Below are 72,089 nucleotides of genomic sequence, written 5' to 3' on the forward strand. Positions count from 1 at the left end.
TCACCAGTACTAGTTTATACGTAAATATTGATGTTTTGTTGATTTATATGAATGTAATAATTCTCCAGGATATAGCTATTAGTATCTTCAAAGTTTGTATGAAAAATTCAATCTCGCTTGAGTTAGAATGGATACCGAGATCCCAAAATGAAAGGGCAGACTTCTTATCTAGAATAGTGATTATTATGATTGGGGTATCTCGTTTGAAATTTTGGACATAGTTATTCAGAGGTTTGGCATATAAGATGTAGACTGGTTTGCATCAGAACACAATGCTAAATTGACAGTATTTTTCTCTAGGTCTTGGAATCCGTCTTCAACAGGGACGGATGCCTTTTTTAGAGTCATACGCAAACTAAAAAATTGATCGAGTAAAGGGAGTTTTGGTAGTTCTTTATTGGAAGTCAGCTATGTTTTGGCCATTATTGTGTCCAAATGGGATATTCATATCAAATATTGTTGATTGATTTTAAGGGAGAATATTCTGTAGATGAAAACTAATATGGATTTTATAACCTGCCTTTGCATAAATGTACAAAAGCGGCTTCGCTGAGCTAAGGCGGCTTCGCCTTGAGAGACATTCATAGGCGGCTTCGCCAGAAATGAATGAATTGTAGTACACGTTGGCTTCACCAGTACAGTTATTATATGTTGAAACATATTGTTATAGCATCAGTCATAAGCCATGATTGTTAACTGAACTAATTTATGTGAATAAGTTATAAATGATGGTTTTGCAGAAACATTTTCGTGTAAACGTCTATTTTTGCAGATGCATAAGGATGGCATTTTACCAAATGGTTTACCAGAAGGCTTGGTGGGCAAGGTGGATCTTCTCCCGGAACTGCTAAAGAAGTGGATGGCAAAAAGTATTATTCTCGAACGAAAGTTATTCATTCAGTTGGAAAAGTAGGAATCAATTTACGGTTTAGGGAGAAGGGATATTTTGCCTGCTAAAGTTTTTACTATTACAATATATTCTTTTTCATTAGGTTGAAGTGCCTCAAGTGTTTTGCGACTTTCGCTCTTGCAACTGTATTGGTTTAAGTACAGTATTCATGAATGATATGTATTTGGTATAAATCTATATAGTAAGCCCATAAGAGACAGTTCGATAATTAACATAGCTAGAACTCATTCCAGCTGGTGTCAATTTCAACTGTTGAAAAAGGATTCAATTGATTTGAAATGAAGGATGATTTTATCCGAAATGTATACTGACTATACATGATATGCTGTTTATTGATATATTATACGGATATATGAGATGAAATCATTCGGACAAATTGCTCCTGACATTGACGATATTAAAAGCAGTGAACATTGATTAAGACCTGCTGGAGAAACAAGTGTGTTCAACAATGGAGTTAAGGACAGAATGTCAAAAACATGGTGTTAATTAAGTGAATCTATTAAACAAAGACACGTGTAAAGGTTTATTTATTGTTTGAAATCGGTATTTAGTTTGTAAACGGAAGATTAAATTTCCATGTCAATTATGAGTATATTTGGAAAAGATCATGATATTAAGAATATTTGGTTATTTATATCCTCATACCCGTTCTTTGAACTTCATCGGTTTCCCAAGTGCTTTACTCACTATGACTTCCAAAATAATACCATTGAAAAGTATTGATTTTGTTGTTTTCTATAGGAGGTTATAGAATGGTATTCAGGGAAATATAATTTCCTACGTTTGAGTAAAACGAATTAGAAGGAAATTAATTTCCCTTGTTTATAATGTAATAACCGCCAGGTGGCGATTGATAAGCACGAGGAATTCGTGCGAATATGAATGTAAAGGCATTCAGCTTTGGGGAACCGATCCGTTCACATCGATTCAATTGATTGTTAAATTTTACAAGAAAATGTTTATTGTGAAAGGTTTTCAGTTACCATGCAATTTCATCATATGAATGATAAATATGTTTTTCATTTTTCTTCAAAGAACATAATCATGTAATGTACATTTGTATGAATTGATAAAATACGTATATATGAATCATAAAATTATATGTTTTTCTATACATCTTTGTTAAGGAGCTTATGGGTGATGAGGCCCGACATCTGGTGGTACGAGACAAATCCTGTAAATCTGGATGACAAACGGGCAGAGGTTTCTGAGTTTTCCCCAGAAAGAGGGGTTTTATCTCAGTTTTTCCTCGGCCAGTCGACCAGGTCTGTAAGCTCCATTTTTGTCAAGCATGTTGTTAATAAGACATACTTTGCTCATGTTGCAAGTTCATGCTGTATGTGTTAATCGGTTTCCCAAGTGCTTCACTCACTGTGACTTCCAAAATAATACCATTGAAAAGTATTGATTTTGTTGTTTTCTATAGGAGGCTATAGAATGGTATTAAGGGAATATAAATTCCCTGTAGTTGATGTTGTTAGCACCATTCCATCATTGAATATAACGATGTATGCAGAAAGTATGAAAATATTTAATTATTTAAAGTACGAGTCTTTAAACTGAATTATACATCTATAACAGTTAAAATAAACAAGAGGGCCCTGAAGGCGCTGTATCGCTCATCTAATCCAATACAGATCATCAAGAATAACAATCTGATCAAGTTCCATGAACATATGGTCATAAATGTGGCCTCTAGAGTGTTAACATGCTTTTCCTATTGCTTGACCTGGTGACCTAGTTTTTGACTGCACATGACCAAGTTCGAACTTTGCCTAGAGCTAATCAATATAAACATTCTGACCAACTTTCAGGAAGATAAGTCGTAAATGAGACCTCAGGCCTCAATATCTCGAGACTTCTTAAGTCCCTTGTAACCGGATTAAGCTAAACTCACTATTTTTGGTTTTCAATAATTTGGATAATATTTACTTCTTTAAGAGTTTTTATACTTAAGATAGGAATTATCTATATGTTAGTTAAATTAAACCATTTTTCATTTATCAAAATTCCATTCAAGTATGTATTTTGAGTAATTGAAATATTAAAAGCTACTTAAGCCTGTTAAGCTTAAGACGTTTCCAGAAATTGGGGCCTAGAGAATTAACAAGCTTTTCCTTCAATTTGACCAGGTGACCGAGTTTTTGACCACACTTGACCCAGATTCGTAGAGATTATCAATATTAACATTTTGACCAAGTTTCCTGAAGATACAGTCATAAATGTGACTTCTATAGTGTTTACAAGCTTTTCCTTTAATTTGACCGGGTGACCTAGTTTTTAACCCCAGCTGACCCAATATCGAACTCGTCCAATATTTTATTAAGAGTAACATTCTGACCAAGTTTCATTAAGATATTGCCCAAACTGTGACCTCTAGAGTATTAACAGTCAAATTGTTGACGACGGACGACAACGGACGACTATGACGGATGACGGACACAGGGCGATCACAAAAGCTCACCTTGAGCACTTTATGCTCAGGTGAGCTAAAAACAAGCACACAGATTATTCAACAAAACATTAGTTCTTGTTATTGATACATATATATTTATGCTGTAAACTTGTAATATATGCACAATAAAGCAATTTAATTGTTCACAACATTATCAGAACAAAAATGTAATATAATTATGCTTACATTAGCTCATACATAAGCCCATTCAGTATAAAACTACAAAAAGTATATACTTTGCCAATACACTTAATTGTTCAGAACATATTAGGCTTTGTTTTAATTTTAACAATGTCACTGTATTTTAGACATAGTAAATTGCCCCCCCCCCCCCCCAGCAAGAGATTAGCAGCCTACTGACAAGATGACTGTAATAAACTATGATGTATTGATCTATTGATAGGGGAATACTCTCCAAGAAAATTGACACATTTCTCTGCATTTGATACATATGCAATTCTTGTCTCTTATTTCAATTGTTCATGATGATTACAGTACTGAAGTCATTGATCCAAGATACATAATGCACTCTGGTATAGGGTACCGAAGTGATCGTCCCATATGCCAACTCTGGTATCCTGGATGAAATGTTATATGCAGCATTCCATTGTGAATAAACACCTAAGTGTGACCTTGACGTCGTCTTGGTATGCCGAACACATGTGGCAAGTTATTTTAAAATCTGTCCATAATATTCTGAGTTATTGAGTCGGACGGACGGACGGACGGTGCGATTTTAATATGCCAACCTTCGGGGGCATAAAAAGTTCACACTAGAGTCAGGTTGTTTCACGGTTTATTGTAGAGAGTTCAGTAATCATGGTAATCATGAGAATCACCACTAAATAAATTTATATATATGTATATTCCGCATTCTGAAAATAGATTAATACAATCATAAGAATAAGATAATACTTAATCTTATACAACTTATATATATATACATTTATCCGGTATAATTTATACTTGTATATCAACAGCATATATAAACTTTACAGTTTATAACAATGAAACGTGACCTAAATCCAGTGGCATAAAAACAAGTATAAAAACAGTATAATGACATCTAACAATGGCTTACCGTTTGTGGAATGAAAGGACATTTATACGCTCTCAACGGTCTCTCTCCCGTGATGGGTTAGGACAAGTCCATGACTGAGGTTAGCTGTAATAAGGATCATTTTAAAAGTTTAAAAGATGTAGAAAAAGTGATTGTAAATTGATTAGTTAATAATCAGTTAGATAAGAATTTGCCGCCATCTTGAATTCGAGAAACTCGTGCAGAAAAAGTAAATGTGTACTAAATGCATGTTTCATAATACAAAACACATATTAACTCATTGCAAATACAGAAAGGGTAATTGCAGATACAGTATCAGAAATAATACGCACCAAAACATATGTCCAAATCCTGCACAAAAAAACCAAAGTTGACTTCCAAGAGAAGTCCAACCTCCCTCATCAAACTCTGAATAAGAACTGCAATCATATGACAGATCACATGATTGAAATGGCGGGAAAAACTATAATCCTATGCCAACATGGTCAGGGTCAGAAGACAGGTAATTAAAAATACAATGGTCACACTGAATGAACTAAAAGAACATGAAAAGGTTACACACAACCAATTCTTAATTCATACAAAGAATTGTACCCTGTTACATAATCACACACAGTATATTTAAGCGTGGCAGATTTTTTTGTGCTGGGGCTTGTGCTGTTTTGTTTGTCAATCTCGTGTTGTATCATTGTTGCGTTCTTAAAAGTATGGTGTATCTACACCAGGTGGTCAAGATTAACTTGTTAGTTGGCGTGGAGGGTTTTTGAGTCGGTGTGTTTATACCAACACGTAAAAGTGGAATTATTGACGCGGCGTAAGTATTGAATATGTTTCAAATTTGTACCATGATCAAAATAGACCAGCCACATTAGTATTGCAAAATAAAACTATGAACTATCTTTGATAAAAAAAACTTTATGAACAAGCAATTGTATAAAATGATTAAAGAAAAAAGAAACATCCAGATATAAATAAACGTATGTCTTAAACCGTTATTTTGAACCATTTGCCTACGAACCGAAGGACCCGATTCATAAAATTTAAGACGAAAAGGTTTCGGTGGAAGTTTTGCTTATTTAAGATAATCGGATTTTTAATAAATGAGTTAACTAGTAAAACCAATGACAATAAACATGACGCGGCCTGTCAGTCAAACTGGCCAGACGATACCCGACAGACCAATCAGCGTCCATATTAGGCGGGGCTTATCAATTGCTCGTTGCTATCCGCCATGACCTCCGACAATCTGCACTGACCATCAGTAGTGTTATTACTCTGTTTTCTATATATTAAACACAAAACATGTGTTTTTTGAGAGATAGTAAAGACAAAGGAAATTTATAATACTGACATTTTCCCTAAGTGCTGCGCAAATTATACAAATTATGCACTTTTTTGGAATTTGTTTGATAACAAAATGACCTTTCGGTAGACAATTTCAACCCTCCAAATTCTCCAAGTGACCGTACATATGATAATATAGGTAATATGCTTCGGATTTAAAACTTTACGCACAAGAAGGAGAAAAATTTCAAAATCAGAAAAATCGTGAGATGTCGTCAATATTATACACTAAATACACACATGTTTGAACTGTACGGAACCCAACCGACCTATCGATCACACGATAACCAGTTAGGCAATCATATCGCAAACAAAACGTGTTGCTGGCATAAAATAAGACGGATAGTTTTTTAACAATGGTGATAGTGTGTGCTTGTTTGGTTGTTATGTGTGTGTCTTAGTTAGTGCATCTGCACCAGGTGTTAAAGGTAAACGTGATGGTTGGGATGTACATTTGTGCGTGTAAACCTGAATGCCCATAATACAAAACATACATCACTCTCATACAAACATAGCAATCGTCTTCTCGTGACTATCTTAACTTATCTTTTGCAGAACTATACACGTTTAGTTATTGCGCATAATTGCGTGCATGAATTGACGTTATGTTAACAATGTGTCGAATCTTTAACATGACAGTCTGCTTTAAAATACTTCCCGGGGAAATTGCAGTTGTAATATTGTCTGATTAAAAATATCGTATTGTATCATATTCCTTGCATTAAAAAACAATGGTTTCATCTTCAGATACATCTTAATATTTATCAAATATAAATCACAAAGCGTTTCCTAGATGTCTATCATTCTCTATACCAAATTCGGCACTAGAACATCTGACTTGTGCAAACCTATTGCGTTAATATTACGGAAAATTTGCAAGTGATAGTATTCAACGAGGTGAGGTTTAAAAGAATATGATGCAAATGTCTAAAAAAATCGTTAATATATTTCTGTACCAATCGTGTTTAAAACTATCTAAAACATACAATTAATTTTACACTTTTCATTGAATAGCTTGACATCTTCTGACTAGCCAAAAACGAGGCCAGACCCAAATTTTTACAAAGTTTCCCTTTCGCCAGAAGCCAAAATTCGCCTCTCTATATCAATTAACGTTTTAAGATTTGATAAAATTTCATGGGATATCTATTATTTGGTAAAAATATTTATTTGTACCAATACTTTATAAATCTAAATGTATAGTCTAGGAAAATAGATAAACGACCACATTCCCTAAGAGCAACGTTGATATTGGCAGATTTATTCACGCCTAAAAAACTATTACAGTATTAAATTTGATCTCTTTCTTCTAAAGTAAAATATTTGACCTCCCCTTTTTATCCACAATACAATACTCAATTCACCATATAATCAAATAGCTAATAATATTCAAATATAAGTTCAAAACTTGGATACAATAAACTGATGGGATAAATCGGACCATGACAACTTGGGCATCAAAAGCAAGAAGAAACGTCAATGGGCGTGTCACCAAATGACCATTTTTAACGGAGAGGTCCACCGTTACGGAATACTATTATTGAAGTTTTGAGTTGGTGTATCTACAGCAGGTGGTATAAGTAAACTTTTTGGTTAGTGCGCTGGTGTGTGAGTTGGTGTATCTACAGCAGGTGGTATATGTAAACTTTTTGGTTAGTGCGCTGGTGTGTGAGTTGGTGTATCTACAGCAGGTGGTATAAGTAAACTTTTTGGTTAGTGCGCTGGTGTGTGAGTTGGTGTATCTACAGCAGGTGGTATAAGTAAACTTTTTGGTTAGTGCGCTGGTGTGTGAGTTGGTATATCTACAGCAGGTGGTATAAGTAAATTTTTTGGTTAGTGCGCTGGTGTGTGAGTTGGTGTATCTACAGCAGGTGGTATATGTAAACTTTTTGGTTAGTGCGCTGGTGTGTGAGTTGGTGTATCTACAGCAGGTGGTATAAGTAAACTTTTTGGTTAGTGCGCTGGTGTGTGAGTTGGTGTATCTACAGCAGGTGGTATAAGTAAACTTTCTGGTTAGTGCGCTGGTGTGTGAGTTGGTGTATCTACAGCAGGTGGTATAAGTAAACTTTCTGGTTAGTGCGCTGGTGTGTGAGTTGGTGTATCTACAGCAGGTGGTAAACGTAAACTTTTTGGTTAGTGCGCTGGTGTGTGAGTTGGTGTATCTACAGCAGGTGGTATAAGTAAACTTTTTGGTTAGTGCGCTGGTGTGTGAGTTGGTGGATCTACAGCATATAGCAAAAATGAACTTATTGGTTTGGGTCTTGGTGTTTAAGTCTTGTATCTACCCCATATGATAAAGGTAAACTCGGACAAGCATGGGCGACTAGAAGGTTTTCACAGCCATTTTATCTAAATGACAAGTTTTGAGAGGTTATGGTTATTTGTTATATGTGTTTGTTAAAGTAGCCATGTCCGTATTTAAGAATTTGACTTATTGTGATGGTGTTATGAAACAAAAAAACGGTAGTGCTGTGTTTATTGATAACTAGGTAAGATATGAAATAGACATGAATTCAAAAAGAAAAGAAAAAGAAACAAATAATGAAGATTCAATAAAAAGTCGTGTTTGAGGCCACCATAATGCAAAAGTCCGAATAGAATTTTGGAGAATATTCTCAAGAACATGAAAAATAATTTCTTGTCGCCCAAAACGAAAAATCTTAGCATTAATGTTTATATCTGAAATGGTCAGATAATTGGTATTTAGAGTTTTTGGATTGTCGACTTTAATACATGTAAAGCGTTTGTGTGGCCGCATACGCTTCATAGGTCTTACGCACTCTAGGACTACAACCACGGAAGATTCACTAATGCGTCTGCCAGGAGGCTACGGCCTCGTATTCCTTCCGCTGTACCGGGCTAACCTAGGCAAAGAAGTTGGTGTTTCATAACTGCGTAGCAGGAGACTCCGGTTTCAATGGTCCTACGCGGTTTGGAGCTTCAATTTCTAAAGATGTAATTATTTGTATTGTCCATGTTTTGCAGAAGATAAACAGTCTTGTACTTTGGCTAACGAATTTTCGAGTTAATGTCTGAAAATTAATTGGTATACGAATAGATGAGCATATGCCCAGTTAGGGACTGTTTTTTTCATTTTCAATACTCGGAACAGTTTTGAAACTACGACTCTTCAAAATATGCCACTGACGTCAATTTTGAGACGTCTGTCATATTTTTGCGTTCCAGCTACAATAACCGATATTTTCATCAATTCTTCGTTTACCGCTATGAAATTTCAACCTCAAGTGCATCTTGTGAAAACGTTCACGCACATATATTTTTCTTTCTCTTGTTTTACGTTTTGTATTTTAAATTCGTCTATAACGTCATTTTTCGCGGGAAAAACGGCGTCGTGTTTCGCTGAAAAAAGTGCACCTTTCTTTAATTCTTGAAAAAACTGCTCTATTGTATTCAATGTTTTATAACAAACCGCCTGATATCAAGAAAAGGGTACCTTACCGATTTCGTTTTTGCGCAGTATCAAATAATCTAACCCCTATACCTGTTTCTTTTTCAATATGTATTGTATTAAAACGTTTAGCATGACGTTAATCGAACTATAGTTTTTGTTAATTAAATGAAAAGATTAGGAATCTAAGAGTGTCTGATCAGTTTTATGTTAGGGATATTTGTTATTGTTGTTGTACAAAATATCTAATTCCACACAAGACGGGCGCTAAATTACCAGCTTTATAAATCAACGGATGACTTAAATATGGCGGCTATTTTAATGAGAGGCTTTCTAAATTATTAAGCAATCTCATTTGCCGAATTATAATATTTTGATAATACACATGTATAATCGTTCAAGTCATGGGACTATGCTGATTAGTGCTTTGTTTTGTTTTTTTATATATTCATCTACAGTAATAACACAACAATAAACAGTTCTACTACTTTATTAGTTACCAATTTCTTTTATAAGAATCAGTAGAGATCTGAGAGATCTGCAGTTATAAGGCTCTAAACTAAGCAAAAGCATAGTAAATCCAGTGTGTGACACTCATTTCATAAACAAAATATAACTTACAAACCAAAAAATGATAATCGACAGAAATCTGCACTGTAATAAGCGCAAACAGATCAAGGCAGTAGAGGGGATGCAACCCCCCCCCCCTTAAAATCATCCAAGTTTATTTCTGTATGTCATTATCGGAGAAAAATGTAATAATATGCAGATCTTTAAAATACGCGACTATAGAGTTCAGTGTTTTGAATCTAAGGGCGTTTTTGTTGGTTATAAACTGGTTTCGACTTTATATCGGTTTCACGAACTGTGCATTTGTTGTTACAGTTTCAAATAAAACCAAAACCAGTTTATCGTTTTTTTAACGAAAACCGAAACCGGTTTTCGAAACTATCGAAACCCCTACCGAAGGCGGTTTCATCGGTTCGTTCCATCCGAAAACTAGTTTACTTTGAAACCAACATGGCGGAAACCACCTTTGTTGAAACTCAATCCTTTTGATCACAATGCCTTACAATGAGCAAATGAGCTAAATGATAAAGGTCATATTTATAATTAAAAGTAATGACTACATGCACTAGCTCCACCATGTTGTTTAAACTGTACACAAAACCATTCATTTGTTACTTCAAGCCAAACTGCTGAAACCATTGACACCAAAACTGAAACTGGTTTGGTATCAACAAAACGCCCTAGGTTTGATGTAGCCAATCGGTTATCGTTGAATAAAAACATATACAATTAATAAATTCCACTAATAGGGGTAACCATATTATTGACTAAGTTTGGTAGTGAATATAACTCTTGAACAACTTTCAACGAGGGCCATTTGTTACGCAACGATTGGGGGAGGGGTGGGGGCGGTCAGTTCTTGACGTTAAAAAATGATCGGTCATTCTTTGAACAGAAAGAAAATGACTCATGCGGTCAATATATAACGGGGTCAAAATTAAATGTTACATCGGCGTTAATTATCTCATCTTATTAAGGGTTGTTATAGTTCACACAAATGCACTCACATGCACGCACGTATACGCCCACATACTCGTACATGCACGCACGCCCATACACACGCACACGCACGCACACACACACATGCACACACGCACGCACGCACGCACGCACGCACGCACGCACGCACGCGGCGCGCGCAAACGCACGCCCATACACACGCACACACACAGACGCACGCACACGCTCTCACACTCATGCACGTTCTAACACGCAGGCATGTATAGACACACGCACGCACGTGCACATGCACGCACACGCTCTCACACTCATGCACGCTCTCACACGCAGGCAAATATGCACACACGCTCGCGCGCGCGCGCGCACACGCACACACACACACACACACACACACACACGCACACACACGCAGGTATGCGTGCACAGCCATTGTACGCACGGCAGAGACCTTGAGTGCGGGATAAGGTAGCTATGTTGGCTTCTGTATCATGGGCATTGAATGCATCGCCGAAAGTTGATTCATGAAGTTGTCTGTACGCACAAGAAGCTTTGATTGCGTGATAAGGTCAGGAAAACAGAATAACTCGATATGGATTTAAACAAACAATACGTTGATTAACAAACATTTTACTGCCATTTCATCATTTAAGCCATTTGGAACATATATTTTATCGTAGCGTGTGTGTGTGTGCGTGTGTGTGCGTGAGTGTGTGTGCGCGCGCGCGAACGCGTGCGCATACATGCATGCGTGTGCACGCGTGCTTGAGTGTGAGATGGTATGTGGGGTGCGTTTTTACTCTTGCTTGCGTGCGTGCCTTTATTGTACCTGCGTTTTGTGCGTGTGTTTGTATGTGAGCTATAACCACCCTTAACAACATGAGCTTATAGTTACTATTTAAAGATACACTCTTAATCCCCCAACTCAACTCAACTCAATATCTTTAATTTCCCCATGGCTGGAGAAAATCATAGTATATACAAACGTTGATAGACATAGAACATAAATATTATTATATATATATATACAATAATAGTACAGTTTAAAATTATAGCATATTGGTGTCAAAATATTAATACAAATATTGTAGGATATAGCTTCATAGCTAAGTATAAATAAAAGCTTATATTCTACATACAAATAAAATTAGTCCATTTGACTTCCATGATAGAAAGGTCGTATGTGATCCGCCGCTTGGATGCAGAAAACTTGTCGAAAACAATGGTTCTTATGAAGAATACCGAATTGATTTGAAAGAAATGAGCATAAAAAATGGTATTTTTACGTTATGAGATTAGAGTAGACCACAGTAAATATTTTAGCATTCACCAATCATTTAATATTTTTGCGCTTTCTGTTATTAAACACGCGGTTAAAATCTTGTAATGAGTAATTAATATCTTCCATAAATGCATATTTGAGTAAGAAGTTAAAGTTTTATAAGACAAAATTGATCTTGTTATACATGTTTATGTATTGATTTTGAATAAGCGTGTTACTTTAACTATAGTTCATTTATAATCAGTGCTTTAATGATTTAATAATGTATACTATTCGAAATTCAACAGAAGGAAACAATGTTGAATTATAAATTTAACTAAAATTGACAATAACTGTACTATATTATTTATCAGTGGTTTATTCAAATTAAGGTCTTATTAACGTAAATAATAGTTCGATTAACGTCATGCTAAACGTTTTAATACAATACGTATTGAAAAAGAAAAGGTATATGGGTTAGATTATTTGATACTGCGCAAAAACGAAATCGGTAAGGTACCCTTTTCTTGATATCAGGCGATTTGTTATAAAACATTGAATACAATAGAGCAGTTTTTTCAAAAATTAAAGAAAGGTGCACTTTTTTTCAGCGAAACACGACGCCGTTTTTCCCGCGAAAAATGACGTTATAGACGAATTTAAAATACAAAACGTAAAACAAGAGAAAGAAAAATATATGTGCGTGAACGTTTTCACAAGACGTTCGGTAAACGAAGAATTGATGAAAATATCGGTTATTGTAGCTGGAACGCAAAAATATGACAGACGTCTCAAAATTGACGTCAGTGGTATATTTTGAAGAGTCGTAGTTTCAAAACTGTTCCGAGTATTGAAAATGTAAAAACAGTCCCTAACTGGGCATATATGCTCTTATATTCGTATACTAATTTTCAGACATTAACTCGAAAATTCGTTCATAGTCACGTTCCACCTTAAGCGGTCACAGTATTCCACTCTTTCAAAATTCGCATTTGATAGTAATACAGAATGCATCACCAAATACGTGTGTGAATTTGGTCTGCTGTACAGGCTAACCTCTTTTTTTCGAGTATCGTGCGTTAGCATTTCTAAATAACAATATATATTGTTATAAACGGAACATTTCTTTCAGTATATAAAACAAATAACATCTAGTAAGCTTATGATTTATTGTATTTACATGTCTAAATATAACACTGCAATACATCTTAGAAAAGGTAAATATAAACAGGAACTCTAACCATAGGACATAAAATACAAACATGTATTTATAAATGTCATATTTAGTAAAATGTGGCTTCGGTTATGGTCAGTGCAAATAAAAGTGGTTAAGCATTTGACATAAAAACTGTTTACAACATTGTATACACATACATATAGGATATGTCACGAGTTGTCATATATTTAAAATTCAATAAATGATTTGAGGGATTGATGTCATTATCGGGGTATGAACGAAGTGGGGCTGGTTTAAGTGTGTGTAGTCCGAAACTGCAGTTGGGCTAGTTTAAGTGTGTGCTTTGATGGGTACTTTATCCAGCCCAACTGCTTTCATTTCCCTGATAATGACATCAATCACGCAATTCATTAGTGATATTTACAACAGTAGTTCATTATTTCATTCAAGAATTGTTTAAAAAACACTTCAAGGAAACCTTACAGTAATTTTTATTAACAATTCTGTACATAGAACGTCCCGATAACAAGATATCATTTTTTTTCAATTTACATGTATACAATTATGCAATGATTTGCTATCCGAACATATCCAAAGATGTTGCGTTCATTGGAAAATATTCGCAATTGCAGAAAGGCAGTTCATTTAAGGAATGAAAGTTGAGGTGAAAATATTACAAAATATCCTCCGCGAGTCCTTCGTTAGGACTTATTGAATAACAACAGCTATTGTAAAACTAAATAGAATACAAACATCTTTTACACTGTTAAAAAAGTAACATCAAAGAAAATGTTAAAATAAATAACACAATGTTTTGACATCGGGCTACTGGTTTCTGAGAGATTTTCAAAATTGTCCGTGAAGACATATACTTTAGTGAAAAGTAGCCCAAACCCCTGGCGGCCATTCATTTTACCAAACAACAAGGGATGAAGACATTCGATATATGGTAACCTAAGGAACATTTCTGTGCAATTATTTAAAAAACGGGCCAGCATATTCTGAGAAGACGATTTATTCATTTAGGTTGCAATGGCAACAAGAGTTCTGCATGGAAACACTTTTATTGAAGGAATCTGGAAGAGAATCACCAAAGGAACATTGCTGTGAAGTTTGGTTGAAATTGTCGCAGTGGTTTAGGAGGAGAAGTTGTTTGAAGGAAAATGATGACAGCGGACGACGACGGACGACGGACAATTACCTTATCATAATAGCTCACGCTGAGCTGTTTATGCTCAAGTAAGCTAAATATGTATCATTTTGTAATAGATATTCATTATCATTTTCAACATTTGTAACACCACTTAGTTAAAATCAATGTATCCAATGTTTGCCATGAAAGGCAGTGTCAAAGAAATAACATGTTACAGATCTGATACGGGAATAGGCAGTCTAGCAGCTGCTTGTAGAATTGTTTTTTGTCGTTTACAGTACAATTTGTACAAAAAAAACAATCAAACAAAAACAATGCAGATAATTAGTTGCTGACCGGAAAATTAATAGATCAGTCGGTATTGTGCAAAACTTAATAGGCATGTTTAAAATAATATAATTAAATTGTAAAACATAAACCAATTCCACATTATTTCTTTATTTCTTGAGGAGTCTGTATTGGATATCAGTTGATATGACTCGTCGCGAAACAAGACGCAATATCAGTCAGAGATGGTGTAACATTTTCTTTGTCTATAGATAATGCCTAAGCGTCCAGAATGTAAGTAATAACACACAATTAACCGGCAAATATTTTCATTTGCTTTGAAGAGCTAGGAAGCACAAGCACTTCTGCGAAAAGCAGTGTTTTCAAGAACTACAACATTTTATTCTATTTGTATAGTTTAAATTTTCAACACGCAGTTCAGCTGATCCAATGCTATATAAACTCACCATCTCCGACTTTGGTCTTTCATCAGACAAAGAACTACTCTAATAATATACACTACTAAGTGGACCTATTTTTAGTACATGTATTACTTCGAAAACGTTCGCAAACATCGGAAAAACAACAATAAATGAGTTTCTAAAATATGTCTGTATCATCTACATTAATTATTATATATCTTTTCTCCGACAACACACGTATGATATCCGTATCAGCGATAATTAAAGTAGAGATCGGCGTATCGGAAACGTTTTATCCTTGATCTACGTCATTTCCGGTCAGGGGGCAACCCTTTTGCGCAATTTGGCGATTAATTGAAAGGGTGTTTATACAAAATGAGCGCAAAGACGGAGCTTCTTATAGGCCACCGCCTACACTTTCTTTCCGAAAAGTAAAAAAAAAATGCCAAAATATAAATTAAGGTTCTGGGTCCATATTACAGAAGCATCTTACGAAATTTTTAACTTAAGTGTCAAGTTTGGAGTTGATATATTTCTTTGAAAAGCTAATCTTAAAAATGGAGTTTTCATCTTTGAAAACTTAAATGTCCATATTTACTTAAATGTCCATACATGTACTTCAATTACAAAATATGCACTAAGCATAACACTTTCTTCCAGTGAAATGAATCTGATAAGGAAATTGTTGAATTAAAGGAAAAGGTAAAATATAAACTTTAGATGCTTCTATAATTTGGCCCCGGAAGTAGTATTTAAGGAAATTGATGTAATTAAAGGTATGAAATATACGGCGCGAAAAACGCACCATAAACTTAAAACATATTCCAGGTGGCATACATCCAATCCACATCGAAATCGGCCTATACAGCATTTTAAGCTCAACTACGCCGCCTCCTGACTTCGCGGAAAATGATTTAGACGATCAACAAGAAGCAAAGAACTCCGAGAAATATCATAACGCCTTCAGGACGTCCAGGGAGTGATGAACTCGTTGCTGAAATAAACGTTACATCATTCTATAATCATGAAATAAAACAAAAATCCGTCTGACAAAAGAAAAAGAAAGCATTATGTGACCGCTACTTTTTGTCTCTAAAGCTGCACTCTCACAGGCTGGCAATATCTTTGAAAATTGTGAAGGGATTGGTATATAAACTCAGATATAGATATATGCAATGAAAGAACATACAGTGCACACGAGCTATAATCATGCATGCATATTTGTTAGTTACCTCCCTTTTTCCTGATCCTTTTCAAAAGTGTGTATTTCTCCGAGCCATATCTTGGGAAATACTAAATATATTAAAATGAAAATGAAATCAAAGGAAGTTACTTTAAATACCATAGCCCCGTCCTGCTATGTTTTTAGTTATCTCCCCTAAACTTCCCCTGTCTGATGGTTTTGAAAGTCGGAGTTTTTCCCCACCATAACTTGGATATTTGTGATTTTCAATTGCTACTTTTTATTCTGTTTCTATAAATTCACTTTGATTGAATTTGTCAAGCCCGCCCATATCCTTCTGTTATGTTTTTCGAACTTGTGTATAATAATGCTACAACCATTTGCATTCAACCAGCTTAGGGTCTTATGTTATGCTTCAAACGGCAAGAGAATTATTTCATTGCCCATTGACGTTTTAAAACACTCCGCCATTAAATTACAAAAACAGTTTTTTGCAACATGCAATAATGATGAAAATGTGCACTTTAAACAGTTATGGTTATTTTTTCTTGTGAAGTTTCTTTAATTTTTGAATCTCTTTATTTTCGTTATCGCATATTATCTAGAATTATATAATTCGTATTTGTATGTGCGCGATTCCACAAACGGGGGCTAAAGCGGGGCGTTTAATAAGAATTGGCGAAATTAGTTAAAGCAATCTGAGCATTTCAATTACAAAATTACTAATCAAGGTCGATGCATGGCTTTCATCGAAGTAAAAGGTGAAGGTTACACTCGCTTCTACCAAAACAGCTCACCGTAAAAATGCTTACAATATGAAAAGATACTGCTCCATAAAGTTTCAGACTTTTTCGATTTTGATTTCTGTTTTATTATCTATGATATTGTTTAACTATTTCCTAAGACTTATTGCTTTTAATCATTTATTTTTAAATATTTGTATGTAATCGTCAATGCATACATGTTAAACATATATCAACAGACATATGACAAAAGGGAATAAATGGATTGGGCTTCAAGTTACAACAACATTCGTTTGAGCCAAAAAAGAAATTTGCAAGCCCCTGAACGTCTTTTCGTAATCAATAAAACCCTAAGTGATGCGGTAGAATATAACTTTGATTAAGTGCATTTATACTTTTAAATTTAAAAACCTGTCACATTTTAGCAAAATGAAGTTATAACCGAAACGACGTCATTGAAAAGGAGTACGTTTTCGTTCCTTTTAACAGAGAAATAAATTCAATAAATTCACTGTTTAAACTAAGTTGATTAGAATTAATCCACGTTTTTCATTTAACAGCCGAAAAATAAATACGTATATGCACCTTTGTACGAAAATACCTCACACATTCACGTGTTCTGATTTTCATAAAGGAATCGACAACATTAGCAGCATATATCAATACAACAAGCGCTTCTCAAACTTGTGCCCGTTTGAAAAATCGCCCGCTTACTGTAAGAATAAGTATATCTCACCATCATCCGATATTCCATCGTTAAGGAAGTTGCCACATCTCGGAAATCCTACAGGTGTTGCTGGATGCGACCCTGGTCCGGAATTGATAACCATGGCCATTCCATTAGTGTTGTGGAGGTCGATGTGACAATGGAGGAACCACATACCAGGGTTGTTTGTTACTATGCGGACAACAACGTAACCGCCTAAAGAAAAGGTAAAATTAATGGCGTTTATTATGCAATAATGAATATTTTTAGCGTTCGTGAGGGCGCAGTCCGAAGTTCATATCATTATTATCATAAAATAAATACGCCTTCCCGGAGATCCGTTTGTTTCGAGAGGCTAAGCCTTGAAAGTTATTGGATGTTTAAGCTTTAAGACTGTCTGTTTCTGATTCTGCTTAACAAAAACTGCATTAATCTTCCACGGCAAACATTTAAGGTTTTTGTAATGTACCAATGCTACGTGCACAAGCTGTCGTTAAGAAATAGATGCAATATCCTCATAATGATTTAGCTAAAATAAGTCCAAAAAGGGTTTATTTTGACTAAAACAGTGTTTCAATTTCCTATTTTCACTTTGTAAACAATCTTTTAGCTTATACATTCAGTAAACATTTAGTTAAGGCCTCAAAAACATAAAAAATATATTAAAACCCGAGAGGAGCTTACATGGCGGGCATCCGGGTAGGTGTTATTATATAACGATAACAGTGATATCGTCCTACTTACCAGGTCGAAATATCCTTCGAAAATACAAAAATACCCCAAATATCCGCCATTTTGTACCGAAGTAAACATGTCCCTCACTAAATATTCCACAGAAATAATTTACTTCGAGTACCCCTTTATATTATCATGTTAAGTAGATTATCTGTAGACCATTACATTTTACACCGCTAATGATTTGGAATATTGGCAGTGCATGGTTGACCTACTGCGAATAGCATTCGCATGTCTAATAACAACACCCAAAATCTTCCTTAAGCTGCAGATGTTATACATTCGACAATTGATATCATGTGAATTCAGACCGATAAAAGTCTTTTCTGAATGAAATGCATGTGCCTGAAATTTACATTATGTGCTCAATCAATGGCAAACACACAATTAGAATTTATTTAATTGCTTTTCACTTTTCCACAAAGGAAATAAGTATTAAAGAAATCAGATGAATATTACTGATTAATTTGTTTCTCTTGAACCAAATATTAAAACTATTTTAACAAGGCAGCCACATTTTTAATTTAACACAATGAGTACCTGACAGACTTTTCCACTAACCGAAATTCACGACAAACTCAATCTGAATAAGCATAATCCATCAAATATGCTCTTATTGTATCGGTGAAAATATAGCAATTATCTTACCGGTCGGCACGACAATGGTATCCTTTTGGGGAGGATCGTTACTAAGGCCAGGAATGTTTCCACCTATCCAAGAAGAATCGGTCCATCGCATATCCGTGCAAAAATTGTTCAGATCTGTACACATGATGTCTGTAGTGTCGTTTATGAGACGCCCGTTCGTTTCATCGTATGCACCTGTAGAGAACACATTTTTTTATTGTTCGTTGCTAATGACCATTTTGCTGAATAGGTTGAAATATCGACTCAATTACTTTAAAGGAAGAAGGCATATTATGATGCACTCCAAGAAGTGTATGATGGACATTAATTTTACGATTTCCTATAAAGTATAGTGATTTGTCAGTTAAATATAAAATTGAAATTTGAGTTTGATATTTAAGCCCTCTTTCTTCCAAATCAAATTTAGGCTCGCACATATCTTTTCAGGCATATTACGAAAAGAAAACAAATGTTTGTTTCAGTGTAAGATCGTTGTATATTACACCTCTACGCCACTCGTGAAATATACTATGATCTTACACTTAAACAATAAATTATCCTCTATTAAACCTTGAGATATGAGAGTCAGTTAATCAATCACATGGCAAAACTAACGATAGCAGCTTTTTGTTAATCTGTAGATAAATCAAAAGGTGCTTACCGAACCCCATTTTCATTACAAAGAAAGTGTGGCCATGCAAATGAACAGGATGGGACCAACCCGATCCAGTGCCAAGGTTAGTAAAGATCAGCTGAATGACCTTGTCCTTTGGTAGGTCAACAATATATGTGCACCTAGAAAAATAAATATGTATGTGTCAATTGCTGATTTATTAACTTAAATACTATTAATTTTGTGAATACATGTTTTAATCAGTTGTCTTTAGGAAAAAAAACAAATCTAGTTGTATCAGTCAGTTAAGTTTAGTTGTTATTTAACCGAAAAAAAAATGGAATGCTTGAAAATTACATTTTTAATTATGAGATGGTCATTTGGAAATTTTAGACGGAGGTTATAAATTATTGCGAACATTATTTAAAGCTCACACTCTGTTATAATCTCTATAGTATATATGTAATACTATTTGTGAATGAAATTCCAAGTACTATGAAACTTACTTGCAAATGTCATTGGTACAGTCGTTTTCACCGCATTTTGTCTTCAGTGAACCAGGCTGTGTTAAAACTGGTGATACAGGGGACACAAATTCGCGACCATTTACTGACCCTGGTGTATAGCTCTTCCCGGGAAAACCAAAGTTGAAGAAGTATTCTTCGTCAATGTTCATAATAATAGAAGAATCTCTGTTTGGCTCTGTGTTGGTTACGTTGTTAAAGTTTAGACAGTTTTGAAAATTTGTACCCGGACTTCCGTATGGGCAATTAAAAACAGCGCATTTTGCACCAACACTGCACACCTCCGTCTGGTCGTTCTCGGGGTTATCGTTGCGTGCTCCTTCATAATCCTCAATTTCAATTGCTGCTTCAGCCGCATGGTAGCTATTGTGACTATCACGAGTTTCAATAGTTTCTGCAATCAACAGGTATTCTTTTTTAGAAGCACTGCTAAAACTAAACGTGAAATCGTACCGTTCACCCGGATGTACAATTATTGACTGAACTTCTATTGGCTTAAGGTTATAGCAGTCTGATGTCCTGAGTGAAAGAGTTTGTCCTTGTATGAACACTCTCATTGGATATAGTGTTTGAGCGCCAATAATTCTGTACCTAAACTTTTGTCCTTTTCGAACAATAAACCTTTCAAGGGGCGCTCCGTTGTGTGAATATTTTGTCGGCCAATACCTTCCTTTACCATTTACAAGACCAGAGTGAAATGCAAACCTGCTAAATTCAGCATTGTCTACTGAAAACGTTGGAGGGAGCACGTTTCCTACGCTGTCAAACTGTTCGGTTATCATTCGTTGATACGCTGTTTCCGAATCCATGTCATGATTCCAGTCTTGCAGAGTTATGATTATATCTCCAAAGAATTGATCAGCGCTTTGGGGTTTTCTTATGACAATAGGTCCATACAGGCCCATGCTTCTCTGGTCTCCTATATGAGCGTGATAATAACTTGTTCCAGGAGGGCTTGCTCTGATCTTGTACACAAAAGTTTGTCCGGGAAGAATGGGGCATTGGGAGACGAAAGCTACTCCGTCCATCGATGGCCGTCCGACTTGATGGAGACCGTGGAAATGAATCGTTACACTGTCCGTATGAAATCGGTTGACAACAGTTAACTCTATTTCTTGATTCTCATACGCATCAATCAGCGGGCCAGGAAACTTTCCGTTGATTCCAATAACTAGTCTTGAACCTTCTCCGTCTGCTGTAATTACTCGTTTAGCCTGACTGGAATTCAGGATGTAATTGTTGGCCTTTAAACGCAGTTGTCCTCCGTACGGTTCAACAAGGTATGTCTTACCATCCTCCTTATATATCATGGTCAAAAGATGTTCAATTTCAAACTTGCAGCGACAAGGGTTAGCATTGTAGTCACAAATACAATCAATGCCGCGAACTGGGGCTGGTAAGATAACGGGGCGTTCGTCAACTTGTGCTTTGCAAAAGGGTAATGCTGCTGTTATTATTAGCAGAATCCCTAACTGTGTTGGATTCATCCTTCTTTTCTCCAAATACCTTTAAAAGAATGTAAACATGCAGCTATGTTATTTTTGCGTCATGGCGATAACTGTACAATTTGTCTTTAGACCCGATTTTTATTTTTTCAAAACTTCAAATTGAGGTCTTAGCGCACGATGTAACTCGTTCTACTTCTATAGTTTGAGTTCCGACCGTCTTGCCCATTCACATTCTGACAAATCTGGTGGTGAGTGGACAAAGGATTGTTATCCGTTACGTTGTTTTTTAAAAGGGTATATAAAAACGTATAAAATATGTATTAGTTTAAAGATATATCAAGGGCCTTACTACATTATATGTTCAATAAATTAGATTAATGACGTTTGAAGTTATTATCTCTTTTCAAAACAAAAAAACACTATTTATACCGAAAAAAATGATAAGAGGGTGACATTTCTGTGAAAATATTTTGTAATAAGGCCAGTGGTTTCTGAAGCGAATATTTTCAAAGTTTTCCGTACAGACAAATCGTGAAAACTAGGCATGCGGCCGTGGTTTATTTTAATCACCATTGGATGAATGAATTTGACAGAGGGTCACTTAAGAAACATTTCTGTGAAATAATTTTTAATCGATCCAATAGTTCTGAAGAGAGAATTTAAAACGTTTTCCATAAAGACAATTGTGAAAAGTAGCCAGTCTTTGCGGCAATGGTTTTTATATGAATCTACATGTGGAGAAGAAAGTTGACAGAGCAAAGGACATTTCTGTGATTATTTTAAAATCGGTCACGCGATTCTGAGAAGGAAAATTTTCACAGTATTCCATATAGAGACATTTTATGTGCCCCGCCCCCTGGCGACCATATTTTTTACGAAACTTCATGGGGTAAAGCAATTTGATACCAGCGTACACAAATAACATTTCTGTGAAATCATTTTGAAATCGGGGCAGTGGTTTCGGAGAAGAGGTTATTCAAAGTTTTTATTTCGGTTGCCATAGCAACTAGAGTTCTATATGGAACCAGTTTTATTGAAGGAATCTGGATGAGGACCACCCAAGGAACATTCTTGTGAATTTTGGTTGAAATCGTCGCAGTGGTTTAGTGGGAGAATTTGTTATAAGGTAAATGCTTAAGAAGTACGGACGACGATGGACAATCACCCGTTCACAATAGACTAAAACACACTTCGTTTTGGGGTGAATTTTAAGCGTTTAACATATGTTCGACTGACATAAGTTGCATATTTGAATGTCAACAAAGAAAAGAAGAGGAATGTGTGATGATGATAACGCGACAGTACGATGATGATAACGCGACAGTACGAGTGCGATAACGCGACAGTACGATGATGATAACGCGATAGTAAGATGATACTAACGGATAGTACGATACTACGATAACGAACACGCGATATCTTGAGACTACGATGGTGAAAACCCGACAGTACAATGGTGAAAACACGATAGTATCTAGCGCATTTTATTTCATGCATACCGGTGAAAGAGTGAAAAATATTAGTGATCGATAACTTGATCATTTCACTCTGGCTCGAGTGAAATGATAACTCTTGCTCATTCCACTCTGTACAGACAACTCGGGACTATTTTTCCATCTTTTAGAAGATTTGCTTCCATTGACTTTGAAAAATACATATATGTCACAAGTACATGTTTGTTGTCGTCTGTAGTGCAGTAATATATACACATTGACCGAATCCTATTTAATTGTGAAAATCAAATTATACAATAGTTTTAATAAAACAAACATGTTTTGCGATTGATTATAACTATTAAAAAAGAACAAGCTTACCAATTTATATATGAACTATTTCATGGAACATACGGTTACAATTAATTCGATTGGTAGGTATCGGTTAAATATTTACTTGGCCACATGTGCTAGTAATAAGGTTGATAGATCATTTCTTCCTACAAACTCTTACCGCGTACATGTATGCACAAGCATTTTGAATTTGACCAATTTCCAGTTTACATTCATCAGTTCAACAATTCATTTTTCTTTTTAAAAACTTTCAAAGTCTGCGCTGCATCCCTCTCAAAAGCATCTTCGGGCACATCCTCGACATTTCCTCTGGGGTCTTCGTAAACACACGTGAACGTGACATTCAAGTTTAATAGATATGAAACTAATTCGCTGTCTCAACAACAAAACATCCTTCGGCTGCATTGAGCATAAATTCACCCCGAAAAATACCGTAAGATCAAGAGTCTGAGAGCGACGATGACTAGATATACATTACGAAAAACACTAAACACAGACTTCCGTTGCTTTTACGAATACACTCTTGTATAAGTCCATCATTGCTAATTTAAATCTGATGAAATTGTTTTTGAATGTACAAAAATGTCACATGCTCAAGTTTCATTGAATTGTATTTTTACGCGATACATTTTTTTTCCGAAATGCACTTATATTTGTTATCAAATGCATAATTTAAACTATTATTCACAATATGCCCGTAAATTCTCAGATGCTTATTTACTACCACAGCGTGTATATAAATCGTTTTCACAGAAAGTAAATTTCTGAAATAACGAACTCGTATGACCGGCGACCAGTCAATACAAAAACAGAGAGAATAACTTTTTTTAATTTCCTGTTTTAAACATTAGGCTTATTCGTTTTATATGACGTTTTGGAAGTTTTACACGCATCAAAATGGTTATTGACGACAATTTTTAAGTAAAGTTAAATAAGAGTTGATTTCATTAACAAATCTTTTTTTTCATAATTAAAATGTATTCGTATACACTTCCCCATTGACAATTGCGAACATGTATCCCTACAGACGCGGCCTCCAGACAATGAAGTAAATGCGATACCTCCAAAGAGTGAATTAAACCCATTGAATGGCATGTTGACTTTGTTATATCTAATATTGTATCTTAGACGCAGTGCTATAGATAGATTTTCTGAAAATCAAGATTGGTTTAACAAGGCAAATTAACGAATGCTCGTAAATCGGCACAATGTCCGTGCTGCCGTTGTTTAAATGGGTATTTTTACTTATATAATTATTCTTGCGTCTCGTTAGTCTCGTAGTCAAATATAATAAGTCATGAACAAGTAATACTTGGCAATAATTATTTATGTTTTCGAAAAACAAAAAAAACAAAGTTTAAATTATTTTCATACAAGTTTTATTTAAACTATGAAGTGGTTTTATCGATCAGCAATACAATCCTCATATTCACACAAGTCAATGTTTTAAAAAATAAGCTAACATACAACTTAAATATAAAGAATTAAGGCTATGGATCTGTTATTGACAATCATTGTCTGAGTAAAGGCATAGCGGGTATTAGCATTGGTCAAATGGTCGCGAGTGTCCAAGCAGAGTGCAATATTTAAAAATGAAGTAAAGAAATGACGTCTTAGCGCCGAGCCATCATGCAAAACATTAGTTTATACAGAAGTAGTAAAGCAATGATGACATTATAATTACTTAACAAAGAGACAATATCATAGAATTTGACTCATGTCTTTGTTATTGTGTTTGTATTGCCAAATATGAAGAAATATACATAAGAAGAAAATGCAGTTCGTTGCTGTATAGATACACCCGCGTTGTATAATGATATTGATGGAAACTTAAATATCGTACAGTTTAAAAAAGAAGACATTTTGTTAAATACTACAAACTTAACGTTTTACATCTACAAACTGTTAAAACCCAAAGGTTTAAGATGAAACTAAAAAAGAGCACATACCGGTTAGTCCAACGAGCTAAATTTCAAATATATTTTAACGTGTGTCTGCAAGTTGAAGACGAAAGGGAATGTGTGCAACTTTTGTGCAAGCAGCGTTGCACGCCCGATTGGTTTACCCGGAGAAATGCACCCGGGTTGCGCGTTGTTAAGTAAATAAAAGGGCAGTTTGTAAATAAACTCTAAAGGGCCAGAATACAGGTTCAACTTGATGATTTTTACTTTATTTTTTGCATTATCATGTTTTACTTATTTGAATTTAATGATAAAACCCCCATGTCTTTTATCAGACCATGAGTGAGAAAGACATGGACCGGACACGTACTATTAGCAGTAAAGCTTACATAGCAAAACATACATAGTTCCCCGAAGCATGCTGTGACCTTGCCATTGAAGACTGAGACATGGGTCTTGTATGCAACACGTCTTCATGCTATAGTGGTCACTCCTGCCATACAATTCTGAAATCCGACCATCAATTGATTGTTAAGATTCGGACACGAACTGACATCAATTACGTTTATAAAGCAAAGCATAGTAAGTTCAGAGCATTGCTGTTACCTTGACCTTGAACGTACGGACACGGGTCTTGTACGTGACATATCCTCATGATATGGTGGTCACTCTGGACAAGTTATTTAAATTCCAACATAATACATGTATAACAAAGGCAATGAACCGGACAAGAATTGTTGTCAGTTAGGCTTATATAGAAAAAAAAAATTGATACAGAACTACTGTGACCTTGACATTGAAGCTAGGGACACGGGTCTTGTGCGCGACACGTCATGGTATGTCGTTGATTTCTGCTTAATATTTTAAGATCCGACCATGAATAAGAAAGATATGGACCGGACAAAAATGGGACGGACGGACACACCGACCGACGGACGGACGACGTGTCTGATTCCTATATAGCCCAAACATTACTTTGTAAAGCAGGGGTAAAATAATTATACATTCACATTAGAACATAGTCTTTTGCATCAATCTACAATATGTTCCTTTAACCGTTCCATTTTGAATTTTCAAATCATTGAATGGAGTTGATTACAAACAATGACAGCCGATATGCAAAACCCTGAATTCCATTCTATAACCTCCTATAGAAATCAATAATTTCAAAACCATTTTGAACCATGTTTATTATAGAAGTCTCATAAACTTTTTTTGTAAGTTTTTTACAATCAATTAAATCGATGTTAACGCGTCGGTTCTCCAAAGCTGAATGCCTTTGCATTTATATGCGCAAGAAACATTCGTGCTTGTAAACGCCACCTGGCGGTTAATACATTATAACAAAGGGAAAATAATTTACATCTTATTGTTATTCTTATAATTTGGTATGGATTTTTTCATGTCTTTGAATACATCTCATTAACTTTATCATAATTTATTAGAAATTGATAGATTGTTATCTATATTATGCAAACCGTTCAAACCCAATCATGCACAAAAAGTAAGTCAATACCCATAAGATTGACGAATGTTTCGGTGTGTTTAAGAGTTGAGTAAGCTTACGAAGACGAGCCTTTTTGCACTCAAACAGATGTTCTTCAACTATGGAATCATTATTGAGATTGAAAAGGATTCATTTTACCGAAATATAAATGTACTAAATGCTTTGTACGCGAAATGTTATTGGGATTTTGTTCAAATTGAATTAACGTTGAAACCCTACTAATTCACCTCAAAAAGAGAGTGAGTTTAAGTTTAAAGGTTTTGATTTTCTTTCTCCTCGCCTCGAGGGCTAAGTGCAATACAGATTTATATAAAAAAAAGTTGCACCAAACACTCGATTTGTTATAGTTTTAATTTTTTTTTATCAGGTTTATAGTTTATTTTTACGGTTGTCACCATTATGCGAAATGATGCAGCTGCATATTAACTATCTTTCAAAGGTATTTTGGCACAAGTTAACGAATGCACCGTTATTTTACCAGCCCCATTTCGCCACATTGATTTTATTTGTGACTACAATGCTAACCTGATATATTTTTTTTCAAAACTATAACATATTTAGACAAAATTTGCTAATTCAAGACAAAAAATAAAAAAAGTTGGAAACACGGTAAATCTGTGAAAGTGCAGCTTTTAAAATTAAGAAGAAATAAAATGAGAGTGAAAATATTTTCTTTACAGATACATGGGCATGATTTAATGATATCGATGGAAACAGCAAATAAAGTGATGAATTAAAATTTTCTATAGAAGTCTAACTTATATAATTTAGTTTCAGTTTGTTCATCTGCAAACTGTTAAAACCCAAAACGACTTAGATAAAACAAGAAAATGGAACACCTACCGAGAAATCCAACGAGGTAAATTCCTCATATAATTATGTTAACAGGTGCTTGCAAGAGTTTGGATGCTAGTTTTAGACAAAACTTTGCAACAGAACAAAGGCGGCAACCTCCGTGCAAACAGTTCTGTACACCCGACTGGTTACGTCCTTGAAAATAGGCTTCCGGGTTACTGTTGTCGATATAATATACTAGCCCATTAAGTCGTAAATAGTGCGGTTTATGAATTAATAAACCTTAACTTTAACGCGAGTTTTAGGCATGCCATCGTTATAAGATAACATGCTGATACCTGATAAGAATATAAAATAATATATCATTAAATTGGAATCGCCTATAGTTTACATTTATGTACAATAAATATCCAAGGTTTTTTTACAGAAATCCGAAATGGAATGGCTTGTTTTTCAATCTACTTGTATACGACAATCAATTTTCCAAGTTTCTTATATATATATATATTCCACTCATAAGACCCTTTCATTTAATACCAACGTAATATAAGGTCACCAGGCATCCAAAACTCACAAAAATGTGGAACAAAGCTAATTGTAAAATGCGATCGCGTTTTTGACAAGTTGATTAACAATAGTGAGTTTGAAAATCAACTGAGGAACTAAAGTCCTCACAACTACCTTAATGCATTTCTTTTTGTATATATGCACGTGCATGGTGATCTCGAGGTAGTCTTAGTCTTAGGTCATAGGTCAAAAGTAATAAGCTACATGTGTTGGCGATTGTCATAACAATGAGTTATTGCATTTCCCTGAATTTAAAGATCAACCGCCCCCCCCCCCCACACACCCGTGATTTTGATTTCAAATATAACCGTCTAATCACTACGATATACGCACTTGGCCATACATTTGTCAACGAAATCTTAAGCAGATTAGTTAAAATATCGTTTTATAGTGCTTTTTGACAATATAGTACATATTTTTCATATGTTCTTCAGGTTTTAGGCCAATGAGATGTATTGTGAAACAATGTTTCATTTTTAAAACATGCATTTGCTTCAGTTATCACATGAAATAAAAATGCATTCATGTTACAAATAACCATTCTATTAGCATTTTCTATACCACAACCACGGCTATTTGTGTTTTGCTATTATCAATGAATACTAATGTAAAATTAGAAGATAAGGTGCAAAGCACATCAGTGTTACTATTGCAATGTGAGCAAAGGCTTAACATAAATACAATAGTGAATGGTTACAGCGATACTAACAAACGAGTGGTAACATAATTCTATATTTTGTTTTAAATCTTGGTCTATTCTTGCCATTTCACCGTTTAACTTTAAGAATAATCCGAATGCGGCATCAGCAGCTAGTGCAATTTGAAGGTCGGGCTTTAAAAGATGGGCCAACTGTTTTAATTCACCAAAGTTTCTCTTTGGAATAGAAGACATGTCCTTGCAACATTTAAAATTAAGCTATTTTATCGTTTTTAAAATCACAAACCATTCAGCTTCAAAACCTATTGATATGAAAGGTAGTCTGAGGAAGTATTACCATGCTTTTATTCACGGACATGTGTTATTAAAACGATAACGCACGTAAAAATGAGTCAGCGAATTGGTGTAATTTGCCTGATTCGGCTGATTCGCTGAAAAATGGCCGAGGTTTGTCGTAATGCATGCGCAGCTTGACTGCAATGTGCATTATTTCTCTTACTTATTTCCGTCATGTCCTATTTTAAATGTATGCACGTGTTTTTATGTGATAAAATACTTTGATGTTTCAACAATTATTTTAATGACTATACGTAACTTTTCCATGTTTGTTGTTTTGATGTTGATTCTGTTTTTTCATGCTTCAAGATGATGCAAATGTGTATCGGAAATTATTATAATATTGCTTCTTTGTGTCCATGTTTCATTGTACCTTGTTACTTACCTTGATGCCCAAATGGGCCTTGGTCTTGTATACAACTGAAATCACTAGCGAAACCAGAATTCTTTCTTGGGTGATTACTTCCCTCACCCCCACCCATGACAACCCTTTAAATGCGCAAGTCAATATTGTAGCCCCATAAGTTACGCTACATCTAACGTCAAATACAGGTTTTTCCCCTGGGAATTGAGATTTGGGTATCTTATATATACTGATGTTGTTCATTTCCATAGCACAAGTAAACATGTAGTTGGTGTAAATGTTTTTATTTCGTACCCATTCGAAAGTATACAATATTGTGTCGGGAAGATATGTGTTTGCAACCTTCCGTGTTTTTGTAACTCAACCTGGGGCCGGTTGCTCAAAACCTCTGTTAGGCTTAACGGACCGTTAAACAACTAACGGTCCGTTAAATTTCAACATGGCGTCAATTTTCTGTTGCTCAAAGAAATGTTAAGTTTTAACGATGGAGTTAACGGTGGAACTGACCGTTAAAGTTAATTGAGATAAGAACCTCGATTAAAGTTAACGGCAGCTTTACCATGGTAGGTGTATTTTTACCAAATGTAAGGAAACAACGTCAGTATAGACATACTCCTCATGTTCAGCATATTGATGTTGTGGAAATGCACGAGAGGTATCGTTTCACAAATGATGGCGTAGCATTTTTGGAGGATATCTTGAAGGATGACATAAAAAGAGACACTCACCGGAACAGAGCCCTCAGTGTGCGACAGATGGTTCTTATAACCCTTCGGTACCTCGCCACAGGGGCTTTTTTCAATGTTGTAGGAGACAGCATGGGTTACCACAAATCAACAGTTTCTCGTGTGGTAACCCACGTGACAGATATTATTTGCAAAATAATGAAACGATTCATTGTATGGCCTTCCGGCGAAGAGAAGAATAGAGTGAAGAGCGGATTTTTCACATCGGCAGGCTTCCCTCACGTAGTGGGGTGCGTTGACGGGACACACATCCGTATCCAGGCCCCTTCTGTTGATGAGCCAGCTTTTGTCAACCGAAAAGGCTATCATAGTATCAACATGCAGGCAGTTTGCGATCATGAAGGTAAAAAATGATTGAAATTTCACCATAAACATTCTAAAGATCCTTTTCTTGTAAACGCTTTATCAAATAATTTTTTTCAACTCGTCTCAGACCGAAAAGGTCATAAAATCTGAAATTCACCCCGATTATCGATCAATAATGGGCATATTCTGTTTGGTCAGAATGTGACAATTATCATAGAAAGTTTTACAAATGGTCCCCTAAATGTTTTTCATTTAACTTAATACGGTTTACCACTCTAACCTAACCATACGCAGGGATGGCTCCAGGATTTGATGATTGAGGGGTTTTAGTTGGGACATACAGCTCTTAGTGCTCCTTCTCTCCCCCGACATCGACACAAATAAACTTTACATTTGTGATTGTACATTAAAAAACATTAAGGAACCGTCCCTGATGATATGGGCTGGAGGCCTTCATGCAATAAATGTTTGAACTGAATTGATGATAAAAAATGCGAATGTTGTTTATAATCATGTCATAAAATTGTAAGACTGAACGTGCTGTTAAGCTAATTGGTAAATAACTAAATAATTATTTTCCCAGGATTGTTCACAAGTGTCAAAACCAGTTGGCCGGGCTCGTGCCATGATGCACACGTGTTCAGGACATCAGGGCTGTGCAACAGGCTACAACGAGACAATCAATGTCTGGAAGATGGGGTGCTTCTTGGAGATAGTGGGTAAGTAGCATATACAAAGCATGATGTCATCAGATGAAATTCGTAGCTGAACCGTGGTCTAGTTGTTAATTTTAAACACTTCACTTTCAATCAAGGGGTCGCATGTTTTTATTCCCTGTCGCATCAATAAACGTACTAATCGTCTCGCTGGAGAGACGTTAAATGGGGGTCAGTGCTATACACTGATGAACGTTAAAGAACCAGGGTAGCTCAAACCAGGGTTACATTCTGTCTGTGCACAGCATGCTCCAAAAATCGAAATGACTAATATTCTTAAGGGAGCAATCGCTGAATGAGCAAGGCCCGAGGGCGAGTATAAACAATCTTACACACACCCGTATGATTACAAGATTGTAACATCGGGACGTTGTTGTTTTTTTGTCAATTTTATTATTGATATTGTTTTTATTCCCCGCCACAGGTATCCTTTACGGCCATTCCTCATGACGCCGTTTATGAACGCTGACACTCCTGCCAAGGAGAGGTACCAGCTAGCCCATACTAGAACCCGGCTTTGCATAGAAAGGGCCTTTGGTAGGCTCAAGCGGCGCTTCCACGTGCTGCACAGTGAGGTACTTTCTTGCATATGTTTTTTGAATACTCGGACTAAGTTTATTCAGTCTATAGTTTAAGTGCATAAAGTGACTGCTTTCATTTTTAACTTTACTGTTCGCCTTTATGATATGTAATGATATTAAAAACTTTGCTATGATTACTATTTATTTATTTTTATTTCAGATCAGACTAAGTCCAGACAAGGCCTGTCGCATAGCTACAGCCTGTGCAATTCTACATAATGTAGCAGTAATGTTTAATATGCCAGAGGTAGATGATGTAGATGTCATACAAAACATTGATAATAATGTGCAGGATGATGTTGGTACTGGAACAGCGACACGGGATTTAATTGTTAACAGTTACTTTTAATCAACATCATCATCATCATCATCATCATCATCATCATCATGCTCACATCATCATGTTCAGATAATCATCATCATCATCATCATCATCATGTTCACATCATCAAGTTTACATCATCATCATCATCATCATCATCATCATCATCATCATCATGCTGTAATAAAGAATAGCTTTAACTGTTCGTTTTGTTCGTTTTCATTTTTACATATATCATTTATCTATTTACAATACAATACAATTAAATTTAATTTAATTCAAAAATTGGCTTTTTATGAAAGAGTCAACGTCCTCGTTGTCCATACGCCTCTCATATTTCTCTAGTACCCGTTGCTGTGTCTCAACCAGCTTTTGCTGAAAAAGATTAATATTACTAATTAATTTAATCATAATAATAAGAATGATAATAATAACATTAATTATAATTATGATAATAATAATAATAATAATAATAATAATAATAATAATAATAATAATGATAATAATGCTACTGATACTGATACTACTAATATTACTTTACCTACTGCTACTGCTGATGATGGTACTACTCCTGCTGCTGTTACTGCTCCTGATGCTACTACTTCTACTAATGCTACTGCTGCTACTGCTGCTGTTTTTGCTACTACTACGACTACTACTACTGCTACCACTAGTACTATAACTAGTACTACTACACTTCCAGTTCTAATTCTATTACTTTCAATAATAATAATTAGCTGCAACAATCACGAAAACAATAAAAATAATAGGAAATTGATTTTATAAATGATGTTTATACCTTCTTCTCTAACAATGCCACCTGAGATTTGAAGAAACGAATTTGCCACTCGGCAACCTCCTCGCTTAGGGGTTTCTTCCGCTTTGGTCTTCAAACATAAAATCAGAGAATGCAATTATCAATACAAGGTTAAGTTAAAACTGTTACACGGATATCCTAGAAGCTGCCGTAAAAGTGGTTCGTATACGCATTCCATATCAACACAAAAGCCGGTTTACACTTTGACAGTTACACGTAAGTAAATATATTATTTTGTATAGAGAACAAATAACCATATTACTGAAAATGATAAACTGACACAGAAGCTCTCCCTGCAAACTTTGCCCGTAAGCTCGAGGTGCAGGGGTCCTGTTTCACTTTAGTTGGGCATGTTGGCTCGAAATCAGAGGGCTCCTCTCCCTCCTGTGGGACCACTGATGGGATGTTAGCAATATAGCTCAAACCATCTGCAATTAACAAGCATAAGTTGACGTTTATTTCAAGATAAAGGAACAACACAACAACATTGTATATTGAAGAAATCATATAACTTATTTCATAATAAGTTTCTAACAATCTGTATTAAATAACAAAGAATTAAAGTACGTTTTGACTTCTTTCAAAATTTACCAACAAGAAAGACAGAAAAGTCACTTGACAGTTAATGACTATCGATTTATCATGCCATTAACATGCTTTTGAAAGTCGACTAAATGTATAATATATATACGCTTGTAACTAAGTTGTATGTATATAACGATTGTACATGACAAAATCTAGTTTCCAATTAAATTAAGTAACAATGTAAATGAATTCCAATTAATATTGTGTCACTTTGCAACAGCTCGTAAAGGGAGGTCACTGCGTCGCAATTCAATTCTTGGTATAGTTTTCTTTGCGATATTTATACTTGGGAGTAAAATGCTTGATCTTGCCATGTGATCGTGTTTCTATAAAACTGACAAAAAATGGTGATTACTGTGGATGTTTCGACAAGTGAATGGAATAACAGGTACGTGTTAATGTTTATGTTTATGTTTAAGCAGCTTTGAAGAGTAAAATTTCTCTTATTTGTCAATGCTTTTCAGTAATAATATATTTCTATTAATAGCAACATGATGTACGTTTATTTTTAGAACATCGGGTTTTCCATATAGCAGTATTTATTTAGTAATCGTACATTATTCAAACACATACACTGCAAAAGTTCAAACCATTTTCGTCAGTGTCCGTCCCTCCTGTTATGCCGCTGAAGCTTGCATTGCCATGAACAGAGACAATCCTCTGTGATTGCTCCGATGCAACCTTTAGACTTGCCAAGCCCCTACCACTCTCGCGTCTCTGCAGCTTTTCATTGTAATTTTTAAGAAAGTTTTATTATTCCATGACCAATAACTTTACTTACAGTTTAGTAACAAAAATTTCTAATGATTTTGTGTGCTGTGAAAAGCTTCAAATGAAAACAACATAACAAACCAGTGAAATTATCAACATCACAATATCTTATTTTTTTAAAGATGACATTTGGTATTATTTATTATTTTGCAGTATTCTATATATCTAAGAATTAAACAAATATTTTCACCTTGTCACCTCTTCCTTTGCAATTCTTTTTATATTCTGCCATTTGTTTGATACTTCTTCTGCAGATCTTATGGCAAAGCCCAAAGAGGAAATTATTCCAGCAATTCGGTGCCATTCTTCTTTTTTTCTGATTTGTAACCTTGTTACTAAAGCTAGAGCTAAGTAGCTCTTTAGTTTCTTCTACACTCATAAGTTCCTCTAACATCAAAACTTCATTTTTATTAAAGTTTGTTTTTCTCTTCTTTTTTGCAGAAGACAAGTCAGCCATCTTGGAAGGAGAATGATGCATTATGGGACAGGAAGTAGAAATTTAACAGCCTGTTAAGGATTTAACACTGGCGTTATGGACTTAACGCTGACGTAATTTAACGGCAGCGTTAAGTCTCTTTAAGCAACAGGATTTTAACGGAGCGTTATCTTACGCTCAGTTAAGGATTTAACGGACTATTAAGGTAACGTAGCGTTATATTTAACAGAGGTTTTGAGCAACCGGCCCCAGGTTGGTAAAAGGTGAAAAAAGTGTACGGTTATTTAAATATTTATAGTTCCTTCCATGAAGTTTTAGTGTATTCAATGACAAAAATGAAACCAAAGAACCCCAATGGCATCGACTTTGCTATTGATTTTATTTAACGTTGTTAACAGACCTATTGTAAAGTAGTTCCGGTAAGTGCGCATATATAGACAAAACAGAATGTAGTGTGCTTAAAATTGCTTCAAATGGTATAAGTATTCTAGTATGCATGTACGCTGACATTGACCATTATAAACATATATGTTGTTGACGAAGCACATTGTACAAGTCGAAATGAACTGTCTGTCCGTCTGTCTGTCTGTCCGTATGTCTGTCTGTGTTTCACCACAAACGCGTGTTATTCCAACAAGAGACAACATTACCGCCACCACCCCACTTCGTATCGATTGGACAATTTGAATTGTTTTACGCAAGTTACTTATCAAATTAACATGTCGACTGTTTGTTTAATAAACGTCTAGGTGTAGCGTAGACAACAAGCTGACAATAGTGTTGGCTAAGTCAATGGATACTAGTTTTTACCAAGTTTGGTGACTGTCGGTTTCGTTTGTAAATGTACATTGTTTTGCTGAAGCTGAATAGATTAAACAAATGCATGTACTCGAATTTTTCTTTGCTATCATAAACCTGAAACATGGTCGCTGTGCATAACCGTAGGCTATTATTCGGTTCTAAACGGTGCAGAACTTAGTTTAAACATATTTATTGAGGAAAATAACACAAGACAACATATATACATCAATGAAAAACAAAGAATTTGATCGAAAGCATAGCTTATATAGATCATTTTCGTATGCATGTATACTTTACGAATCAGAAAAAGGTTGTCGCACAAAATATCATTTATTATATTTACCAAGAAGATGAATATGTCTAAAATAAATGTAGAAGAATAATGCTATTATGAAATTTAAGTATTGTAATAAATCAAACATAGAGCAAGTTGTAAGTTGAGCGGTACTACAAATGAATATTGCTATAGTAAAATGTAAATATTTTAGCAAGTCAAACAAAGAACTTGTACACAAAGGCATTAGTATCTTACAAAAAGTTAACATTTTTTTTGTATGCAATACTCATTAATATTCCATGAGCGCAGTAAATCGGTGGATCATTTTTCACGTGGAGAGACGCATATTATCAGCGTTATAAAGTACGGACGGAGCCATTTTTGCCCACTGCACATATTCTTGATATCCCCATTTATTTTGATTCCCTTCAGGTTAATTTTTGTAACATACAAAGCGAATTCACTTCAAAACTTAAGCCAAAATGTGTAAAAAATGCTTTCCGAAAATCACAGGTACATTGATTTCTATTTCTACATTTAGTCTTACACAGGCAGCAAGTGTTTCTTAGAGTAGTGCCCATGTAACCAGCGGTAGGAGGCGGAAATGGCAGGCCTGTTTATATAAATATTTAAATTTGGCGGCGGCTAAATGCTAATATATTTTTTATAAAACTTATCCTAGCCCGAGTGACGTATGAAATAAACCCCTCCTACGCCCGCTACTGAAGACTGTTCGAAAGTATAGTCACACACAGTATATTTAAGCGTGGCAGATTTTAGTGATGGTGCTTTTGCTGTTTTGTTTGTCCAGCTCATGTGGTATCTTTGTTGCGTTCTAAAAAGTATGGTGTATCTACACCCGGTGGTCAAGGTTAACTTTTTGGTTAGGGTGGAAGTTGTTTTGAATCGGTGTGTTTATACTAAGACGTAAAAGTAAAATTATTAACGCGGCGTTAGTATTGAATAGGTTTCAAATTTGTACCATGGAGGGTCACGTGATCAAAATAGCCCAGCCACATTATTATTGCAAAATAAAACTATAAAATATGTTTGATAAAAAAAGAAATATCAAGATATAAATAAACGTGTGTCTTAAACCGTTATTACATTTTTTTTTTGATATATTAAATGGGTATTAAATTACCTTTCCCAAAACCCGTTAGGTTATCGTGTTTATCAATTTGCTTACGAACCGAAGGACCCGATTCATCAAATTTTAGACGAAAAGGTTTCGGATGACGTTTTGCTGATTTGAAATATTCGGATTTTTAATAAATGAGTTAACTTGTAAAATCAATGACAATTTCTCACACATAACAGTATTAATTATATATCATGTTTGAACTGTACGGAACGCAACCATTACAGAGGACCGACTTATCGATCACACGATAACTAGTTAGCCAATCAAATCGCAAACAAAACTTGTTACTGGCATACTCAATAAAATTAGACGGATATTTTTTTAACAATGGTGATAGTGTGTGCTTGTTTGGTTGTTACATTTGTGTCTTATTTGGTTTATCTATACCAGGCGGTAAAGATACACATATTGTTCGGGATGTAAGTTTGAGTGTCTATACTTGGGCGTATAAGTGAACTTATTGGGCATTATTTGTGTATCAAATCAAATCATGTTTATATAGTAAATTACGGCCACCGGCCCATAATACAACACATACATACATCACTGTCATACAAAAAAGCAATCGTCTTCTCATGACTATCTTAACTTATCTTTTGCAGACCTATACACGTTTAGTTATTGTGCATAGTTGCGTGCATGAAATGATGTTATGTTAACAATTTATTGTATCTTTAACGTGACAATTTGCTTTAAGATACTTTCTCGAAGGAAATTGTAGTTTTGATATTGTCTGAATAAAAACATCGTATTATATCAAAATTATTGCATTAAAAACATGGTTTCATCTTCAGCTACAACAAAATCATTATCGAACATAAATCACAAAGCGTTTCCTAGATGTCTATCAGTCTCTGTACCAAATTCGTCACCAAACATCTGACTTTTGCAAACCTAACTTGCAAGTAGATAGTATTCAACGAGGAGAGATTGAAAAGAATATGATGCAGATATCTAAAAAATTTGTAAATATTTCTGTTTTAATCGTTTTTAAAATTATCTAAAACATGCCATTTACACTTTTCATTGATTAGCTTGGCATCGCCAAAACGAAGCCAGACTCAAATTTTAACAAAGTTCCCCTTATGCCAGAAGCCCAAGTTGACACTTTCTTCTAAGGTAGAATATTTGAACCCAACACCCACCCCCACACTTTATATCGGATCCATTAAACAAAACTGAATTCACCATTTATGGAAAGAAACGTCAATGGGCGTGTCACTAAATAACCACTTTTAACGGAGAGGTCCACCGTTACGGAATACTGTTATTGAAGTTTTGAGTTGGTGTATCTACAGCAGGTGGTATAAGTAAACTTTCTGGTTAGTGCGCTGGTGTGTGAGTTGGTGTATCTATAGCATAAAGTTTAAGTGAACTTCTTGGTGTTGATGTTGGTGTTTATGTATTGTATCTACACCAGATTATAAAGGTAAACGCAGACTAGCATGGCCGACTGGAAGGTTTTTCACAGCTATTTTGTCCAGTGTGTGTATACCACGTGATAAATTGCGTCATAAATGCTACGTCAGAAGGCAACAGTTTGCTTCGAATGAAGATTTTTAACAAACATTACTTCCCTATTTCACATGAAACATGAAACATATCGCAGTCTACGCCGCTTATGGAGCCCCGCCTTCGGTCTTTTACCAGCGTTTGATTAAGAGTTTCTCAAAACACTTCGACAAACCTTTTCACAATGCGGCCGTCTGACGGAGCACTGTCAAAATATTATTTTAGAGACAGATTTGTGTTTGTAGAAACTAATCACCTTATCAAACTCTGGTAGTGAAACGAAGACGGGGCTCTGTAAGAGGCGTAGACGGCCTTCTGTTTTATTTAAAATGGTGTAGTAAAAGAAGTTATTTTTGATTTAAGTCTTCATTTTAAGAAAAATAGAGCCTTCCGACGTAGCATATATGACGTAATTTACCACGTGGTATACACACACTGTTGTCTAGAAGACAAGTTTGAGAGGTTATGGTTATTTGTTATATGTGTCTGTTTACGTAGCCATGTCCGTATTTAAACATTCGACTTATTGTGATAGTCCGAATAGAATTTTGGAGAATGTTTTCAAGAACATAAGAAATAATTTCTTTTGGCCCTTCAAATCAGTCGGAGGAAAACCCCAAACGAAATATCTTAGCCTAAATATTTATATCTAAAACGGTCAGATAATTGGTAATAAGAATTATTGGAATGTCGGCTTAAATATATTTAAAGCGTTTGTGAGATAGCATACGCTTCATAGTTCTTACACACTCTAGGACTACAACCACGGAGGCTTCACTAACGCGTCTGCCAGGAGGCTATGGCCTCGTATCCCTTCCACTGTACCGGGCTAACCTAGGCAAAGAAATTGGTGTTTCATAATTAAGTCTGAGGAGAATCCGGTTTTAATGGCCCTACGCGGTTTGGAGCTTCAATTTCTGAAGATGTAATTATTTGTATTGTCCATGTTTTGAAAAAGATACACAGTCTTTGGCTAAGCATTCGACGAGACGTCTGTCCTTAAGCGGTCACAGTATTCCATTCATTCAAATATCGCAATTGATAGTAATACAAAATGCATCACCAAATACGGGTTTCTTCGAATTTAGTGAAAACATAAGAAGTCTTATAAGAGGACATCTGCGAAAGTATCGAACGTGAGTGGACAATTATAAAGACTTGATTGATATATTGACAAAGTCATAGAGCGCAGATATACATTGACAAATTGTCAATATTATTAGTATGCCATCACTCTAGAATAGTTGACGATGTATCACTGGATGAAGTTCTTTAGTAAGTAAATTATTCCGCAGATATAGTGTATTGAATTTGGTCTGCTGTACAGGCTAGCCTCTTTTCGAGTATCGTGCGTTAGCATTTTTAAATAGCAATTCATATTCTTAAAAAGGTAGATTTCTTTCTGTATATGAAACAAATAACATCTAGTAAGATAATGATTTATTGTATGAACACTTCTAACTATATCACTACAACACATCTCTGTAAAGGTAAATAAAAACTGGAATTGTAAACATAGGACATAAAATACAAACAATGAATTTATCAGTGTCATATTTAGTACAATGTGACTTCGGTAATGGTCAGCGCAAAGAAGAGTGGTTAATCATATGACATGCAAACTGTTTCACAATATTATATAAACATACATATAGGATATGTCATTATATATTTAAGATTTAAGAAATGATTTGCGGGATTGATGTCAATATGAACGCAGTTTGGCTGGTTAAGTGTGTGTCGTTAGAAAACGCAGTTGGGCTGGTTTAAGTGTGTGCTTTAATGCGTACTTTATCCAGCCCAACTGCGTTCACAGCCCCGATAATGGCATCAATCACGCAATTCATTACTTGTTTTTACAACAATAGTTCATTATTTCATTCAAGAATTGTTAAAACTTACAGTAATTTTTATCACATATTCCGTACATAGAACGACCCGACCGTAACCGAAAACAGTTAATCACATTATGTCCGATAACGCGTGGAAAAAATCAATCACTTCAACTCAAACAAAAAATTAATACAATGACAACAATTCATTTAACATATTAATTAACACTTTCTATCATGTTGATTTAAGTTTTTCGGGGCTTCCTACCACAATACAAAAAATCACAAGACTTTACCGAACAAATCCGAATATGTTGCGTTCATCTGAAATTATTCGCAATTGCTGAAAGGCAGTTCATTTAAGGAATGAAAGCTGAGGTGTAAATATTACAAAATATCCTCCGCGAGTCCTTCGTTAGCACTTATTGAATAACAACAGCTATTGAAAACGAACGAATAAATATAATACAAACATCTTATACACTGTTAGGAAAGTAACATCAAAGAATATGTTTAAATAAATAACAAAATGTTTTGATATCGGGCTACTGATTTCTGAGAGAAGATTTTCAAAATTGTCCATGAAGACATATAGTGAAAAGTAGCCTTATCCACTGGCGGCCGTTCTTTTTACCAAACAACATGGGATGAAGACACTTGATATATGGTAAAGTAAGGCCACTCCTTTTTTATTTTTTGGTTTACAAGAATTTTTTGAAAAAATGTCCAACGGGTGGTCGAAAAAAAGAAAGAAAAAAAAGGAAAACAGTCACAAAACATACTATCTAAGGGTAAAAATCAGAGAACAATATAAAAACATTGAACATTTATATCATTTACTTGACATTTTACTGTGCATATAAAACATCAATGAAATTGACTATAAAACATGTTTACGTGTATAAACTACACTTTTAATCAAAGATACATTGAATATCACTCAGCAAGACATTTGTTTAGCTTTAAGGATATGCTAAAGCAAAAGTGAATACAAAACACTTAAAAACTGACCAATATTAAATTGAAAAAAAGAGAAGGCGAATTTTACGCATTAAAATACACAAAAATTGCACTGTATAAAACCAATACATTACATTTTCTAAACATTGTTTCAGTTATTTCAATATTGGAAAATGTCAATAAAGTGAAATAATTACCAATTTTGTAAATAAGGAAGTAACATTTCATGAAGACATTTGAGCTTTAATATTGTGAAAACAATTCCTGAAAAACTAAAAACCAAACTAGACCTAGATTTGAGTTTTAATAACCTTTACCATGCAGGGTCCTAGTTGAGTGTAACCCGATCCATGCTAAGTCCGGATATTTTCGGACGGGGATATTTACCATGGGATGTTCACCAAATCCATTTGAAATTCAAATCTTGCAGCAAATTACCACATCAGTACATAAAAATCACATAGCAAAATAATAAATCTAGCATGTTACTTACTTTATGTACCAATGATAGTAACAGAGAAATCCATAATTATGTATCGGATGTTTTCATCTTCTCCCAACTCCGCAATTTTGTGTATACATGCGTTCACAGTGCATCTATACTTCATGCTTGTTTATTTTTCATTGTAAAGAGTATTCCTTGGTTACAACAACAAATCTCATTTATAGTGAAATATCAAATTCATTACAAATTAAAATGGACTTATTCAAAATAGTTTTCCGTGTTGTTTTATCTAAATGTTTTGCACACAACTCCTGGCATTAGTAAATGTCTTTGACAGATGTGTTCAACTCTTTCATTGTTTTTACTCTACTATTAACCCAAACATGAATAAACATGTAATCTAGAATAAACACAAGCTTAACATTGACCCAATGACAAGTATTTCCAAACCATTTTGTGATTTAAAATCCATAAACACCACCGACCGAGCCTGTGAAACTAGGTCACCGGTGTCAACTTAGAAATTTTACTTTTGATTTCACCACTCACACTTAGTGCACTGTTATTTAATATTTAACCATAAAATGTTATAAAAATGTTTTTCTCACACATAATTAACAGATATTTGTGTCTACTAATTCGATGGCAGCCGCTGACACTTTTATTTTTTATCTATAAACAACAATATTTTCATGACCTAAATTGGCGGGGAAAAACAACAATCATGTGACAGTTATTGTTTGTGTCGGCTGTTAAATTTGCCAATGTTTATTTGCTATTGTTTTTTTAACAACTCCTGCATATTTTAATTAATTATTTCATACAAAGAATGACTGCTATCGTAAATTCCGCCACTGCCAACGGCGGTGCCATAACAGTTAACTGGCTCACATGCTATCACTATAAATTGGCGAATACGGCTACGGAACAACAAACCAATCGAGATCTACTGCATTCGTACTCTTATCTGTTCGTTTTTCTTTCGCACCAAAATCAATACGGTCGGGAAAATAATTTTGAAAAAAAAGTGAAATTCATTTTTTATTTTTTTTGTACTTTTCGGAAAATTAGACCCGCCGGTTTTGTAAACCAATTTATATAAAAGTAGTGGCCTAAGGAACATTTCTGTGAAGTTAGTTTTAAAACGGGTCATCATATTCTGAGCAGACGATTAATTCATTTCGGTTGCAATGGCAACAAGAGTTCTGCATGGGAACACTTTTTTGAAGAAATCTGGAAGAGGACCACCAAAGGAACATTGCTGTGATGTTTGGTTGAAATTTCCCCAATGCATCCAATCTTTGCCATAAAAGGCAGTGTCAGAGAAATAATATGTTACAGATCTGATTAGGAAATAGGAAGTCAAGCAGATGCTCGTTATATTGTTGTTTGTCGTTTACAGTACAACTTGTTAAAAAACAAAACAAAAAACAACAACAATGGAGATAATTAATCGCTGAACGGAATATTAACAGATCAGTCACTATTGTGCATATCTTCGAAAGCATGTTCGAAATAATGTAATGCAATTGTAAAACATAAAACAATTCCACATTATATCCTTATTATAATTATAATTTCGGCATTTACGGATGGTGAATATAACGGAAGGATCTTTATAACCGGCGCAGAGTATCCGCATTGTTATACAGTTTACTCGCGTGTTGTCTGTTTTTCGGAAATTATACGTTGAAGCTGGCGAATTATTCGCCATCTTCTTCGGCCGATGTACTATAGCGATCTGAAGTAATATGTAAGGAAATTGGTGTGTTTATAAATGAGTAAAAAGGTAGGAAAAGTACGGCTAGAAAAAAACATAAAACATATTTCAGGTGCTATACATCCAACCTACATCGAAATCGGCCTATACAACATTTTAAACTCATTTCCTTACTGCACAGAATATAATACAGACGATCAATAAGAAGCAAAGACCTCCGAGTGCAATCATAACTCCTTTAGACCATACAGGGAGTGATGTACTTGTTGCTGAAATAAACGGTTCATCAAATTAGAGTCATGAGATTAAATAAAATTCGTGTGACAAAAGAAAAAGAAGTCATACTGTTACCATAAACGTACTTATTGTCTTAAATGTAACAAAATACCTTAGGAAATACTACATTGTATACGAATACATGTACGTTTATTTGTTAAATTGTATGTTTGTTTTTTAGAAATCTTCAATGAAACTATACGCTTAATATTTATCGAAAGTGCTATATCAGTACACTCAGCCAAAGTTCTAAAGCATTCAATATAGTTTGAATTGATATATTCATATTATTTCTTTATTCAAAATTATGAATATTCAGAGAAATGGCCCAGATTTCTAAATCCTTTTTAAGCTTAACAGGCTGAAGTAGCTTATCTCAATAAGCAATAATACATGCTTACACATTGGTTTTGATAAATGAAAAGTTGTTCATTGTGATAATCATCAATATAATTCCTATTTAAAGTCTAAATACTCTTAATGAGGTAAATTACGGAAATTATAGAAAAAAATGAGCTTAGTTTTATCCATTTAAAAAACAAAAAACGAATGCACAATCGATAGTAAAATGCATCCATTGAAGAAATGTTCGAACTTCATTTTTACCTGCTACTTTTACTATCAATCCTATTTATGATTCCTACTTTAACTATGTTGTTTTGAATTGCGCTTGTGAAAAAAAGGTTATTGGATATTGCCAATTGTATTTAATGTAGGACTAAAAAAATATCCAAAAAATAATACATGGAATTAAACAAAGGTAATATTTTTATGCTCCCAAAAGAGGACCTTTTGCTGGAGAATAACTTCAAAACTACTAATTGGGTGGAAATAAGACTTGATTTATAGACATATGGCAATAAGGCGAAATACAGTGCACAAGAACCATACTCCTACCATGCATGTGTTAGAATTATCTCCTGTGAATCATTTTTTATAATTGGTGCTCGTCCGGGTCATAACTTCCTTGTTCCGAGTATAACTTCAAAACTACATATTGGATTAAATAAAACTTGGTATATGCATAGAAGCTAACGGGAGAAAGTGAAGCGTTCAAAAACCACAATACTATCATACATATTAATTAAGTTAATCTCATCCTAACCATTGTTTCATGATTGCTGCTTGTCCGGGCCATATCTAGGAACATTGTAAATGGGATTGAAATGCAACTTCAAATATAGTTAGATAGAAATGATAGAAAGAGCAGTACACACGAACTATTATCATGCCTCCATATTTTTTAGTTATCTCCCCTTTACCTGATGAATTTCAAACTCTTGTACGTCTTTTCGTAATCAATAAAGCCCTAAGTTAGAACTTTGGTTAAGCGTATTTATACTTTAAATTTATTTCTTTAATGCGTATTGATATAAAGGATAATTGTTTGTTATAGTGTAAGATAGCAATATATTTCACCGATAGACCACTAAAAGCTATATTTCATGAGTGGCTTTGCATGGAGTGAAATATTGGTTGTTGATGTTCGAGGTGAAATATATTGTAATCTTGCTCTGAAACAGGCTTTTTCTTATTTATTTAATGCTAATTATTAATCAAAGATAATAATTAATTTATTTTTAATTGTAAAATCGCGCCAAATTTAAGCCAAACGACGTTATAACGAAAACAACGTCATTCATTTTTCTTCCGGACCGGATAACGTTTTCGTTCCTTTTTACAGAGAAAGCGAGCTCAAATGAGTGAAACAGTGATCTTATATTTCAATAAACTCACTGTTTCAAACCGAGTGGTTCAGAATTTGATCCACCGTTTTCTTTTGTCAATGAACTGCCGATGAAATAAATACGTATGTGCACCTTTGTATGTAATCACCGCATACATTCACATGTTCTGAATATCATAAAATAATCGACAACATTAAAAGCTTATTTCACAGTACAACACGCCCTTCTCAAACTTGTGCCCGTTTGAAAAATCGCCCGTTTATTGTAATATCAAGTATGTCTCACCATCATCCGATTTTCGATCGTTAAGAAAGTTTCCACATGTCGGAAATCCTACAGGTGTTTCTGGATGCGACCCTGGTCCTGAATTGATAACCATGGCCATTCCATTAGTGTTGTGGAGGTTGATGTGACAATGGAGGAACCACATACCAGGGTTGTTTGTTACTATGCGGACAACAACGTAACCGCCTAAAGAAAACGTCAAATTAATGGCGTTTATGTATACGATACATATAGTGCATATTTTTAACGTTCTTAAGAACATAGAAGCGCCAAAAGTGAGTGTGCAGTCCGAACGAGGCATTTTCTGTACAACGTCAAAATATATACCAGGGAGTCCAACGTATTTTTGGCAGAGTTTTAAGTGAGTGACATGTGCGGAACGAAATGGCGGTTTTGGGGGTATTTTAGTACTTTCGAACGATATTTTGACCTTGAAAGTAAGTTCATGTCATTGGTATCGTAATATAAATACGCCTACCCGAAAGCCCGTTTGTTTTTAGAAGCTTTAACTAAAATTTTATTGAGTTTGAGGTGTTTAAACATAAAAATGGCCATAATGTAACAATGTTAAGCCGTCGTAAATAAATACATGCAAAAACTTCAAAATAATTTAGCTGAAATACGTCGTCCAAGAACGGTATATTTTGACTAAAAACACTGTTTCAAGTCAAACAACTTCCTATTTTCAGTTTGTAAACAAACCATCTTTCAGCTTATACATTCAATAAATTTTTATTTAAAGCCTCAAAACACAGGTTCAGAACGTATGGCCTCCGTGTAGGCGTATTAATATTATGACAACAGTAATATAATCCTACTTACGAGGTCAAAATATCCTTAAAAACACAAAAATAATCCGCCATTTTGTTCCACACTGCACACGTCCCTCAGTTGAAATTCCGCAAAAATGATTTAAGTTGAACCCCCTCCCCTGTTGACTATCACGTATAGTAGATTATCTTTGGACCCTTATATTTTATTACACCGATTATGAACGTGAATATTGGCAGTGTTTCGTTGACCTACTCCGAATAGCATTCGCAAGATTACTTGATATAACAACAACAACACCTAAAATCGTATTTAAGCTGCTGATGTAACACCTGGGACAATTGGCATCGATGTTGAATACATATAAAAGGCTTTCCTAAAAGAAAAACTTGTGCTTTGTTAAGTGTTTTATGGGCTTAACCAATGGCAAACACACACTAATAATTGCTTTAAATGATATTCATTTTTAAATGATAATTTGGACAAATGAAAAAAGTAATAAAGAATTAAGGTGAATATTAATGACCGATTTGCTTTTCACTTGTTTATTAATCTCAATGCAACCGCGGTTTTATTTCAACAACTTTTTTGGTCCTATGAATTCGAATGAAGGTTTATATATAACATGCTTTTCCACTAACACAACATTCACGACAAGCTCATTTTGAAAAATCATTGTATGCGTCAAATATGCTAAATCATTGAATCTGCGAAGTAAAGCAATCCGCATACCGGTCGGCACGACTATGGTATTCTTTTGTGAAGGATCGTTATTAAGGTCAGGAATGTTTCCACCTGTCCAAGAAGAATCGGTCCATCGCAAATCCGTGCAAAAGTTGTTCAGATCTGTACACATGATGTCTGTAGTGTCGTTTATGAGACGCCCGTTCGTTTCATCGTATGTACCTGTAGAGAACATTTTATTGTTCGTTGCTAAAAACCATATTGCTGAATAAGTTGAAATGTCGACTAAATTACTTTAACGGAAGAAGGCATATTATGATGCACTCCAAGATTTCCGATGATTTATAGTGATTTGTCAGTAAAATAAAAAAATGAAATTTCACTGTTTCAACCAGTTAAAAAGCAATTGAACTTTTTTAACGGTTTGATATTTAAGCAAGTCTTTCTTCCAAATCAAATATAAGCGCGCATATATAAGCGCGTACATGTCTTTTTAGGCATAATACGAAAAGAAAAAAAATGTTTGTTTCAGTGTAAGATCGTAGTATATTTCACCTCTACGCCACTAGTGGAATATACTATGATCTTACACTGAAACAATAAATTATCCTCTATTAAACCTTGAGATATGAGAGTCAGTTAATCAATCGCATGGCAAAACTAACGATAACAGCTTTTTTGTAAATCTACGGATAAATCAAAAAGTGCTTACCGAACCCCATTTTCATTACAAAGAAAGTGTGGCCATGCAAATGAACTGGATGGGACCAACCCGATCCAGTGCCAAGGTTAGTAAAGATCAGCTGAATAACCTTGTCCTTTGGTAGCTCAACAATATATGTGCACCTAGAAAAATAAATATTTATGTGTCAATCGCTGATTTATTAACTTAAATACTATTTGTGAATACATGTGTAAGTAGTTGTCTTTGGGGAGAAACAAATCCAGTTGTATTAGTCAGTTTAGTTTAGTTGTCATTTAACCGAAACAAAATGGAATGTTTGAAAATTATATTTTTTTATTTTGAGATGGTCATTTGGAAATTTAAGACGGAGGTTATAAATTATTGCGAACATTACTTAAAGCTCACACTATGTTATACTCTCGTCAATGCTCATAATAATAGAAGAATCCCTGTTTGGCTCTTTGTTGGTTACGTTGTTAAAGTTTAGACAGTTTTGAGAATTTGTACCCGGACTTCCGTATGGGCAATTAAAAACAGCGCATTTTGCACCAACACTGCACACCTCCGTCTGGTCGTTCTCGGGGATATAGCTGCGTGCTCCCTCAAAATCCTCAATTTCAATTGCTGTTTCAGCCGCATGGTAGCTATTGTGGCTATGACGAGTTTCAATAGTTTCTGCAATCAACAGGTATTCTTTTTTAGAAGCACTGCTAAAACTAAACGTGAAATCGTACCGTTCACCCGGATGTACAATTATTGACTGAACTTCTATTGGCTTAAGATTATAGCAGTCTGACGTCCTAAGTGAAAGGGTTTGTCCTTGTATGAACACTCTCATCGGATAGAGTGTTTGAGCGCCAATAATTCTGTACCTAAACTTTTGTCCTTTTCGAACAATAAACCTTTCAAGGGGCGCTTTGTTGTGTGAATATTTTGTCGGCCAATACCTTCCTTTACCATTTACAAGACCAGAGTGAAATGCAAACCTGCTAAATTTACCATTGTCTACTGAAAACGCTGTAGGAATCACGTTTCCTGCGCTGTCAAACTGTGTGGTTATCATTCGTTGATACGCTAGTAAAAAGTTTGAAACGACTTATATAAATCTACCTGAATCAGTTTTACATCAAATGCAATGACATGTGCTTATTAAAACAAAAAGAACAAGGGTATTTTTCAGAATACCTTTTTTGGTTATTTAGATGTTTTTATGCACCAGCCAATTGTATATGCCCCCCCCCCCCCTAAGTCCGGAATAGCGGGAACTTTGACTTCCGGTCTCTCAAAACCTGGGTAAAATGCCCGACCTGCAGGGACACACTGCTGATAAAATACCTGCCAAATGGCCCCGCAACCCTGAATACCTATGTTAGGCCCATTCCCGACTATTTTCAATATGAAGACAAAACCTAATTCACTAGGCACTGCGGGGCCACATGAAAGATAAAAAACACGGCCCATTACCTCTGCTGTCCCCGGTATACCCCTGGAACAAGGGTGAGGGGTGGGCGGGGCAGTGGTTACAATTGACAAGTGCATTACAATCCCGGATTATGCTGCAAATAAAAACAAAATATAAGGTGATAAACTTAGGCTTACTTATGTTGAGGTATATCCAGACCAGTGTTTATATCGCTAATTGTGAAAAGATATTTGTTCAAAACTGTTCTTTTGTCAAAATTTGATCAAAAATGAGCTTGATACATCAATTTGGACCAAACAATGACTCATGTTTCAGTTAAGTTGACCTGTCATCTTCAGCATCGTCGTAACGACTTAAAATTTTGGTTCCTTGTATTATGACTTGAATAAAATAGTACTAAGTTGATCATTCCGATTTCCATTCAAAACGAGTCACTCATTACGCAATATAATCGCTACCAGTCTCAGATACGCATGCTTTATTGCATAATGGTTGCTTTAAATAATGATTCTTTAGTGCATGAGACGATCAGCAATGACTTCAAGCATGCTCAAAACATATTTATTGTCAAAAATAAGATTTAATTTCCAAACTTCGAGCCACATTGTTTATACCGGAAGCCGCCATTTTGATTGAATTTATTGAAACCCATGCTAAACCGATCGATATACAGTATAAAAACACTACGCATCTGTAATTTCCCTTTACAGAAACACGAAAACGAGCGTAGACAATTTCACTTGATTATTTTTAGCCTTTTAATAAATTATTACATAAAAAAAATCTGCTTGGCGATCAAAATGGAGGTGCGGGCGCACAAAAAAACATAAAAATATTTTTGTTACATTTACAAAAAAATAGGAGCGGTAAATCCGCGGAACGAAATATCAATTTGGTGTGGCCGAATGTTTTTATTTCGTAGCCATTCGAAAGTATACAACATTGTGACAGAACGATATGTGTAACCTTTCGTGATTTTGTAACTCAACCTGGTTGGTAAAAGGTGAAAAAGGTGCACGGTTATTTAAATATTTATAGTTCCTACCATGAAATTTTAGTGTATTCAATGACAAAAATGAAACCATAGAACCCCAATGGCATCGACTTTGCTATTGATTATATTTAACGTTGTAAACATATCTATTGTAAAGTAGTTTTGGTAAGTGCGCATATACAGACAAAACAGAATGTAATATGCTTAAAATTGCTTCAAATGGTATAATTATTCTAGTATGCATGCACGCTGACAGTGAGCATTATGAACATATATGATGTTGACGATGCACATTGTACAAGTCGAAATGAACTGTCTGTCCGTCTGTCTGTCCGTATGTCTGTCTTGTTTTTCACCACAAACGCGTGTTATTCCAACAAGAATCAACATTACCGCCACCATCTCACTTCGTATCGATTGGACACTTTGAATTGTTGTATGCAAGTTACTTATCAAATTCACATGTCGACTGTTTGTTTAATAAACGTTAAGGTGTAGCATAGACAACTAGCTGACAATAGTGTGTTTTCTAAGTCAAGTGATACTAGTCACTTAAAAAAACGTTTGATGCTGATCAATTTTTATTACAGGCTTAACATTTTTACCAAGCTTGGTGACTGTAGGTTCCGTTTGTAAATTTACATTTTTTGCTGAATCTGAATAGATTCAACAAATGCATGTACTCGAATTTCTCTTTGCTAGTATAAACCTGAAACATGTTTCGCTGTGCATAACCATAGGCTATTATTCGGTTCAAAACGGTGCAGAACTTGTACACAAAGGCATTAGTATCTTTCAAAAAGTTAACATTTTTTGTATGCAATACTCATTAATATTCCATGAGTAAATCGGTGGCTCATTTTTCACGTGGAGCGACGCATATTATCAACGTTATAAAGTTCTATCTACTAACGGAGCCATTTTTGCACACTGCACATATTCTTGATATCCCCATTTATTTTGATCGCCTTCAGGTTAATTTTCGTAACACACAATGCGAATTCACTTCAAAACTTATTAAGCCAAAATATGTAAAAAATGCTTTCCGAAAATCACGGGTACATTGATTTCTATTTCTACATTTAGTCTTACACAGGCAGCAAGTGTTTCTTAGAGTAGTGCCCATATAACCAGCGGTAGGAGGCGGAAATGGCAGGCCTGATTATTTAAATATTTAAATTTGGCGGCGGCATTGTGCTAATATGTTTTTTTATGAAACTTACCGTAGCCCGAGTGACGTATGAAATAAACTCCTCCTTTGTCCGCTACTGGATGTAATTAAGACTGTTCGAAAGTATAGTCACACACAGTATATTTAAGCGTGGCAGATTTTGCTGTTTTGTTTGTCCAGCTCATGTGGTATCTTTGTTTCGTTCTTAAAAGTATGGTGTATCTACACCCGATGGTCAAGGTAAACTTGTTGGTTAGGGTTGAAGTAGTTTTGAGTTGTTTTGAGTCGGTGTGTTTATACTAAGACGAAAAAATGAAATTATTGACGCGGTGTTAGTATTGAATAGGTTTCAAATTTGTACCATGGAGGGTCACGTGATCAAAATAGACCAGCCACGTTATTATCGCAAAACAAAACTATAAAATATGTATGATAAAAAAAGGACCTGATTCATCAAATTTTAGACGAAAAGGTTTCGGATGACGTTTTGCTGATTTGAAATATTCGGATTTTTAATAAATGAGTTAAAATGTACAATCAATGACAATTTCTCACACATAACAGTATTAATTATATATCATGTTTGAACTGTACGGAACCAAACCATTACAAAGGACCGACTTATCGATCACACGATAACTAGTTAGCTAATCAAATCGCAAACAAAACTTGTTACTGGCACACTCAATAGAATAAGACGGATAGTTTTCGAACAATGGTGATAGTATGTGCTTGGTTGGTTGTTATGTTTGTGTCTTAGTTGGTGTATCTACACCAAGCGGTAAAGATACACATATTTTGGTTGGGTTGTAAGTTTGTGTTTCTATACTTGGACGTATAAATGATCTTATTGGGCATTATTTGTGTATCAAATCAAATCATGTTTATATAGTAAATTACGGCCACCGGCCCATAATACATCACATACATACATCACTGTCATACAAAAAAAGCAATCGTCTTCTTATGACAATCTTAACTTATCTTTTGCAGACCTATACACGTTAAGTTATTGTGCATAGTTGCGTGCATAAAATGATTTTATGTTTACAATTTAGGAATTTGTAATTGTAATATTGTCTGAATAAAAACATCGCATTGTATCATATTCTTTGCATTAAAAACATGGTTTCATCTTCATCTACATCAAAATCTTTATCGAACATCAATCACAAAGCCTTTCCTAGATGTCTATCAGTCTCTATAACAAATTCGTCACCGAACATATGACTTTTGCAAACCTAATTTGCAAGTAAATAGTTTTCAACGAGGAGAGATTGAAAAGAATATGATGCAGATATCTAGAAATTTCGTTAATATTTCTGTACCAATCGTTATAAAATTATCTAAAACATGCCATTTTCACTTTTCATTGAATAGCTTGACATCGCCAATACGAAGCTAGACCCAAATTTTAAGTTATCCTTACGCCAGAAGCCCAAGTTCGCCTCTCTATATCATCTATTTTATGATTAGATAATATTTCATGGTATATCTATATATTCGCATTGAAGATAAACTTTACATGTTTATGAGAGTTTTCTCAAATTTTCGGATAATAAATAAAACAATAACAATATGGCAAAATTTGCAGTTCATATTCATTTCGAAAACTTAAGTGACACACATTATTACAAAAGTTTCAAAGTTTATTCATACACTCAATGCAAAGAGAGTTTACAAACATGAGGATATTATAAGTGCTAAGTATAACGAGGCTTTATGCAGGCACATAGTAAATTCATATATGAAAACAAAGTGTACAAAGGGGTTAATGTTGTCTAAAAGGAATGATACATTGGGTTTCAAATTATAAATAGAATTACAATAATCAAAATCTAAATTATGTAAGTTTAATCATTTTAAAACAGAAAAATCAACATTATGCATTTAAGGTATATAGCATGGGAGTAGGTATATAGCATATGCATGTCGTGGTTGCTGTGCAATATACATACAGTATCGGACAATACACTTGACGAGATGCTAATTATACCATTTATCACCTCGTCAACTGATGGTTACCGTTGGGACAACAGGGCCGATGAAACGATTATCTACAACTGCCCAAATGAACGTTAAGTCACCTTATTACAAATGGGAGTGATATTTTACGTATTAAAGTCAAGTATTGTTTCTATAAGTAATGTTGGCAAACGATAGTATTATAGTCCATATAAAGGGTCGGCATATAAACGACCGCGTCATGAGTCATTCTAAAATGCTGACCATGCTTTTTTATTATGTTTATGTCCAGGCTAAACATCATTAAAAAAGCCTGGACGGCATTTTAGAATGACTTCCGCGTCAGAGTCATAACTTACCTGAAGTACACTTTTTCCTCTAGAAAAATTGTGAACACACAGAAAATGTAGTTGACAATAATCGAAATGGTCATATAGTTCATGGCATGCAAACCAATATATCGGATAAAATGCATGTATGGACTAAATGTCAGCATTTTCTCAACCAGCGTACGATTACCCAATGAAAAGTAAGTTATAAGTCATAGATTGCGTGTGTGTTTTTTCAGCTTTCCTTGCCATTTAAAATAAACATTACTATTCTGTAAAAAAGAAACATTGATTGCATTGTACAAAACTCTGTGGGTTGTGGTAGAGTGGGCGTGAGCTTGCCCCCCAGTCAGCTTTATCAGTTGATAGCCATGCATGCCTTTGATTCATCATTATTGGGTTCGGGCTGCAAACTGAACATTTTTGTGTAATCAGTTATGTTGGGTTGGGATAGGGTGGTGACTTGCCACTCAGTTAGCTCAATGAGTAATATACCATACACGTGCATGGGAGTTCGGCCAAATCTTTGTGTTGGCCAAGTTGGCAGAACTTGATTTGTCTTCAGATAGTTTTTGATCACTGTAGATCATGCTTCACATAGAGCTCACTTTTCCTCTTAGTCTTTGAATAAACACTCTCATTAAAAGTTTCCATACACAATATATTTGTCTAAATCAATAATTATTAGTCTTAATAGATATGAGTAAATTGTCCTTTTATCAAAAAACAACAACCAAAACAGTAACTGATAAGATACTCAAGTGAACATTTATTTTTAATAAATGAAAGCCTAAAACAAAATATTTTGCCAGGTTACTAAGCTTTTCATCAATGTTCACCAGACCTTTTTTCAATAACAACCTTTTTTGAATAATTAGCCTTTAGATCACTGTTCACATAATGACTTTTTAATGTCCAGCTCCATAAAATGCAAACAAGTATACCGGCAGTTCCAGTAACTTTCAGATATGATCAACATGCATATGTTCCTTAATTTTATTTGAAATATTAGACAAGCAATAATGGAGCCATCAGTATGCAATCCAATGTAATGTTAATTATAATTTAGGTTTTGCTCCTATTTTTAAATTTCATTTCTGTGTAAAGCCCTTTAAAGCTGCACTCTCACAGATTTACCGTTTTGACAACTTCTTTTTTTTTTGACTTGGAATAATCAAATTTTTGCATTGACCAAAAGATCAAGATCGCAGATTTTCATATTTCTGTTCGAAAAATAATGTTTTATGGCCTTAACCGTTACTAAATGTTTAAGAAAAATGCATTAAACATCAATTTTTGAACTTAAATATAAAAATCTGCGATCTAATTTTTTGTCAGCAGTCTGATATAATTCGTCTCCATGGACTTTCGCAAAAATTGGCTTGTTCCAAGACAAGAAAAGTTGTCAAAACGTTCAATCTGTTTCAGTGCATTGAGTATTTTGGGAGACTACACAATCTTTCTGTTTTTTACCCCTTATCCATGGCTTAAAGTTGCCAATACAAAATCAAATCTTAATTATAAAAAATACTGAATGTCCCAGTCTTTACCATAAACTATCAAGAATAGAACTAAAGCATAACTATGCGTTCGAGTTATAGATCTTTCTATGCATTTTATTTGTCTAAATAAATTACCAGTCTCTTTGGCAATACCCTTGTGCCTCTCGAGTACTTGGCTTGACAGTACGTTTTTATTACATTGTTTGAATGTTTTTGATTTGCACAAAACAATGATGAGGACACAATGCGTTGCCAAAACCTCAACACGTTTTCTTCAAACAAAAACAAGGAAATTCAGAATAAATTTTATTACATTATTACATTTAATGATTTAAGAAAATACCAGTTTCAGTTTGGTTTCAGCAGATTCGAAACCAGTTTTGATAATTTTGCTTGTAGTAACAAAAACATGTTATTGTGAACAGTTTCAAAAACATGGCGGGGCATACAAACCGATATATTAACACACACTTATTAATAGTACGTTTTTCATTTAGCTCATTTGCCAATTGTAAGGCTTTGTAAAAGAAACACATTTTTCAACAAACGTGGTTGATCAATTACCGCCATGCTGTTTTAAAAGTAAACTAGTTTTCGGATGGAATGAACCGATGAACCCGCCTCCATTCGATAGTGACTGAAAAACTGGTTTCGGTTTTTGTTAAAAAAAAACGATAAAACTGGTCTTGGTTTTATTTGAAACTGTAACAACAAATACACAGTTTGTGAAACCGAAATAAAACGGAAACCAGTTTATTGCCAACAAAAACGCCCATTGTTATTGGTTTACAGAATTGTGAACATGGTCAAAATTTATTCGCTCTAGTTTAAAAAATAAGACAGTAGGTCAAAAAGGGTGGGACCAAATTTGACCCAAGGGGCGTATTTGCAAAATCTCGGTAGAGGACCACTATATGATGCTCGTAACAAATTATTTAAGGTCTCGGCCTAGCAGTGTCAGACAAGAAGATTTTCTATAAGTCCACAGAAAACCTTATCGCAAAGCGAGTTTTGACCCCAGAGGCATAATTTGATGTTCACAAACAATTGTGTTAGACATAGGAACGACGGACAGTGCACCATCCAATAAAATATATTTCTACTATAAATTATGAGGATTTGATAAAAATACTTATGAAGAGCCTTCAGTAAAATTGTCTCAATTTTAATCCAACACAGCATGGCTTCCCATCTATGAATGTGAGTAAGTCTTGTTTATATATGGTGTATTCACTAACCACGAAAAAGATAAGAGTGTATAATTACAATGGTCTACGTGTATGTAGTTCAATGGAATCGTGACCCCTTGCTGTATTTTTGTAGAGGGTCACCCAAGTAAGCTTCCTGTAAAGTTTCATTGAATTTGGAGTGGTAGTTTCAGAATAGATGTTTTAAAAGTAAGACAGGAAGTTAGCCATTTTGTTGTTGCTGTTGTTGTTATTGCTGATCAATTGTGACCCCTTTTTGTATTTTTTAGAAGGTCACCCAAGGAAGCTTCCTGTAAAGTTTCATTGAATTGGACTGGCAGTTTCAGAGGAGCTGTTTTTAAAGCAAAACAGGAAGTAGGCCATTTTGTTGTTGTTGTTAATCAATCTTGACCCCTTGTTGTATTTTTGTAGAGGGACATCCAAGGAAGCTTCCTGTGAAGGTTCATTGAATTTTGCCAGGTAGTTTCAGAGGAGATGTTTGTTAAGCAATTGTTGACGGACGGACGACGGGCAAAGACCGATCACAATAGCTCACCTTGAGCACATCGTGTCTGGTGAGCTAAAAATGTATCAGTAAAATCACAAGTCATTTTATGTGTGTTAAATTTAACATAATAAAGAAAATTAATATTAGTTGCGGTAAGCAATGCTCATCACTTCTAATAAACATTCTAACAGACTGAAAAACAAATTAACACAAATGGAAAAAACTGTTTGCAAGTCAGCTAGTATCTTATTTTAAACCTAATCATTTCAGCTAGATTGCTACGCAAGCTGAAAGCTTGCAGAATCATTCTCAAGTATGTTGCCTTAGTAGAAACTTGTACGGACATTCTTTTTCTGAGGTCATCAGAAAGTATCTCGGTGGGGCTTGAACCGTCAACCCACAACCTTGTATTTGAGGCAGAAACCTAGGCCTATCTTCTAGACCACATTCACCTTTTCACATTTTAAAGAGCCAAATTTACAATATGACACGTGCCCTTAGGACTTTCGGAAGTATTTTAAATTGAACTTAACAAAATTGTTCTTCTTTATTTGGTCTGCTAATTCCATCTGTTTCTGTTTCTGTAGTTATCTTCCCTCCTTCTAATGAAAACCGTTTTAATCGTTGATAAATCCTTTACCACAGTTAAATAAATATGCACTTTACGTTGTTAAAAAAGTTCCACAGTGAAGAAATATGTGTCCGGATTAAATGTAAAGTTCACTCAAATACTCTGAAAAATATATTTTAAAAAGTTGACTGTAAGAGGGTTACCACTGAGTAGCACTACCAAGCATAATTAAGGAGTCTGGCTCTATCTAGGTTGTAAAGTAAATGTCCAGCTTCGAATTGTATATCTTCAGTCATCGAGGGCTTAAAGCTGCACTCATACAGAGAGGACGTTTTGACAAGTTTTTTTATGTTTTGTCTTGGAACGAGCCAATTTTTGCGAAAATCCATGGAAAACAGTGATAAAAGACTGCTGACAAAAAACAGATCGCAGAAGTCTAAAAATTAATGTTTTAAGCATTTTTCTTAAGTCGTTACTACGGTTTAAGCCATAAAACATTAATTTTCGAACGGAAATATGAAAATCTACGATCTGATTTTTTGTTAGCAATCGTTAATTATTGTTTGCACATATTTACGCAAAAGTTTGCTCTTTCCAAGACAAAAAATAAATAAGAAACGCCGCAATGCAACGAAACCAGGTTTTTAATGATTGACAGAAGAACTTCAGCCAGTGTCTGTTTTTCTATTTTTAGTAACAGTGACCTTGAACTTAGGGACCCAAATGCAATCCATTGAAAGGTATCCATAAACTCTTCCTTTATACCAAGTTGTGTCAGGATATGTCAACCGTAACTTAAGTTATTCAGTTTCATCCATTTTTTTATTTTTAGTAACAGTGACCTTGACCTTGAATCTAGGGACCACAAACGCAATCCAATGAAAGGTATCCATTAACTCTTCCTTTATACCTGGTTTGGTCAAGATATGTAGACCCTGACTAAAATTATTCAGTTTCAACTGTTTTTCTATTTTTAGTAACATTGATCTTGACCTTGAATCTAGGGACCCCAAAACGCAATCCCATGAAATTATCCATAAACACTTCCTATAGACCAAGTTTGGTCAGGAAATGTCAACCCTAACGAAAGATATTCAGTTTGAACCATTTTTCTATTTTTAGTAACAGTGACCTTGACCCTAGGGACCCCAACTCTAATCCCATGAAAGGCATCCATAAACTCTTCCCGTACACCAAGTTTGGTCAAGATATGTCATTCCTAACTAAAGTTATTCTGTTTCAACTATGTTTCTATTTTTAGTAACAGTGACCTTGACCTTGACCATAGGGACCCCAAACAAAATTCAATGAAAGGTATCTATAAACTCTTTCTGTACCCCACGTTTAGTCAAGATATGTGTCGCAGGGTCATTTGTCTATGTGTTTGTCATTGTTTGTTTGTCTATATGTGTCTAATATTATTCATCATAGTAATAGTAGAACTTAACCCCTGTCACTCACTTTCACTTTCAGTCTGATCTTTATTATTCTTTCGCTTTCATTTTCACTTTATTTTTCTATATCCGTTAACCCTAACCTTTCACTCGTGCACGAGGAATCCGCGCACTCGTATATTGGATTTTGGACATCACAGACGTGTTTTGTTTATTTCTTATAATTATACTTTGCGTGGCTATTTCTTCAGGTAAATTCCATTTATATTTCATTCTGTATTCATTTAATGTCTTACATGCTGTATCTGTATTTAAGCACTCGTATATTAGATTTTGGACATCACAGACGTGTTTTGTTTATTTCTTATAATTATACTTTGCGTGGCTATTTCTTCAGCACGCCTGGGTTTTGAACCCTCGTACTCCGAGTATCGCGACATATGCCATCCCGAACTAAAGTTATTTAGTTTCAACCGTTTTTCTATTTAAAGTAACAGTGACCTTGATCTTGAACCTAGGGACCCCAACCGCAATCCAATGAAAGGTTCTCATTAACTCTTTTTACAGACCAAGTTTGGTCAAGATATGTCAACCCTAACTAAAGTTATTCAGTTTCAACCGTTTTCCTATTTTTAGTAACAGCCACCTTGACCTTAAACCTAGGGACCCCAAACGCGATCCCATGAAAGGTCTCCATAAACTCTTCCTATAGACCAAGCTTAGTCATGATATGTCATCCCTAACTAAATTTATTCAGTTTCAACCGTTTTTCTATTTTAGTAACTGTGACATTGACCTTGACCCTAGGGACCCCAAACGCAATCCCACAAAAGGTATCCATAAACTCTTTCTATTGACCAAGTTTAGTCAAGATATGTCATCCCTAACTAAAGTTATTCAGTTTCAACCGTTTTTTCTATTTTTAGTAACAGTGACCTTGACCCTAGGGACCCCAAACGCAATCCAATGAAAGGTATCCATAAACTCTTCCTATTGACTAAGTTTAGTCAAGATATGTCATCCCTAACTAATGTTATTCAGTTTCAACAGTTTTTCTATTTTTAGTAACAGTGACCTTGACCTTTACCCTAGGGATCCCAAATGCAGTCCCATGAAAGGTACCCATAAACTCTCATTGTATAGACCAAGTTGAGTCAAGATATGTCAACCCTAACTAAAGTTATTCAGTTTCAACCGTTTTTGTTTTTTAGTAACAGTGACCTTGACCTTTATCCTAGGGACCCCAAACGCAATCCCATGAAAGGTACGCATAAAATCTTTCTATAGACCAAGTTTGGTCAAGATATGTCAACCCTTACCAAAGTTATTCAGTTTCATAGGTGAGTTTGACGCCGTCCGGCCGCCCGGCCGCCCGCCCGCCTGCATGCCCGCCCGCCCGAACAACGACGTTCGCCATTCTAATAACCAGGTTTCACTATGTGAAAACCTGGTTAAAAAGTTGTTAAAATGGTCAATCTGTGAGAGTGCAGCTTTTATGTTACTTTTTGTATTTACTAATCACGGGCCGACAGTGGACTATTATCTGCAACTTCACATCAGTACGTAAGTCATCAAATATCAAGTTATTCCACTGAACATGCTGTTCCACTTTGTTTCCATCTTGTAATTATTTTCCCTTCCAGGTTGGCTTTGCATTTGCGTTACATGCTTTCCATGTATTGTAGGTCAATCCTCAGTACAATGGCATATTTGATTATATTCCAGTGCCTGAAATAAAAAACAACAACATGAAATACAACAGAAATAATAGGAATGATCTTTTCAGATCAATTATTTTAAAAGACTGTACAATAACATAGAAATTATTCACAAAATATTAAGTGTCACACCAATTTAAAGCTGCATCCTCACAGATTTACTGTTCTAACACCTTTTTTATTTTTGTCTTTTAACAAGCAAATTGCCAATTATTGTGCAAATATCTAGAAAATTATATTTGACTGCTGACATAATATCAGATCACAGCCTTTTATATTCAAGTCTGAAAATTCGGCATAAATCCTTTAATTTAGTCATATAAGGTCACGCATAATAGAACAGATTTCAATTGTTTGGAAAACTGCCAAAAATATTTTTTTCCATATTGCTGTAAGCCATATATTTGTGTACATTTAATTTAAATATTCACCTTCTTTACTTCTTTGATATCAATTGAAAGGCTTTTGAAATACGACCAAGAAGAACTGTCAATCTGTTAGAAAGCAGCTTTAAGCTTTAGACCAAATTTAAGAATTGATGTTAAATAAAATTGTTATTATGTTAAAATTCCAATACAATGTTGATATTACCATCATTCTTTGTTGATTAATTGTACAAACATGCAAGTACCTTTTAGCTAAAATCAGTAGGGTACTTGATTTTTGAAGTATTGTCCGAATTTCGAAAATAACACAAACATTACCTCATCTGACATTTTTCATCAGAACAAGCCAGGAATTCAGAGCCGGCCGCACCACTGGTACCATACTGCCCTCTGAAAATAACAATAAGATTAAAATTTAAATGTCTGCAATATTCATTGACACAGCAAAAATGTCAACATCTGTTTCTGCATCACCACCACCGGTTGATATTATAGAATTTAACATTGAAAGAAATGTGTGCTGGTTTTTGTGTTCAAACCCATTTTGCTAGACCACTAGCATGATGATTTAATTTATTTTGAGAACTATATTAGTGAACAGGCATCCAATTGTGCCATTACATTTGATGAATAAATGTATTTAACTATGTCACTGACAGTCCAGGATTATATTTGGAAAAGAGGTATGTTTTAGCACGGACATATAAACCAAACGTCTATGGTTAAACTTAAAGAAAAGTAAATTTGAATTTTAAAAAATGAAGTTTGTTTAAAACACTGTGTTTATACACCAGTCAACTTTAACCACAGCCCCCCCCCCCCCAAGGTCCGGGGAATAGCGGGGACTTTGACTTTCAGTCCAGCCAGCCAACCCCCGTTAAAATTCACGCCCTTCGGGGACGAACAGATGGTAAAATCCTCGCTAAATGCTTCCGAACCCCAGGGACACTAGGTAAGGTCCATTCCCCGCTATATTTAAAGCGAAGATAAAACCACCGCATTCACCCGGCACTGCCGGGCCACCTGAAAAGTAAAAACACCGCCCGTTTCCCCAGCTATACCCCCGGCTGCCGGGCCACCTGAAAAGTAAAAACACCGCCCGTTTCCCCAGCTATACCCCCGGACCGGGGGGGCGTGGTTACAATTGATTGGTGCATTATAAGAAAGTCTAACCTATTATCAATCTAAGTAAAGTCAGATTCAGACTTATTTGTATTTCAAAGAAATCAAATAAAGAATTTGTGTTCTTAATTTAGCCACTGGTCACTGGAGCTCAAAAATTATTATTTACTATATCTCAGCATCTGTCAATTGGAAGTAGACTTAACCCCACCCACTAAAATTAAAAGACATTTCCATTAAGTTTCTCATTGGGACATTTTTATGCCATTTTTAACTTTTAATAAAATATATAAAGTATAAAAATAACACAAATAAGTGGTACACTCAAAAATAAGTGGTAATAGTTCTCCCCTCATCCTATCTTTGGTCTAGTAGACTACATATCGCTTGGATGTTTGAGCATCTCCTTTGTCGGCCATGATGGACTATTTTCTAATAACCCTTATTATTTCCGAGGCCAATTCCTGTTTGAGACTGGCCGAGGTATTTTAACTGACAGCAAGCTAGCAGCCAATAACAGCAGCCAATAAGTACAGCAGCCAATAAGGGACTTAGCAGCCAATAAGTACTTTTACCACGAAACATGAAATATGAAAGGAATCTACTAATTTTTAGAAGCCAATAAGAACACCTGCCACACAAAAACAATGTTTTAATGAAAATATTATTAACGCAAATATAAATAAAACACGATGAAACATAATCAAAAAGAACCAATACAAACAAAAGTAAACCATAAATATGTATTACAGTACTCAGTAGAGGCTACCCGCGGCTAAACAGTATCCGGGATAACCAGCTAATATGTTGATTACACATGGGAGAAGAATTTAAATTGGATTTATTTTTGGCCCCAGATAACATAAACATTTAAAATATTACATCAGCTTTTAAAATATTATTACTGGTACAGTTAACCCCCTTCCCCCAGTAATTACTTTACTTTATAAGTTTTGGTATTTGGTTTTTAATCCGAAACACCCGCTATATTAAGTAAAAATATGTATAATATGAATAGCGTTCTCGTAAAATTTGGTATCAAATTATTTTAGCAACGTTCTTCAATCGTTTTACCATGAGTTGCGTTCTGGTTGTGCATTCAGTATTTATATAAGAGCAATGTGATTGATTACCCTCGCAATCAAGTGAAATCTTGTCCGCGAGCACGGTTTAATCTACTTGTAAAATATTCTCGTTGTACCACAAATACCTGAACATCGCGGTTTAGCCGAATCACGGCGATATGCCGCGTGCATGTATACGGAATTAAGTCGTACGCAGTAACAGCAGATGATTGCGGTGATGACGCGCACCACCGCTTTGGCTGCCGAGGAAATATCGTCGCGATATTCCGCGATGACGCATTCTCTCCCGCGGTGGCAACTCGTTTTTTGAAAGAAAAAATCCCACTTGGTTGATAGTGTAATTAATTTTAGATTAATGCTGATCAAATAAATTCTCCAGAAGACAATTCCCTGTGCTCATTCAATAAGCGTAGTACTGGGGTTAGGAAGACCACATGTATCCTCCAAGACGGGGTCAGTGCATGGCAAAGGGTATTGGCAATGGCTAAGAACTGGCACCTACAAATGACTTCCATCTTAGGGTCAGCTTGAATAAATTGACCCCAACCTCTTGGGCCCTTTTGATTGAGTTAAACAAACCCATTAAACTACTTTGGGTTGATGGTACGACCAAAAGGAGGCGATGTGACGCCCTAAGACAGGTAACTGGCATAAAATGGACATCTGGGCTAACACCTACATGTGTAGCACTGCCGCATGAGTTCAATCTTGGATTGTTTAAACAAAATTGACTTAAACGTATGGGAAATTCATACTCGTATTTGGTTAAAACAAGCACACTGACCTACTTTGGGTTGCTGCTACGACCAGAAGGAGGTGATGTGACGCCCCAAGACCGAGTATTGACATGAAGGCGACATCCAGGGCTATCACCTAGCACCACCCAATAACTTCCATCTTGGAATGAGCTTGACCAAAATCGACACCCAACGTCCAGGACCCGCTATTTGGGTGAAACAAAGCACACTGACATACTCTGGGTTGCTGGAACGACCAGATGGAGGCAATATGACGCCCCAAGACCGAGTTCTGGCATGAAGGGGACATGTAGGGCTATCAACTAGCACCGCCCAATAACTTCCATCTTGGGGTGAGCTTGACCAAAATCGCCCCAACGTCTAGGAATCCCTATTTGGGTAAACAAAGCACACTGGCCTACTTTGGGTTGCTGGAACGACAAGAAGGAGGCGATGTGACGCCCCAAGACGGAGTACTGGCATAAAAGGGACATCTAGGGCTATCACCAAGCAACGCTCAATAACTTCTATCTTGGGATGAGCTTGACCAAAATCGACCCCCAACGTCCAGGACCACCTTTTTGTGTGGCTGTTACGACCAGAAGGAGGAAATTTGACGCCCCAAGACCGAGTACTGGCATGAAGGGGACATCCAGGGCTATCACCTAGCACCGCCCAATAACTTCCATCTTGGGGTGAGTTTGACCAAAATCGACCCCCAAGCTCATCCCAAGATGGAAGTTATTGAGCGGTGCTAGGTGATAGCCCTTGATGTTACCTTCATGTCAGTACCCGGTCTTGGGGCGTCACTTCGCCTCCTTCTGGTCGTTATATCAACCCAAAGTAGGTCAGTGTGCTTGATTTACCCAAATTGGGGGTTCTGGACGTTGGGTGTCGATTTTGGTCAAGCTCACCCCCAAAATGGAAGTTATTGGGCGGTGCTAGGTGATAGCTCTGGATTTCCCCTCCATGCCAGTACTCGGTCTTGGGGCGTCAAATTGCCTCCTTCTGGTCGTTATATCAACCCAAAGTAGGTCAGTGTGCTTCTTTTACCCAAATAGGGGGTCCTGGACGTTGGGGTCGATTTTGGTCAAACTCACCCCAAGATGGAAGTTATTGGGCGGTGCTAGGTGATAGCCCTGGATGTTCCCTTCATGCCAGTACTCGGTCTTAGTGCGTCAAATTGCCTCCTTCTTGTCGTAGCAGCCACCCAAAGTAGGTCAGTGTGCTTGTTTCACCCAAATAGGTGGTCCTAGACGTTGGGTGTCGATTTTGGTCATACTCATCCCAAGATGGAAGTTATGGAGCGGTGCTAGGTGATAGCCCTGGATGTCACCTTCATGTCAGTACCCGGTCTTGGGGCGTCACTTCGCCTCCTTCTGGTCGTTATATCAACCCAAAGTAGGTCAGTGTGCTTGATTTACCCAAATTGGGGGTTCTGGACGTTGGGTGTCGATTTTGGTCAAGCTCACCCCCAAAATGGAGGTTATTGGGCGGTGCTAGGTGATAGCTCTGGATGTCCCCTTCATGCCAGTACTCGGTCTTGGGGCGTCAAATTGCCTCCTTCTGGTCGTTATATCAACCCAAAGTAGGTCAGTGCGCTTCTTTTACCCAAATAGGGGGTCCTGGACGTTGGGGTCGGTTTTGGTCAAACTCACCCCAAGATGGAAGTTATTGGGCGGTGCTAGGTGATAGCCCTGGATGTCCCCTTCATGCCAGTACTCGGTCTTAGTGCGTCAAATTGCCTCCTTCTTGTCGTAGCAGCCACCCAAAGTAGGTCAGTGTGCTTGTTTCACCCAAATAGGTGGTCCTAGACGTTGGGTGTCGATTTTGGTCATACTCATCCCAAGATGGAAGTTATGGAGCGGTGCTAGGTGATAGCCCTGGATGTCACCTTCATGTCCGTACCAGGTCTTGGGCGTCACATCGCCTCCTTCTGGTCGTTCCATCAACCCAAATTAGGTGAGTGTGCTTGCTTTACCCAAATATTTGGTCCTGGACGTTGGGGGGTCAATTGTGGTCAAGCTCACCCCAAGATGGAAGTTATTGGGCGGTGCTAGGTGAAAGCCCTGGATGTCTCCTACATGCCAGTACCCGGTCTAGGGGCGTCATATCGCCTCCTTCTTGTTGTAACAGCCACCCAAAGTAGGTCCATGTGCTTGTTTTACCCAAATAGGTGGTCCTGGACGTTGGGGGTCAATTTTGGTCAAAGTCACCCCAAGATGGAAGTTATTGGGCGGTGCTTGATGATAGCCCTGGATGTCTCCTACATGCCAGTACCCGGTCTTGGGGCGTCACATCGCCTCCTTCCGGTCGTATCAGCCACCCAAAGTAGGTCAGTGTGCTTGTTTTACCCAAATAGGGGGTCCTGGACGTTGGGGGTCAATTTTGGTCAAGCTCACCCCAAGATGGAAGTTATTAGGCGGTGCTAGGTGATAGCCCTGGATGTCCCCCTACATGCTTGTACCTGGTCTTGGGGCGTCACATCGCCTCCTTCTGGTCGTAACAGCCACCCAAATTCCGTGATGTTTGGTGTCAATTGGTTAGGCTGTGTTGGCTTGTACATCAAAGCAGTTATTGATTATGTATGTTTATTTAATTTTTCATTAATATTCATTTAATATTACATTTATTGCAGTATACAGAACGTCCTGACCTCGTTCAATGGTTACAAATACATTTATACAGCGATCGATGTTATTGATATCAATCCAGACTTGTGGTCTTATTACTTCTTTAATCGATATTCTTTCATCATTTTATTGATTGCATTAAACTGAATTACGTCCAATTCTTATTCAGCGTTCACCAATACATCTGTTTTATGTTTCCTTTTACTTCCACAATCTGGTGCATTTCAAGAATTTTCAGTGCAAAATTTATAACGGTTATGATTAAATTCCTTATTGGCTGCTGACTTAATGTATTTGGCAATTTCTCTATTTCGTCGTATCTATTTCTGTAAGTCAACGCAAACACTTATTGGCTGCTAGCTATTGGCTGCTGACTTGACGTTAGCGGTATTTTAGGAACACAATAAGCCAGATGCCTGTGATTTCCACCATAGAACAAATGGCATTTTCAAAGTAAGGGGAAGTAACTTTTCCGTGATTAGTTGGAGCTAGCATTGACAAGCTCATCTTCAGTTTCGTAATCAAATTCTAGTTATATCGTATCACGGTTTGAACTTAAGCAATAGACACATTCCGATTTGCAATATATGAAGACAATTTCGAATCAAACGACGTAACATTTCAGTGATAAGTTGACATTTACATGTTTAGTTTCGTAATTGAAATCCAGTTAAGCGTATTGCGGTTTGACGTTTGGCGTTAGACACATAGCGGTTTGGAACATTTGCTAGCCAGATACAGACAATGCCTATTCAAGAAAGATGGAAAACGAAATGTAAATTACGATTTATCACTTTATTACAACGAATTAAACAATACATGAATGGAATGTATTGTAAGAGATTGTTTTAAGGTCAGGTATTCGGTCGTGGATAACTTATTTTGCCTACAAAGTATGGTTCAAAAGTATATTACAATGCCACGTGGTCGTTTCTATGTTCTTTACGTCGATTTTAAAAAGGCGTTTGATTCATTAGTACACTTTAAGTTGTTCTCTAGTTTGGCAGGGAAAGGTATGAATGGGAAATTATAAGTGGTACTGACATCCATGTATTCGAAACTAGTAGTGCACATGTTAAAATTGACAGAAATACTATTACTCAAGGATTTATATGTAATATAGGCACTAGACAAGGTGATTTGAATTCTCCGATAATATTTTCTCTTTGTATTAATGATTTAGTTGCATATATAAGAGAAAATGCAGGAATGGCATTTTTATTACCAATAATATTCCAGATATTTACTGTCTCCACTAGCGGATTTAGAGGGGGCGCATCCGGCGCGCGCCCCCTCTAAAATCGTCAAAGTTTACTTTTTATGTCAATTTAGGAGATAAAAAATAATAAAATACGCCCATAATGCACCATTTCCAACTACAAATTGTTAATTTTCCTTGATTTCTTAACCCCCAATCCATATGCAAACAGTTTATGCCATACACTTTCGGTTCAGAGGGAGGGGTGCATGTCAAAAGGTTGCGCCCCTAAGCTACGCCCCCTCTAACGTTGATTCCTGGATCCGCCCCTGGTCTCATGTATGTTGACGATATAGCGAACTGTACGGATACAGCAAATAACCTTCAATCACAACTCAATGCAAATTCAAGTGTTTGCCATGATACCGGCATGCAAGTAAACCTAAAAAGACAGAAATTATTGTCTTTAGGAATGTGGGGTCATTGCGCAATTACGAGAAATGGTTTTAAACGGTGAAGAAGTCAATACTGTGTCAATTTATAAATACATTGGTTTATTATTTACACCAAAATTATCATGGACCGCAGATAAAACAAAATTGGCATCACAGGCTCGCAATGCTAGCCTCTCTATCAGACAATACCAAAACCCATTTGGATATTTTACCAATTCCGATATTTTTAAATTGTTTGATAGCATGGTCACCCCAATACTCACCTTTGGGTCTGAAATATGGGGCTATGAACACAGTGAAATAATTGAACGATCACATGTAGAGTTCTGCAGATACTTTTTGGGTGTTAATTCTTGTATAAATAATAGCATGGTATTGGGTGAATGCGGACGTCTTCCACTTTGCACTATATATTATTATAAATGTATTAAATATTGGTGTACAATGCTGCAAATGCCAAACCATAGATTTCCAGTAAACTGAAAACCTTAGACGACATTGGAATACGAACATGGGCAACTTGTATTAAAGATTTGCTGTTTAGGTTTGGGTTTGGGTATGTTTGGGTTGCACAAGATATCGGGGACATGACCATGTTTTTACATTCATTCAAACAGCGCGTTACAGACTGTATGGCGCAAAGTTGGCATAACGATATCGATAGCTCTTCGCGCTGCGATACTTATAAATGCTTTAAATCGTTATTGAATCCTTAAAAGTACTTATTCATTGAAATACCATTTCAGATAAGACGATCACTAACGCGATTTAGATGCTCTAACCATAAACTAAAAATAGAATTAGGCAGACATTATAATGTTCAGCGTAAAGATCGCATCTGTTTTTATTGTCTCACACGTCTGAACGTACAGATCATTGAAAATGAGTCATGCCTTTTTTGAGTGTCCTCAATACGGGGAAATAAGAACAAATTACCTTTTTAATTGGTTGAATGGTCAGACATATCAGTGAACATTTATTAACCTTATAAGTACCAAAGATGAATACACTTTAAAGCAAGTAGCATACTATGTGTCAAAAATAATGATTGCTATTGAAAACCGATAGATAATCAAAAATCAAGGGTGCACTGTTTCAATTATATACTATATACAATGTTATGTTGTATTCTGGGCCGGAGGCCTTTATTTACAATAAAGTATAGTTGAGTTGAGTTGATTAATAAAGCATATAAATGTTAACAAATTGCCAATTTCATTCTCTAACCAAATACCGCTCCTTACGCCGCCCCATTACTTCGCGGTAAATGATACAGACGATCAATATGAAGCAAACAACTCCGAGTGCAATCATAACTCCTATATACCATACAGGGAGTGATGTACTCGTTTCTGAAATAAACGGTACATCAAATTATAGTCATGAGATAAAACAAAATTCGTGTGACAAAAGAAAAAGAAGTCATACTGTCACCATATACTTATTTTCTTTATTGTAACAAAATACCTTAGGAAATACAACAATTTATACGAATACATGTACATTTATTTGTGGAATTGTATGTTTGTTTTTAGAAATCTTTAATGAAACTATACGCTTAATATTTATCGAAAGTGCCATATCAGTACACCCAGCCAAAGTTCTAAAGCATTCAATGCAGTTTGAATTGATATATTCATCTTACTTCTTCACTCAAGATTATGATTATTCAGAGGACTGGCCTCAATTTCTCGATCCATTTTTAAGCTTAACAGGCTCAAGAGGCTTATCTCAATAAGCAATAATACATGCTTACACATTGGTTTTGATAAATGAAAAGTGGTTTATAGTGATAATCATAAAGATAGTTCCTGTTTAAAGTCTAAATACTCTTAATGAAGTAAATTACGCAAATTATAGAAAACAAATGTCAGCTTAGTTTTATCCTGTTATAAGGGACTTTGGGACCAGATCTTACACCATTTAAAAAACAAAAAAACGTTCGCACAGTTTTAAATCGATGGTAAATGCATCCATTTGGTAGAAATTTACGAACTTCATTTTTACCCGCTTCTTTTACTTTCAATCTTATTTATGATTCCTACTTAAAATTATGTTGTTTTGAATTACGCTTGTGAAAAAAAGGTTTTTACATATTGCAAATCGCATTTCATGTAGGACTAAAAGATAAAATATCCAAAAAATAATAAATGAAATTTAACAACGGTGATATTTTTATGCCCCCGAAGGGGCCCTTGGCCGGAGATTAATTTCAAAACTACTAATGGGGTGAAAATAAGATTTGGTTACTAGACAGATGGCAATACGGCGAAGTGCAGTGCACAAGAACCATACTCCTACCATGCATGTGTTAACACTTTTCTCCCCTGAATCATTTTTTTATTATCGGTGCTCGTCCGGGTCATAATTTTCTTGTTCGGAGTATAACTTCAAAACTACAGATTGGATTAAATAAAACTTGGTATGTGGATAGATGGTAACGAGAGAAAGTGAAGCGTTCAAAAACCGTAATACTATCATCGTACATATAATTAAGTTAATCTCATCTCAATCATTGTTTCATAATTGGTGCTTGTCCGGGCCATATCTTGGAACATTGTAAAGGGAATGAAATGCAACTTCAAATATAGTTATATAGCAATGGTAGAAAGAGCAATCCACACGAACTATTATCATGCCTGCATATTTGTTAGTTATCTCCCCTTTACCTGATCCATTTCAAAACTGGGTACTTTTCCGGGGCATATCTTGGCAAATACTATATAGATTGAAATGAAACTTAAACTTTAGATAAATAGCAATAAGAGAGAGAGTGTATTATTTAAGAACAATACTCCTGTCATACATTGTTTTAGTTATCTCCCCTGAATACAGTATACATACATTTACAAATATATGACAAAGAGAACAAATGGGTTGTGGCCTCAAGTTACAACAACATTTGTTTTAGCCAATGAAATAAATTCGCAAACCCTTGTACGTCTTTACGCAATCAATAAAACCTAAAGTGATGCGTTAAACTTTGCCTAATGCATACTTCAAATTTATTTCAATTACGCGTATTGATGTAAAGGATAATTGTTTCTTTCAGTGTAAGATAGTAATATATTTCACCGATAGAGCAATAAAAGCTATATTTCATGAGTGGCTTTGCATGGAGTAAACTATTGGTTGTTGATGTTCGAAGTGAAATATGTTGTTATCTTACACTGCAGCAGTCTTTTTTTTCTTTATCCAATGCTTATTATTCATCAAAAATACTAATTAATTGATTTGTATTCGTAAAATCGCGCCAAATTTAAGCCAAACGACGTTATTACGGAAACAACGTCATTCATTTTTTCTAACAGAACCGGATTACGTTTTTGTTCTTTTTTTTTACAGAGAAAGCGAGCTCAAATGAGTGAAACAGTAAAATTATATTTCAATAAACTCACTGTTTTAAACTGAGTTGTTCAGAATTTAATCCACCGTTTTTTGTCAATGAACTGCCGAAGAAATAAATACGTATATGCACATTTGTATGTAACCACCGCATACATTCACATGTTCGGAATATCATAAAAAAAATCGACAACATTAACAGCTTATATCACAGTACAACACGCGGTTTTACAAACTGGTACCCATTTGAAAAATCACAAGTTTAGTGTAAATATAAGTATATCTCACCATCATCCGATTCTCCATCGTTCAGAAAGTTGCCACATGTCGGAAATCCTTCAGGTGTTGCTGGATGCGACCCTTGTCCGGAATTGATAACCATGCCCATTCCATTAGTGTTGTGGAGGTCGATGTGACAATGGAGGAACCACATACCAGGGTTGTTTGTTACTATCCGAACAACAACGTAACCGCCTAAAGAAAAGGTCAAATTAATGGCGTTTATGTATATAATAGTGCGTATG

The 72,089-nt window shown here is 35.6% G+C and overlaps 5 protein-coding genes across 6 annotated transcripts in view; 1 reads left to right on the forward strand and 4 right to left on the reverse strand.

The window, feature by feature from the left end:
* Positions 1-13,127: 13,127 nt before the first annotated feature.
* On the reverse strand, positions 13,128-27,649 carry LOC128215791 (uncharacterized). Of its 2 annotated transcripts, none has more exons than XM_052922388.1 (6): positions 27,606-27,649; positions 20,102-21,625; positions 19,644-19,777; positions 19,004-19,177; positions 17,651-17,836; positions 13,128-15,982 (listed from the first exon to the last, which is right to left on the reverse strand). In XM_052922388.1, exons 1-6 carry the CDS (start codon positions 27,632-27,634, stop codon positions 15,903-15,905), a joined length of 2,127 nt encoding a protein of 708 aa, XP_052778348.1. In that variant the 5' UTR covers positions 27,635-27,649; the 3' UTR covers positions 13,128-15,902. The 2 variants fall into 2 exon arrangements, with proteins under 2 accessions (XP_052778348.1, XP_052778349.1); XM_052922389.1 differs by lacking the exon at positions 27,606-27,649 and adding an exon at positions 25,304-25,419.
* Positions 27,650-30,126: 2,477 nt separating this feature from the next.
* Positions 30,127-32,180, forward strand: LOC128215924 (putative nuclease HARBI1). The gene is made up of 4 exons (XM_052922526.1): positions 30,127-30,571; positions 31,118-31,253; positions 31,675-31,825; positions 31,992-32,180. Exons 1-4 carry the CDS (start codon positions 30,127-30,129, stop codon positions 32,178-32,180), a joined length of 921 nt encoding a protein of 306 aa, XP_052778486.1.
* A 137-nt stretch (positions 32,181-32,317) lies between these two features.
* Positions 32,318-34,830, reverse strand: LOC128218503 (uncharacterized). The gene is made up of 5 exons (XM_052926175.1): positions 34,517-34,830; positions 34,146-34,278; positions 33,251-33,398; positions 32,953-33,040; positions 32,318-32,528 (listed from the first exon to the last, which is right to left on the reverse strand). Exons 1-5 carry the CDS (start codon positions 34,802-34,804, stop codon positions 32,427-32,429), a joined length of 759 nt encoding a protein of 252 aa, XP_052782135.1. The 5' UTR covers positions 34,805-34,830; the 3' UTR covers positions 32,318-32,426.
* Positions 34,831-39,273: 4,443 nt separating this feature from the next.
* On the reverse strand, positions 39,274-48,905 carry LOC128215925 (uncharacterized). Its single transcript, XM_052922527.1, has 5 exons — positions 48,403-48,905; positions 47,870-48,003; positions 47,206-47,379; positions 45,755-45,888; positions 39,274-39,330 (listed from the first exon to the last, which is right to left on the reverse strand). The coding sequence occupies exons 1-5, from the start codon at positions 48,903-48,905 to the stop codon at positions 39,274-39,276; spliced, it is 1,002 nt and encodes a 333-aa protein (XP_052778487.1).
* Positions 48,906-67,502: 18,597 nt separating this feature from the next.
* LOC128216739 (uncharacterized) overlaps positions 67,503-72,089 on the reverse strand; it is an 11,688-nt gene continuing 7,101 nt past the window's right edge. The window contains 2 exon segments of the mRNA XM_052923395.1: positions 67,503-69,572; positions 71,854-72,039. Of these exon segments, the coding sequence (XP_052779355.1) occupies positions 69,436-69,572; positions 71,854-72,039 (323 nt within the window). The 3' untranslated portion in view covers positions 67,503-69,435.

This window comes from Mya arenaria, chromosome 14, assembly GCF_026914265.1.
Source record: "Mya arenaria isolate MELC-2E11 chromosome 14, ASM2691426v1".
Lineage (NCBI taxonomy): Eukaryota > Metazoa > Mollusca > Bivalvia > Myida > Myidae > Mya > Mya arenaria.

Excerpts from the sequence above, each read along its gene's own strand:
- LOC128215924 (XM_052922526.1), top strand. The coding sequence starts at position 30,127 with ATGCACGAGAGGTATCGTTTCACAAATGATGGCGTAGCATTTTTGGAG. Across the intron at positions 31,254-31,674 it reads GTGCTTCTTGGAGATAGTGG|GTATCCTTTACGGCCATTCC; the intron begins GTAAGTAGCATA and ends TCCCCGCCACAG. Across the intron at positions 31,826-31,991 it reads TCCACGTGCTGCACAGTGAG|ATCAGACTAAGTCCAGACAA; the intron begins GTACTTTCTTGC and ends TTTTTATTTCAG.
- LOC128218503 (XM_052926175.1), bottom strand. The coding sequence starts at position 34,804 with ATGCATCATTCTCCTTCCAAGATGGCTGACTTGTCTTCTGCAAAAAAG. Across the intron at positions 34,279-34,516 it reads GCAAAGGAAGAGGTGACAAG|CTGCAGAGACGCGAGAGTGG; the intron begins GTGAAAATATTT and ends TACAATGAAAAG. Across the intron at positions 33,041-33,250 it reads TTTGCAGGGAGAGCTTCTGT|ACCAAAGCGGAAGAAACCCC; the intron begins GTCAGTTTATCA and ends TTATGTTTGAAG.
- LOC128215791 (XM_052922388.1), bottom strand. The coding sequence starts at position 27,634 with ATGAGGAATTTACCTCGTTGGATTTCTCG. Across the intron at positions 21,626-27,605 it reads TTACCTCGTTGGATTTCTCG|GTATTTGGAGAAAAGAAGGA; the intron begins GTAGGTGTTCCA and ends ATTCTTTTAAAG. Across the intron at positions 19,778-20,101 it reads TGTACCAATGACATTTGCAA|GTGCACATATATTGTTGACC; the intron begins GTAAGTTTCATA and ends TTATTTTTCTAG.
- LOC128215925 (XM_052922527.1), bottom strand. The coding sequence starts at position 48,905 with ATGATAACCACACAGTTTGACAGCGCAGGAAACGTGATTCCTACAGCG. Across the intron at positions 47,380-47,869 it reads TGTAATGAAAATGGGGTTCG|GTACATACGATGAAACGAAC; the intron begins GTAAGCACTTTT and ends TGTTCTCTACAG. Across the intron at positions 39,331-45,754 it reads GGTCGCATCCAGAAACACCT|GTTAGCCCGGTACAGTGGAA; the intron begins GTAGGATTTCCG and ends TTCTTTGCCTAG.